Genomic DNA, 68,307 nt, shown 5'->3' on the forward strand with positions numbered 1-68,307 from the left:
TAGAAGAAGCTACGTGGGAACGCGAACATGCATTGAAGAAGGGGTTTCCTCATCTGTTTAGGAACCAGCCGAATCTTGAGGACGAGATTCATTTTAAGTGGTGTAGGTTTGTAACATCCCTAAAATTCATTAATCAAATGTACTCACTAATATATATACATATATATGTATACATACATATATATATATATATACATATATATATATACATATATATACATATATATATACATATATATATATATATATCTTTTGAGCTCAACTCCTTAATCATCTAATCTCCATCTTGTACCTAGTATCCATCTAAATATTATCTTCCTTTCAAGCCATCGGTGCAGCCTAATCCTCTTCCTCCTAATCTCTCTTGCTCTCTCTTCTTCCTATCTTTTCCCACGATCAGACCTCAAGCAAGCTACACTTGAGAGCAAGCAAGTCAAGCAGCAGCACGCACTCCAGTCTCCAGTTAATCAATTTTCTTTCCTAATCTCTTGCTCTCCCTCTAGCCTGTGCACTCTCCCACACACGCAGCACACAAGCAAGCCAAGTACTAGAACTAGCAAGCTAAACTCCACACACGCACTAACCCTTCCTAGCAGCCTGACCTTGCTCCAGCGGGAGCTGCGGCGTCCACGCCCAGTGCAGCCCGTCAAGCTAGGGGCCCCTTGCCGTGCCTCTTTCACGTGCAGTACGCGCAGCTCCCTGTGCGCCCACGCGCTCCACGCACCCGGGATGCTCGCCGCGCCGCTCGGCCCCTGCCCGACCCGTCCCGGCACGGGGAGATAGGGTTAGCTGTGGGCCCCACACATAAAAAGGTGTGGGCCCCACACGAAAAGTGATGACTTATAAGTTTTAAGTTGGGGTGGAGCTGCTTATTGCTTATAAGTTGGGATAACTTATAAGTTAGAAATATTTGGCAAAATAAGTCAATTTTTATACTTTTTTATTTATAAGTAGGTGACTTATTTGAAACCAAACATCACCTTATAATTTTTTTTCCGTGCGGGGCTCGTACCTTTTAAGTCACTTAACAATCCAATACCCCTGATTTATAAATAGGTGACTTATTTAGAACAAACAGGACCTAAAATGGGGGCGTAGGCTGAAGAGTACAATTTGGTCCTGGGAATCGGACCTGGGCCGCATTTGTTTTTTTTTTGGCCGACGTCCCTGTAGCGTACCGAGCAAAAACGTTGGGCCCGGGATCTCCGATCTCGTTCCCGATTTACCGCCTCTCCCATATTCCTTTCGGCTTTCCCCGCCGGCCGCCGGCCGCGAGCCGCAGCCGAGCACCACCCGCCACCGCAGCCTCCCGCGAGCCACAAGCTCCACCCGCCACGGTCTTCTCGAAGGAGAGGCCTTCTTCGACCAGGTAAGTTTCAATCCAATGTCATCCCAATCCTGCACAGATCCATGTTCGATCCATTCGATTTCCCTCATCCCAATCCTACACGAATCCGTGTTCGGTCCGTGTATACCTCTAAATCCGGACCCCCATGGAATCGGTTTTGTTGACACTAATTTGCGCCAACACACTCGAAAACGCTAGAACGCGCAGCAAGATCGTCAAAACGATCAGCACCAGCAGCCTCCCTGCGCCGACCGGTTAGACCGGTATAGCGGACTGGTCAGACCGATACTCCAGGAAGACGGCGAAGACCTAGAACCAAGAGCTCGGGAGGGACCCCGTCGGAGCTAATGGAGCTAGGGTTGCTCTGAGGTCGGCAGGCCACTCAGAACGCCATCGAACGCCGTGGAGACGAGTGAAGAACAGCAGATGGGGTTGGAAAAGTTAGGGTTTGGAGGTAAAAAGTAAAGGATAAATGTGTGAATCGATTGGGATTAACCTCAATCGGCCTTAGCCTTTATATTTATAGGCCGGGGAAGACGTAACCCTTCACGAGTAGGATTATATGAGGACTATTTACAAAAACCCTAATTCTACTCGGACTGTACAGACCGGTCGACCTCAGCAGGTGCCTAATTTGGCTGTCAACCTATGCCCCCCTGCTTTTTGGTGAGTTTCACAAGCCAAAAAGCAAGAACTATCTTGGTGTACATGTTTTACACAGAGCATACAACTCTAAAAATAAAACTAAGGGCGATATCCAATACCGGCCGTCTTCGTCTTCACGCACTTTGCCAAACGCTAGGATAGAATTTCTTCAAGTATCTCCCATTGATAGGCCTGGGTAGACGTTCACCTTGCACCGTCTCCACCATATACGAATTTCCGGAGATAACTTTGATAATCTTGTATGGACCCTCCTAACTTGGCGACCATTTGCCAAACTTGTTGCTTTTCATTCCAAGAGGCAAAATTGTCTTCCAAACCAGATCCCCAACCTGAAAAGATCTAAGTTTTACCTTTTTGTTGTAAGCTCTGGCCACCCGAAGCTTGTCTTTCTCAATCTCCTTCAAAGCCTTCAAACGCTTGCCGGTCACCTCATCAATATTATCCATCATCAAATCATGGTAATCAACAGCTGAGAGGTCATTTTGCTTTGCCAACCTATACGCGTCCAGATTTACCTCAACGGGTAAAACGACCTCTTGACCATACACAACCTCAAAAGGAGTAACCTTAGTAGAACCATATCTAGATATACGATGAACCTACAACGCTTCGGATAACACTTCATGCCACCTCTTAGGATTTTCTTCTATCTTCTTCTTGATAAGTTTGATCAAAATCTTATTACTAGACTCGGCCTGCCCATTGGCCTGAGCATAGTATGGAGATGAGTTGAGCAACTTAATCTTATAAGATTCGGCAAAGGCACGCACCTCTTTTGATATAAATGAAGGACCTTGATCCGTTGTCAAAGTTTGTGGAATGTCGAATCTATGAATAATATTCTCAGCAATAAACTCAATTACCTCCCTTTCTGTCATATTCTTCAAAGGAACTGCTTCGGTCCACTTAGTAAAATAATCTGTAGCAACTAATACGAAGCGATGCCCCTTTGAAGTTGAAGGATTAATTTGTCCAATAAAATCCAACCCCCAACCTCGGAACGGCCATGGTTTAATAATAGGATGCATCAACGCAGCAGGTACCATTGTAAATCACCAAATCGCTGACATTCTTCACACCCTTTATAGTATCTAAAACAATCGGACAGCATGGTGGGCCAATAGAAACCAGCTCTTCTGAGTAACCACTTCATCTTGAGAGCCGATTGATGAGTACCACAAATACCTTCATGAACCTCACCTATAGCAACTCGAGACTGATCCGAGTCTAAACATTTGAGAAGTAAATCTTCGGCAGTTCGACGATAAAGCTCATCGTCAATTAAAATATACTTGAAAGCCAAACGCCGAATATTTCTCTCCGCACCATGGCCAGGATCTCTCAAATATGACATAAGAGGGACCCTCCAATCCTGGGCTTCGGCCGAGATAATCGAATCATCTTTTTTGGCCGAACCAAAGCCATCAGCAGCATCACCGGTCAGACCGGTCTCTGGACCGGTTAAACCGGTCTGGGCGGTCAGACCGGTCTCGCTGACCGGTCGGACCGGTGTGTCCAGAACCAGAAACTCGGCTTTCGTTTGCATCGGCTTGCGAATGTTGAAATATTTTCCATAACATCATAGCCAGATGTTTGCTGAGCCAGAGTATTTGCCTTTCCATTCTCTTCCCTCGGTATACGTTTAATAATAAATTCATCGAAGGAGGAAAAAATATCGAGGCATTTATCAAGATATGCATTTAGAGAACCATTATAGCACTGGCATACCTTGGATACTTGCTGCACCACTAGAAGAGAATTTCCAAAGGCTTCAACATGTTTCACACCCATGGATTGCAAGAATTCCAAGCCAAATAGAAGCGCTTCATACTCAACTTGGTTATTTGTGCATTCTTCTTCCAATCGGTTTGAAAATTCAAAAACAGCACCATTCGGAGAAATAAGAACAGCACCAATCCCTTGACCATCATCACAAACCGATCCATCAAAGTACAACTTCCATGGTGTGCAAGTAATATAGCCGATTTGTCTCCGCATCAATAAGTCGTCGGCTTATATAAATGATGACATACTCCTTGTCTTCGGTTCTCGAGTCAAAACAGTCCCAATGACATTATCTTCAACAGCCACATAAAGCCTGAAAGGAACCCCTCTCCTAGACGCCTTGAGCACAGGTGTTGAAGACAAATAAATCTTGATCTTTTCAAAAGTCTCTTGCTGTTCTGCCCCCCAAGTAAATTCGGTTTCATTCTTTAACCGAAGAATAGAAGTAAGAGCATCAATATGCCTTATTACAAATAGTTTGCCAATTTTCTAACTCGAATTGAAAAACTTCTAATTCGGCTTTTATCCGCTGATGTTGCAATTTTCAACCATCTCAAGACCTTAAATACTTGATCAAAGTCTTGAGAGCCCCTTGCAAACTGATCTGTTGCATAGAAACTTCATGAGGTAAATTATCATTTGCCAATATTTTGCCCCCTGAGCACTTAAATGTCGTCAAGCTCCATATTGCTGCTCTTTTGGTGTAGCCTCATGATCCACTAGCTCCTCATTGTCTTGTACCGAGAATGCTAGCGGTGTTTCTCCATCGCAAGGAACCGAAACGGGCACTGCCAATTCGGCTTTCTGTTCTGCTGAAACCTCAACCGGTCTGACCGGTTGCTCTGGGCGGTCAGACCGGTCGCTTGTACCGGTCAGAACGGTCGCTTGTGCTCCCAAGGTGCTTTATTATCATCACCACTAAATTTCACAAAATCAGGAACACACCAACCAGCAGGAAAAGAAACTAAATCAAATTCAGAAGGATATGACTTTTGGTATAATGTAGAATTAACTATATCCACACCGAATTTAGTTTTCATCGCACTAGCCAGATCCTCTTTTAACCTAGCGGGATCGGCTTTGCATCTACCACTCGTGGATGCTTGTGCTACAGAAGTAAGACGATGTTCTATAGGATTATCTTGTACCATCGTCTGAACCGAACTTATCGGTGCATGCCCCGCAGAATTTTCATGTACATTAACAAAAATCGGTTCATGTGGAGAACCAGATTCTTGTGAAGGAGAAGGCTGCACACAATTTGTCATCTCATTGGTTCGGCTATGGATTGCCGAGAAAAGAGTAGACGTGTTCGGTGTAGATGTTACTGAGCTGACCACCATCGCACCGGTCTGACCGGTCTGTTGGACCGGTCTGACCGGTCCAGCCGCATTCGGCTGTACCAGCTGCAATGGTGATGTTTGCCCTGCAAAATAGTTCGTCGGCATGCCATATAGTGGTTCTTGAACATATCCTGGCGTAGCCGATGAATTAACAGTTTGGAAAGCACAATTATCATCTACGGATTTCCCTTTTTTCATGATATCTATTTGATCTTTTAAATCATTCATGGGCTTATATATATCAGCAATTTTCTTATCCATAATAGATGATAATTGGCTAAACAAGTCGGAAGATGAAGTGTTTACATTGCTTATTACCTCGACTTGCTTATTCTTGAGCGTGAAGGAGGGCACCACGAAGTCTTGAACCCTCGTGACCTGTCCTTACTGATTTTTCTTGAATCCCTTCAAGAATTGCGCTTTGAAGTGCTCCCTGACCACCAAGTACTCTTGGCGCTCCTCCTCGCTGAGTTCCTCGATAGATGTGGAGATGTTGCCTTCGTCGAGGTCGGTGATGACGCCCATCTTCTTTGAGAATTAGATTAGATCGGTTTAAAAACCAGATTAATCTGTCCCCAGCGGAGTCGCCAAAAAGTGTGTTGACACTAATTTGCGCCAACACACTCGAAAACGCTAGAACGCACAGCAAGATCGTCAAAACGATCAGCACCAGCAGCCTCCCTGCGCCGACCGGTTAGACCGGTATAGCGGACCGGTCAGACCGATACTCCAGGAAGACGACGAAGACCTAGAACCAAGAGCTCAGGAGGGACCCCGTCGGAGCTAATGGAGCTAGGGTTGCTCTGAGGTCGGCAGGCCACTCAGAACGCCATCGAACGCCGTGGAGACGAGCGAAGAACAGCAGATGGGGTTGGAAAAGTTAGAGTTTGGAGATAAAAAATAAATGATAAATGTGTGAATCGATTAGGATTAACCTCAATCGGCCTTAACCTTTATATTTATAGGCCGGGGAAGACGTACCCCTTCACAAGTAGAATTACATGAGGACTCTTTACAAAAACCCTAATTCTACTCGGACTGTACAGACCCGACCGGTCGACCTCAGCAGGTGCCAAATTTGGCTGTCAACAGGTTCTTACCCTCCTATATATGTTAGGTCAAATCGTTCCCCAAAGCCTACCGCTGAAGAAGTCAATCGAGCAAACATGAATCCCTTGCTGCGTTCCGCTGTCCGCCGTGTGCTGCGGCCGGCTGCTCGGCGTGCTTGTGAAGCTCAGAGACGATGCAGCGAGAGGGAGAGAGCCATCGCGGAGGTTAAGCGGATGACACGGGACCACCTGCGTGCGCGGGACTCTGCGGCAGCAAAGTACAGTCATTTGCCGATGTACAACGGCGTCATGTGTGGTGTTCTAATCGCTACAGTCATCCATTTGTTCAAGCCGCGAGAAAAGAGTTCCCAGGAGATATGGCTGGAGAACAATGCTAAGTCCAGAGAAGGATCTGGAGCAAATTAACATGGCAATGGCTGGTGTCGTCTTCAGAGTACTCAGCTGCTACTTGGTAGAGATGAAGCCGCTTCGCCAGTGGACAGGATTGATGAGTTCCCACAACCTCTCACTTGTATGACATCTGAGAATCGAGAAAAGATACATATTTTTCTTTGAACACCTACATCCCAAACGTAAGTATTGCTCTGTATATATAGCATGTCCAACACGAAAATTAGGGATAATACTCACTACCATGAATACTGGTGTGACACCACAATTAGCTGTTGCAAATTCACCTTACTGGCAATTTATCAAACACCTAAAAGACATGCACGACTCAGGATCATCTAGATAATTGACTTTGCAAATAGCCATCAGATTTGCATACAGAACTCGCATTCATAATGGAAAAAGAAGGAAAAACACAAGATATCAAACAAATCATGCAAGTGCCTGTGTATATATGTAAAAAGATAGATAGAGAGCAGAATGCATTATATATATAATCATGAATTGAAAAAAAGGAAGAACAGAATGAATCATAAAAATCAAAGCTCTATGTTGCCACCACATATGCAATCAAGTGTTTTACTCCCATAGACGTAGCTCCAGAAAAACACAGCAGTTGAATATATACGCACTTAGTTTCCAAGGCCAAAACATCTCACCATCAGTCCAGATAAACATATAATTAGTATAAATCAAACATCCTTTTCTTTTTGCCAATGGAAAATAATTTCTATGCTCAAAACACTGCAGCCACCACCAGGAGAACTGCACAAATGGATGCAGGAGCCTGAAAAAAAAAAGATTTACACATCATGTCCAATGAGTTTCAATCCACACATGGCTTGGTTTAAAGTGACATGACGAACAAATACTTGGTTCAGTACAACAAATCAACTGGATCAACATGTATGGAAGCTGAACATCATGGCCTGGATTGACATGTAAGGACCAGCTGGATTATTCACACCCTCAATTGGATTGACCAGAAAATTGAACCCTAAACACTATTTCAGTGGACTGATTGGGCATGAATTTTTTTAATCCATGGATCAGCCAGAACTCACCATCAATTGGATCGGCCATGGATTAAATGGATGGGCAAGGAACTCCGTGGATTGAATCGGCTAGTAAATAGCATCGGCCAGCATCACCTAGAATCTTCATCCATGGGTTGGAGCATAGCACCTGGAACAGAGTTAACCAGCACCAGCGCCAGCGCTAGCAGAGGACCAAGCAGAGAAGGGGGTTTAAGCAGAAGCGAGTACCTGCTCGATGTGACCTTCGGGGGGAGAAGTCATCGGGGCATGGAACGATGATGGCCGTGGGCGGAGATAGCACCGAGTGGCGGCCCTTCGTATCGGCGCGTATGGGGGGACGTATCGCCATATCCCGTATCAGATACGGGTACGGCCGTACGGGTGCCTTCCCGGCGTTTCGGCCCTCTCCACCTGATGCGCCTGATCCGTGTTCGGAACTCCGAGTATAACTCCAAATTCGGAGCCCCCACGGAATCGGAATTGAAGGCGGTTCTCCTATATATGCTAGGTGAAATCGTTCCGCAAAGCCAATCCCTGGAGATCGAATCCAATCGAGCAAACATGAATCCCTCGCTGCGCTCCGCCGTCCGCCGCGTGCTGCGGCCGGCCGCTCGCCGTGCTTGCGAAGCCCAGCGACGACGACGCGGCAGCGAGAGGGAGAGAGGCCTCGACGAGGTGAGGCGGATGACACGCGACCACCTGCGTGCGCGGGACGCCGCGGCGGCGGCGAAGGACAATTTGGCGGCGTTCAGCGGCATCATGTGTGGCGTCCTGATCGCTGCAGCCATCCAAGTGTTGAAGCCGCGAGAAAAGAGTTCCCTGGAGATTTCGATGGAGATCAATGCTAAGTCCAGAGAAGGATCTGGAGCAGATTGACATGGCAGTTGCTGGTGCATGCATGCATCGTCTTCATGTTTTGTGTCCAGATTGTCTAGTGTCTTTGTGTCCAGATTGTACTGCTATTCTTATTGAGTTCTTGTTTTGTCATTATTAGAGGTACTGTAAACGTAACCTATATATTTTTTCTTGTTTGTACTAACTTGTTATTATTAAATAAGAAACAAAAAATATGAGTCCGGTGTCACATTTCAGTTGACATATATAACGGCATGAACAGTAACTGAGACACGTTTTTTCATGGCACGTACAGCTCTACTCTATGTCCAACAAGCACATAATAAGAAAATAAGAAAACAGAAAATGCAGCTCAAGGAATTAGCTAGCTGCTAGGATCTGCAAAATCAGGTGATCATGCGGACTGTCTTCCCGATCCGTTGCAATTAATTAATCTACAAGTACCCGATCATGCATGCCAATGCCATCCCCACGGCCGCACCAATCCACCAACGACTCGTCGCCTGCGCCACATGGCCGTGCGACGACGGCGCCGGCGCTTCAGCAGCGTCCGGAGCCTCGCCGGCGTCGCCTTCCGAGGCCGGTAGCGCCGCCGGCGCGGAGCTCGGCGCGATCGACATCTGCCTCATCCTCGCCATGGGCGGCGTCGGCGGGCGCGGCCTGGTGACGACGCCCGGCGGCACGACGAAGTTGCTGATCTGGAGCACCGACAGGTTGTAGGGCCTGGCGGTCACGGCCCTCTTGAGCGTGGCGCTCACCAGCGCGCCCGGCGCGGCCGAGATGAAGATGGCGCCGCCGCGGGGCGCCGCGGTGACGTTGAGGAACCCCGTGCGGTTCCGCGCGGTGCCCGTGGTCTGGAACAGCGTGGTGACGACCACGGCGGGCTGGCCCCGCTGGGGCAGCGCCGCCAGCTTCGCCGCGTCGATGTAGTCGAGCACGACGTGGACGGACATGAGCTCAGAGAGCGACGCGCGCGCCATCCGGTTACTGCGGCGGAGGAGCCAGTCCACGGCGGAGTTGTCCGGGACGAGGACGGTGACGGAGTTGCGGCTGTTGATCTCGCGCGCGACGCGGGTCTTGGAGAGGAGCAGGTTGAAGAGCTTGAACGCGGGGTACCGGGCGAGGATCTCCGTGACGTTGAAGGCAGCGGCGGCGGCGGCGTCGCCGGCCGCCGGCAGGACGAGGAGGAGGAGCACGAGCAAGGGGAGGTTAGGAGCCATGCCCGCGTGCGCCGATGCACGAACACGCGCACACACTGGCAAGCACTGGTGGTAGCGCACGGCGTGCGTTGCATGCACGCTGGTATATATAGAGAGAGACGGGCAGGTTATGGGATCGACAGCGGGAGAGAAATTAGAGAACAGGAGGGGTTTAAGGTCTGGTCAGTTAGGGTGGAGACTGATGATCTCGCTCTGACAGTCTGACCAGTTCTTGAGGCTCTGGGCCTCTGGCATGGTGCATGCTCCCTGAAATACAGGGGGCAACTTTGATCATGTTAATGGTCAGGAACACTTGGAGAATTATAGGCCCTGTCTAGGAACCAGTAAGCCCCCAAAACAAATCTAGTGCTTTTTTTGTTGAAATCAAAATATTTTCTGAAAATTTCTAGAACAATCCTAACATATCGTTTGACGGTGATCAATCGGTGCGAGTACAAATGGAGGTCAACTGCCGGATTGCCTTCTATTTTGGGATAAGAATCTAAATGGGCCTACTCAGGCCAAGCGCCGATCCTGGCCCATTGGTTGGGCTGATATAAAACGCGCTGATACATTAGAGTTGAGGGGTAGAGTTTATCGGGAGAGTCAGAGTTGGGCTCGTGTTGACGTTCCAATCTAATTGGATGTACTTTTTTCTGTCTATGGTTTCCTAGGACTGTAGTCTTGTATTTTCTGCTATATCAATAAAAACTCACACTATCTTGTGTTCGTTCAAAAAAAAAATATTAGCAGCCTGAACTTTCCTGTTCTTTTCATTCATAGAAACGAAAGGAAAGAAAATGGTGACAGACAAGAAGCAAGGTCCAAGTCCCCAATCCTAATTCTACAACCAACCGCTCGTTTACGAGCTGACGGTCGATCAGACAGCGGGTCCTCCTTAATTGCCGTCCATCATTTCATTTCCTTTTTCTTTTCACGGAGCCATCTCGGCTGTGGGCCCACTTCGAAATGGAGCACCCTTTTGCCTCGTGGGCTCCTCCTCCCACTCTCTTTCTCTCTTGTCGGCCCCCACGCTCCTGGATGCCCAGAGCCCAGCGCCCCATCGCGGCCGGCGAGCGGCGGCTCCTTGCTCCATGCGAGGCTAGAGGGTGGCGGTGAGAGAGGCATGCGACGCCGCGGCGGAAGCAGGATCGAGCCGCAGGCCCGCAGCACGATTGGTCAGCGTCCTGGGTCGCAGCACACGACGAGCGGAGCTGCTCGCACGGGAACTCGCGGTGGGCGCGGCGAGGGGCGGCGTGCCGAGCATCCCGTGCAGGAAGCACGCGGTGCGGCGGCGGGCATCGCGAGCGGGGCAGAGCAATCGGGTCCGCGCGAGGCGCCGCCAGATCGAAGCACGAATTCTTCTTTTTCCCCTTCTTCTCTGATGCTTTTTCTACAACTTTTGTTCTCGAATTTTCTCCCTCCAAAGTTTTTTAAAATTTTTGTTTTCCATAATTTTGTTCATAATCTTTTTCTTTCTAAAATATTATTTGTCTCAGTATAAGTTTACTAGATATTTTTTCGCAACTATTTTTTTGTTCTGTTTCCTCTCATTTGTTTTTTCTCTCTTAAAAATTTCTTCTTCAAAAAATTTTCTATAAGTTCCGCAGAAATTTTTTATGTTGTTTTTTCGATGTCAATAACTTTTAAATATTTTCAAGAATTTTAAAAAACTACCCGCAAAAAAAAGAATTTTAAAAAACTTTTTACGATGTCAGGTTTTATTCATATACATTTTTTATTTAGCGAAGCAGGAATCTAATTTTTTTTTGTATATGTATTAATTTTTTTCTTACAAATGTTTTCTGTTTACTATTTTCCTTTTTTACAGACATATTTTGAAACTTACTTTTATTTTTACTACCCCACCCAAATTTAAAACCCATTGGCGGAGGGCCAGGGGAAGCGTGGAGCGCGGGCTGCTGGTGTGGATTGATGAAATTTTATATTTGCGCTCGCACGTTTTGGTATTGACAGTTTCCGAAAAGAGAAAGATCACAACTCGTAAATCCCGTAAACAAAAAAAATATCATATCAAATATTTGAACACATGTATAGAGTACTAAATGAAGTCTATTTACAAAAATTTTTATATAGATGGACTGTAAATCGCGAGATGAATCCAATGAGTCTACTTAATCCATATTTTGCAACAGCAATGCTACAGTAACTATCCACTAATTATGGATTAATTAACATCATTAGATTCGTCTCGCGATTTACAACACATCTGTGCAAAAAAAATTATAAATAGACTTTATTTAATACTTCAAATTAGTAATATTCCATCGAAAAAAATTGTGTTCCATCTAAACACACACTAAGCGGTGTAAAATTTCCAGAAAAAGAAAAGTAGGTGTTGTCGGAGATCGACGGCCAGCTTCGCTGTGTACGGGCGACCGTAAACTAGAAACTCCCGTCGAAGTCCTATGAGGCTATGACATGATCACAAACCAGACATCCACGATTCAGCTCACCTCACCGTCCGGTCGCCCATTGTTTCGGCGTAGTACGTACAGTAACTTAAAGTGTATTTCCTAAAACGTCAGATCAGATCATCCATGGACAGGACGTATCTCCCGTGGAATCCAGCGACGGCAATGCATGGCCGTGAACCCGTATCCACATGCCCCGACGACGCCACAACGGCCACACGATACTTATATATATCTGTAACTTTAACCAACCAAGAATCTTCTTCCAATCCAACGAAAAAAAACGACGACATGATCACAAACGCACCAGGTCACCAGACCCCAGCCACCACCTCTGGGCGCCATGCTCTTCCAAGCCCAAGCAAGGCGGCCGACATGGATGGCATGGCGAGTCCCTGCGCGTCGGCCTGCAAGGGGTCCGGTTCGATCCCTTTCTGGACTCGCTCCGCCCCTTAAATCAGGTAACGGATCAAAGCAGATCGCCCCTGAATAAAAGAGGTGCAATTGAGTCCGTGAGCCATTGACCCTGGGGTGACCCGAACCGCCTCTGCTATTCTCATCGATATGTCCCATCACCTAGCCAATACACAGCTGCCTACCGTCGCCGAGGCAACAGCTAGCCATGACGAGTGGTGCACTTGTGCAGGTGGGTCGCCCCCCGGCTACCCGCGGATTTGACGGGGCAGCTATACCTAAGGGGCGGTTCGACCCTGAACCTCCTTGGACACGGAGGAGCGGATGATTCATGTTCAGGGCGCTCCGAGCCGCACCGTTTGCAGGCTGACCTGCGCGACATGTCCTTAAAACCCCCGCACGTGTCCGCCTCTCCGTCGGAAGGAGACGTACTGCAGCTCAGCTCGCACATGCTATCCATTGATCTGTCCCTCGCCGCACGCCGCCGTCGCCGGCCGAGTCCAGAACGTCACGTCGCGGCGATGATGGAATTGGAACGTGCACACATGAGAGGATTGATAGATAGGTAGCGTTGTCTGGCAATAGCCTACCCTCCGTTTTAAGTTATAGATTGTTTGAATTTTTTTATTTTAAATTTGACTATTCGTCTTATTCAAAAATTTATGTAAAATATCATTTTTTTTGTTGTGAGTTACTTTTTATCAATACAAGATCTTAAAAAATGACTTAAATTTGACAATATTTACACAAATTTTTTGAATGAGATGAGCGGTCAAATTTAAGGTCAAAAAAGTCAAATGAGCTCCAATTTAAACTGAGTAGTATATAGCAAGTTATATGCATTTCCTCAGGATAGGAAGGCGGATAATGTAGTTTATGCGAGGAGATTACGAGAGGGAGAGGGAACCCTGCGCTAACGATGCGGTTAGGCGTGGCAGGTTGTGATCCACGGGTTAATTCAACTCTCGTCAGCAACTGAACGTACTAATTGCGCATGCGCGTCAGAAAGGGTCAAGGGTATGGTTCTGCTGCTGCTGCTGCTTGAGTGGCAGCATCTAGCTCTCGTTGGTGTCTAAGCACGTAGGCATGGGTAGCTGCTACTGCTGAACGGACATGTATGTGTCCCAGGAGATCACCGTAGAGTATAGCTAGCGAAGTCATTTGTGCGTGAGCATGGTTACGTGCGGATCGGATCAGCTACGACCTTTCCTGCATCACATGCATAATGCTCCAGATATGAATGAATGATCAAACAAGGATTTTTTTTATAAGGACTAAGATCAACAGGGTTGATGAGACACTGTCTCCTTTTCTGTCAGTAGGCAATAAATAGAGCCTCGCTCCTCGCAACAGAAAAAAGGGAAGAAAGAGAGATCTGATGAGCCACTTCTGGCTTAGAGGGAAACATGTAGAAATACTCTTCGGCTGTGTTTAGATTCGTAAAATGATGGTAAAAAGAATCACATCGGACATTGTAGCACACTGTAGTACGTTTGTGATAATTGTTGTCCTATCATGATCTAACTAGGCTCAAAAGATTCGTCTCGTCGTGTACATCAAAACTATACAATTAGTTTTTTTTATTTACCTATATTTAATGCTCCATGTATAAGACAAAAGATTTGACGTGATAGGTGAATAGTGAAATTTGGATTGAGAAATTTTGGAACTAAACACACAGCCTTCATATTGCCGTCACTACTTGAATATTCCTCTGTCGACTGTCGTGTATGCCTGCTGATAGTTTCAAGATCTCTCTCTCTCTCGTGTCTTGTGTGCCAGAATTTAGGATGTGTAGTGTGTGTGCATGGATCACGAAACATGTGTGCCATGCACGCGTGTTCCCTGCCGCCCTGTCTTGTTCCCCGTCCTCTCCACCGTCGAGGTCGCTACAGGCCACACGCCTCCACAGTCCACACCCAGCTGGGGCTTCGACTCGTCGGTCGATCGATCCACGGCCAAGAACAATACATACCTTGAATTTTGAGCATGAAAGAAATAACTGAGTAATTACTAATTAACATGAATTATTCCTAGGGATCATATTTTTCCCAAGAAAAAGGGGCACTTAGTGATTGATGTGCACCCGCGCCTAGTGACAGATGACAAATCGTAGTGCCTCCTATGTTTGATCTTGATAAATGCCTTTTCTTTGTATTTTAATCAATCTGTGCTGATTTAATTTATTGTATTAGGACATGAGGACATGAGCCATCCTTTTTCCCCTCCCCTGTTTTAAGCTTTATTTTATTTAAAAAGAAAGAAGTGAGTCGTTTCAATAATATAGAGAAGAAAATGCAAGCACCAAAACAAAAAAAAAGGCGTTGACACACGAAACACCACCGAGATAGCTGAAAGAAAAACCGCGGACATGTTTACAGGTTTTCCTCTCCTACCAACGGTAACAGCTGGTCCTAGCTAGCCACCAAATGTTGTCTAGCTGAAGTTCATCGCTTGCCAACTTAAACAAACCAAAACAAGGTCCGAGTTGTGTGCTCATGGAAATTTAATTTTTAATTTCAGATTTTATCCATTCATGGACTCTAGGCATTCGTCTCTTAGTCATAACAATCCTTCTCTTCACAAAGGAGACTTCAACTCCAACATTGCCACCGGGACAAATCTCAATTGGACTCTGGTTCATAGGAAATGGTTTCTCTACACTGATCACTACACTGATCACTGATGGAAGTATTGGGTCAATCTCAACGGAAATGTCATGAGCATTAAATATTATGTCACATCACCAAATTTGCTAACACGGCAAAGTCAGAGGAGGGGGAGTTTCATAGAATGAGAGAGAAGTGTCATCACTATCACTATGACACTCCTCCGGCACTACTTACCAAGTTTCCGGTCTTGGACTCTTGGTAACTGTGTGATGATACTCTCCACTAACACTGGACTAAGAAGAAGCAATCTCTGAGATCTTTTTTGGCGGGGTCGACGGGACAGGCGTGAGGGGTTACCCAAAACTAGGAGACGGTAGAATCAACAATTATCTAAGAATCATACATACCATTGAAAGATAGACTGATGAGGACATCAACACCAACAATACATCCATACCACCACCTACGCCTGCAGCGGCGACGTCCCCACACTAGGTCCTACTACTCGCACTCGTGCCTGTCAACTCAATCATCAAGTAAGTTCATTCTTAAGCTCTTGCCCATTATATTTAGACAATGGAAATATGCTCGCTCTTATTGTGCTTAGGAATGATGGAGAGGATAAGAAGGGGAAGGGATTTGCGTGGGCTGGATACGGACAGCAGGATGGCACCAACTTGTGACAACAGTCAAGACTTCATTCAGAAGAAAATCCGGAACAACCGAGAGTATACCCAGAGTATTCGGGCTGAGGATCGGATGTCCGAATCTTGGTCCAGAGTCTACGGACGTATACCCAAAGTATCCGGGTTAACGATCGGACGTCCGAACATTTGTCTGGAGTCTCCGGACATATATCTGGAGTATTCGGATTTTTCAGTCTACAGTGCTGCGCCATCCTATTTTGGCCCAATGGGCCGTGTATCCAATTGAGTCCAGTTTGGATGCGTCCTAGGGTTGGAGGGGCTCCTGTGATCGCCCTCCCAAGTACTAATACTCCCTCAGCCGCCACAAACAGATTGAGTTTTGTTTTTAGTAAGATCACCACTTCTGTGGAGCGTGCGTGCTGATCCAGCCGCCTGTCTCCTTGTAATCGAAACTCCAACTCCGTTGAATCAGATTTGGTTTTTCTTTTTCCATCACTCCATTTCAGCTTCCAGTTTGCTTGTTCTCGATTTCTTGTAGAACGGGTTGCCCTTGTGGCTGGGCATCGCGCACCACAAGTCCACGGCGACCATTGGAGGAGGTGCATAGGTTGCTAAGGCGCGGCATCCTTGAATTGCTGATGCAGGGCTGTGAACGTCTACTCCATTTTCCAAATTGATTTATCCAGTTCATCCTCACCGAAAGATCGGGAAATCCCTTCTCATCATAGACAATACTTTCAAATAGATCCACATTTCATGATCGGAAGACAACTGAAGCTTCAATAACGGCACAAATGGGACAATTGAGTTTGAATCGGATGCCAAATCAAATGCAAAAAATTTACCATGAAGCACTCGGTTGTTCATTAGTTTTTTCAGAAACAAAAATGAAGCCAATAGCATGATAGACCGCTTCAAACTTTGCATTAGTGCACCATTAAGAGAAGTAGACAAAGTCCCACCAAGGAATAGCTAGGTTCGATATTTTCAAAAACAATTAATTGCAAAACTCAGTGCATTGAAAAGCACTAGGCCCCATCACCATCCCCCCTGGTACTATAGAGTAGGGTGTCTATCTAGCCCACGTAATTAACACACTGATTAGAATCAAAATTTCAAAATACTAGGAAAACAAACAAACGCCACCAATTGCATGGTTCAGTTTTCACTGTAGTAATTGTTCGAAAAAAAAGTTTTCATTGTACAGAGATGCTGATGTTATTGTTACTTCATCATTTCTCTAGACCAGAAGAACCTTCTCAGCAAAGAAATACTAGTACCAGTTCACTAGCTCGCGGTAAATCTTTTTTCACACAAGCAGCCGTAAATAAATCTTGTTGTCACAAGTGAAAGCAATACCGCAGGGTGTGTTGAGATAGTAGTCCTAGCAGCGGAGGGTTTAGCTAGCGCAGCGGGCAAACAAAAAGGCAGCTAGCTAGGGGGCTGCATGCCGGGGAACAGCGGCCTCATTTCGGTCAAGGAGACCGCCCATACGACCCCATGGGACGCCTCCACGTTGTCGCCCATTACTACTCACACCTCTCCCCTTCTTTGGATTCTCAAAACGAGGCCGCCCTTAAACTATTCGCCCTTTGCTCTTATCCCTAAATCACTCCCTTTAATTACTCCAACTCTTCTTGGCCCTTGCGCTCTCTCTCTCTCTCTCTCTCTCTGAGTTTCTTGGCCGTATTCCAACCTCAATCTTCGTTCTCAAATGCAATGAGCAGTGTATTTTAAAGAGGACAGCTGAGACTACAGTGCTACAGCTACTAGTGTTTGTGTGTGTGTGTGTGTGGAGAACATTCAACTTCTCTATATATACTACCACACATAGTATTCTCTCATTCTTCTCCTAAGCACACGCAGCACAGGTCTACATCAGCAGCTGCAGCTTACATTCCCTTGCACCTTCTATCTATCATAGGCTCCTCATTCGCTGGTCAAGGTCGCAGATCATCGGCCTCCATGGACATGGACATGAGCTCAGCTTATCCCCATCACTGGCTCTCCTTCTCCCTCTCCAACAACTACCACCATGGCCTCCTTGAGGCCTTCTCCAGCTCGTCCTCCGCGCCTCCGCTTGGTAAGATCGATCACTACTACCATGGCCTCCTCCTGGATTCGAATGCCTTTCGTGCATCTAGTACAAAGGAGCTAGCTCGGCATGCATGAAGAGAGTGCACTAGCTACTGGTTCTTCTATTTGTCACCAACTATAATAGGCGGCTCACCGATTTAATTTTTTGTCCCCATGATTGTGTAGGAGAAGAGGGCGTGGTGGAGGAGTCGCCGAAGATGGAGGACTTCCTCGGCGGCGTCGGCGGCGCGGGTGCCCCGCCGGCGACCGCCGCAGAGGACCAGCAGCTCGTCTGCGGCGAGCTGGGTAGCATCGCCGCCGGGTTCATGCGCCAGTACGACCCGGCTCCCGGGGCGGAGAACCCCGCCGGCGCGGTCACCGTGGCGATGTCGACGGACGCGGCGGAGTCCGATCAGGCCAGGCGGCCCGTCGAGACGTTCGGGCAGCGCACGTCGATCTACCGCGGCGTCACCAGGTACACACGTCCACACGCATGCACCAGCACCACCGCACCGTGTTCTTCTTCGATCAGCCCAAGCTTGATATAAACATGTGTACCTAGTTCAAGTAGGAGCGTTCTTTATTATGAGTGAGTCACTTTTACTTGACAAGTTGACATCATTCATGGCGATGGGATGAAGACTATTTACTAGTATTGCAACTAGCGCAATACATTTTGTTCAAGTTCTTGTTAATTTCTTTTTTTAAAAACACTCTTGATACTTTTCATGTTGTTGGAATTAAGTTGTCCTTAATTTCATGTTATTTGGGTTCAAGTTTGTGTTTTTTTTGCTATCTTGGGGAATGCCTCAGGCATAGGTGGACAGGGAGATACGAGGCGCACCTGTGGGACAACAGCTGCCGCCGGGAAGGCCAAAGCCGCAAAGGCCGCCAAGGTATATGCATGCATGTTTCAGATTCGTCACTTGTCCAAGAAACCTGCAGAAGCAAATTTTATATGTGCATACTCGGGCCATTAACATTATTTCCCCTTTCTTGCAACTTTTTCTCTTGGTGGTGCATGCATTGGTGCTACTTCATCAGTCTACTTAGGTGTGTCAACTGCTACACCAAGTTTTCAGATTCACTTTCATTTGAATCAATGCTAAATTGAAAAGGCCTTCTTCTTGAAACTAACTGAAATGAAATGGGGAAAAAATGTAGGAGGTTATGATAAGGAGGAGAAGGCGGCGAGAGCTTACGACCTCGCCGCGCTCAAGTACTGGGGTCCGACGACAACGACGAACTTCCCGGTAAGAGCTCAACTAGTCTACTTAGACAGCATCACATTGCTACTCCAAAAGCATGCATGGTAGTGCATACTACTGCACATCTGCTGAAGATTGTTGACGAGGCGTGTGCACAAGCACTTACCTGATAACCTGAACAATATCCACGGTAGGTGTCCAACTACGAGAAGGAGCTGGAGGAGATGAAGTCGATGACGCGGCAGGAGTTCATCGCGTCGCTCCGCAGGTGAACAGCGTTCCCCAAGTCACCCACATGCTCGGCACAGGGCTCGCCGACGCGTCCTTCTCCACGTACACACACCTCTCGCCGTGCACGCGTTCATGCACGCACATGTTGACCTGACCTGTCCTCTTTGTGCTCCTACCCTTTTGTCAGGAAGAGCAGCGGCTTCTCGCGAGGTGCCTCCATCTACAGAGGAGTCACAAGGTCAGTAGAATCTCTCATGATTCATGCCAACGACTAGTGAGCAAATGCAGAAAGAGTCTGAACATAATTTGCAGTTTGAACAACGGATCAGTAGCAGCAAATGGAGCGGCATTTCGGTCAAATCTTTGTAACAGTGGGATTGTTTATGTCTGACAGGCATCATCAGCACGGGCGGTGGCAGGCGAGGATAGGCAGGGTGGCCGGAAACAAGGACCTGTACTTGGGCACTTTCAGTAAGTGTTCTTGACTGAACTGACCACACTGACTTCATTTTAAAGTCCTTATGCACCCACTACACCACTGCACATGAGCTATTGTTTTTATTTGCTTTGACACTTAGTTAATTGTCTTAGTTGATCCATGCATGAGAACAAAAGCCACTATGATGGCTGCGAAAACATGGTCCATTCTAACTGGTTCTACACGACAGGCACTCAGGAGGAGGCAGCGGAGGCGTACGACATTGCGGCGATCAAGTTCCGCGGGCTCAACGCCGTGACCAACTTCGACATGAGCCGCTACGACGTCGAGAGCATCCTCAACAGCGACCTGCCAGTCGGCGGCGGGGCGGCTGGCCGCGCCTCCAAGTTCCCGTTGGACTCGCTGCCACCAGCGAGCGCCGCTGCAATGATCACCGGGGCTGCGGCGGCGCAGGCCATGCCGCCGTCCGAGAAGGACTACTGGTCCCTGCTCGCCCTGCACTACCAGCAGCAGCAGCAGCAGCAGCAGTTTCCGGCTTCCGCGTACGAGGCCTACGGCTCCGGCGGCGTGAACGTGGACTTCACCATGGGCACGAGCAGCGGCAGCGACACCAGCAGCGGCGTCATGTGGGGTGCCACCGCCGGTGCAATGGGGCAGCAGGATAGCAGCAGCAACAGGCAGGGCAGCAGCGGCTACGCCAGCAACATTCCTTATGCTGCAGCAGCTATGGTGTCTGGATCAGCTGGCTATGAGGGCTCCACCGGCAACAATGGCACCTGGGTTACGAGCAACACCAGCACGGCTCCCCAGTACTACAACTATCTGTTCGGGATGGAGTAGGTGAACTGACAAAGCTAAGCTATAGCTGAAATCAGGTGGTAGGCCTAGGAAGCTAGGACTGACATGGAACTGATCACAATTTTGGCTGCTACGACGGTGTGCCCATCTATGGATGCAATGCATCCTTCTGCTATTCATGATGTTTCCTGACATAGTACTGTAGCAGAGAACTCATGTACCATCAGAATTTCTAAATTCTAATTCAAGCTCTCGTTTTTAGTTACTTGGTCACCCACAGTATGTCATTTCAGAAACAACATACTATGGCAGTCTCCAAGATTATTTAGAATTGGTCAGGTGAAAAGTACAGCAAAGATGCTAGGAGATAAACTGATGAACATACTGGGAGATGATGAACGTGAGCATTGGAACTGAAACATTGCAGTTCCCGTGGTGTGTACCTGCATAGAGCAAAGAGGGGATTAATAAGAAAAATTGCCACAGAGTAATGATGAGAAATTATTTCCCAACACGGCAGTAGCAATGATCTGGGTTGTATAAAAAACAGCTATTTATGATCAATGATATCGGTTGTTTAAAAAACAGCTATGATCGCCTAGAGTGCACTGCATAATTGAAATCAAGCAAAAAGAAACTGCCAAATAATCAGGATAACTATCTTGGAGTATCATGGGCATCTGGTCTTATCAAGGCAACATGATAACGATCATCGCAGTGTCGACGGACATGCCTCAAACTTATCCAGTAGTTCAGATATATAAGATGCAAAGGTGGCAAATTTCACATGCATGCTATAATTTATTCACAGCAACTAGTTGCAGCAGCTAATGCCATGGTCCATTGCATTACAATGCAAGTTGCAGCACAAATAGTCTAGATATATAAGTACGGCAATTATTGTTATAGTAGCAAATAGCAATCCAACACTGCAGTAAAACTTTCAGAATTCATTGAAAAAAAAGAGTAAAGGAGCCACGCCCTGCTACAAGAGATGACATGCGCAAAAGTAGCACATAACGTATAGTTAGTGACAGTCGGTAAAATACCGCAGTTTGTAACTAACGATTAACAGACCAACTCTACAAGACAGTAGACCACAACCTTGAAAGTTCCATGTAAAAAGAAGTGGCACCAGATTTCACGTGTGCTATTCCTTTGACAAAAAAAAATGCAAAAAGCACAGCAACAGCAGATCGAAGTTGCAGGAGATTAAGGCTGTTCATATCACCTCCGCTGTAAAAAAAAAGGAAGTATTACAGCAATCAGAACATGGAGAATAAAGTGACGAGCTCCACATGGGATCAAGGACAAGCACGCCACAACTTAAGCCGCCAACTCTAGCTAGTCTTCAAGATTCTTACTGGGTTTGCACACATTTGTAGACTATCTAGTCCGTGAGGGCCCTAAAACTACTACTTAATTCGCTCCTTTCGATAAGCTTGCTGGAAGGTCTGTTGCATTCATGAAGACCCAACACAGGTTTTAGATTACCCTCTCTGTCCCTCTGTGTAAGCAGTTGACCAGTCAAAAAATGAGGCATGCTGTGAGTATCAAACTACATGCATGTACGAACAGTTACGTTGGTCCTTGTTTCACCTTTGCCCCAGTGGACCAAACATCTTGCTCACAACTATCAATGAACTGGAAACCACGCTAGCTGCTTCACGCATGGCTGCATTTTTTTTCCCTTTTTGCGCTTGTCCCCTCTCACTCTCACAAATCCTAGCATGTCTCTCTTAGTTTACTAGACACAGCAGCTCTTTCAATGGAAATGTACATAGAGACAGCAGGACAAATCATTGACCAGCTAGAGAGCATGCTTCAAACAGTTGGTTCATCAGAGGTAAAGTAGAGCTGAAGAAAAGGGAATTTAGTAGCAATTTCTTGGCGAGTGTACAAGTGAACAGGATTATACTAGTAATCATCCACCACCCATAACAGTGTGCGCTACAACTTGCAGTAGCGGTGCACAGAATTATTTACAGGGTGGCGTAAATCCAAAGGGCTAAGCATAGTTTCTAACAACCACACATAGGCACCCGTTACAAGGAGCCTTGGGAATTATATCAATGGCAACATGATATACTAGTATGGACCATGGTGTTTTAGGATAGTTGTTTAAAAGCATCTTGGAACGGTTATTTGATTCAATTGATTGCTTGTGTTTGTCAATACTGTGACTGTGAGTCCTAAACTCCTAATTAGCCACCAGCAGTTCACTAATGTTTTTTTATTCCATAGAGCATATAAAACAATGGAACACATTAAATTCGATGCTTTAATTTACATGCTACTCAACTTCATAACAGCCTTTTCTACAACAAAAATATGGAAACCAGACCATGCATTGTATATATAAAAGCTAAGTTTGACCAGATGGTAACAAAAGACAAAAATTAGGGCTATTGGCGAAATATTGTCTTTTTCGACATAACAGATTCACACCCTGAAGATTCTGTAATGAGGCAAAAGCTTCCTGTGTTCCACACTCCATAAATTAAGGCAGATGATCCCTTTTAGTTAAGAGAAAGAAAGATGATTGCTAAAGTGGCCATTGGTCAAATACAGCACTGTAAAAGGTGTTTCCTTTGGTAGTATGCGGGGAGCCCTTTCCCTCGGTTTTATAAAGAGTTGTTTGGTTGCCCCTTTTTGGCATGTTTCACATTTGAAAGTTATGTCGGGGCAGCATTTCATTTGAGTTGCTGTCTAGCCTGCAGGTTGTACCTGAAGGAACACATGTGCACTGAAACTATAGGAGTTTGAAAAACTTGGATGATCGAATATGCACTGAAAAACTTGCCCCAGTCTTAGTTGTGACATTATTTTTCATCTAATAGCTCCATTGGTGTTCTGTATTTGACATGAGGAAAACAATGCAGGTGTCAGGTGTGGATGATCGAAGCCTATTGATTTGTTTGGCAGACTGCGTATAAGAGACCAAGCACAATTAATCTGGGAAGCAAAAACACTCTAAACTTCTCAGTCAGTGTGCACAATAGAGAATCCAAAAAAGAAGCACCTCCAAAACATCTGACGACAACTCAAAATGAAATGCATTGTTAGTACGATGGTGCTACCTTACCATGCTGGGACCACAACGAAGTGGGCAAAAGATACACATTCCTTGGTCATGGTCCGTCGCGTGCCTGGTGAAGACAAATATCATATTTGATTAAACAGCTAATAAACTATAACGTTGGATTCGCTAGAAGAATCTCAGACAAGCAGTAACGATTCTTTATTTGGTATATATTAGCCGGGCAGCAGGCATGCCCTACACATTTTTGGAATAGAAAAAAAAATGGCCACTGTGCAGCCCAGATCAGTAAACCAGTTACCAGACAGAACAAAATTAAGTTATGGCGAAGCCAAAAGCATATAAGAAAATGAATAGCAGATAATTTTGTGTCAATTTGCTGTGTGAAAAATTGCTGTGCCAAAAGCATATAAGAAAATGAATAGCAGAAAGTGAAGACGAGTCGTTTCTGCATTCGTCTTGCCTTTTCCTTGCAATTCATTTCTCTCTCTTTTTCCTTTTTTGTAATAAAGACCTTCTAATCATCTTCACTTCGGCAGCAATTTCGACTCCCCCTTACCTGCTCCGCTTGGCCGTTGGACGACCATGTGCTCGCACGGCCGCACGCAGCCGCGTCCACGCCGGCAGCCGGCGCCATCGCGCGCCGCTACGCTTGGGCGCCCGGCGCCGTCTCCGACCCCCATGCTTCGCTTCGCGTCGCGGCGACGGCGACGGCGACGGCGACGGCGACGGCGCGGCGCCCTCTCCGCCTCCACGGATCGGTCCATCGCGGTTGCTGCGGCCGGTGGGCTTGATTCCTTGATGGGCCGATGCTAGATGGGCTGAAGTGAAGCAGCCAGGCTGGCCCCCACAAGGCAATGACAATGACGGTTTCCTCTAAAAAAAAAAGGCAATGACGGTTCATCTTCTTCGGCAGGGCAGGTGTAGAAAGACTATACATTTTCCGGAAGATTTTTTCTTCCCCACCTTTCAGTATTTGAGATTCGTGTAAATCATCTCGTCCATTAAATCTCCTCAATCCTAATCTTTTCTTCCTTTTTCTCATTCCTCACCCATGCGCCGCCGCCGCCCTTAGCTTGCAATCCACCTGCTACGCCACCGCCCAACACGCCGGAGCTGCTGCCTGCTGCGCGTGTTTGCTGCCTGTTGCTCCTGCGCTGCAGCTGCCGCCGCCGCCGCTGGGGCCTGCCGCCGCTGTTGCCTGCTGCTGCGCGCGCTGCTGCTGCTGCGCTGCGGCCACCGCGTTGCCTGCTGCACGCCGGCACCGCGCACGCCGCCGACGGAGAAGAAATGCCAAACTCGCCGGAGGAAAAACCTTGTTCAACATTTTAACTTTACTATTTTAAATATTTTATGTTTTCAATTTCAACATTTTGTTTTTACAGTTTCAACATTTTGAAAATCAAATGTTGAACATATTTAATAAAATATTGAGCCAATTCAATTAAAATGTTAAACATATTTGTAATATATAATTAGATCAAAGTGGACTTTAAAAATAAATGTCTTATCTATCTGAATAGGCGGGCGGTCGGCAGCCATGTCGGCCGCCGGCGATTCTCTGCGTCCGAATAAGGTATGGCAAGCAGGGACATCCCGGAGAAATTAGGGGCCCATCCATTCCGATTTGTTATGCGCTTGACAGCCACAAGTTACAGCATGTCATCCACACACAAGAAAAAAAAGTTACAGCATGTCATCCGCTACAAAAAGTTAAAAAAGTTACAGCATGTCAGGGAGTTGCAACGCTGATGATTCAGAAGGGGACAAAAAAGAAACTGAGAAAGATCACTCCAGCGGGTGCCCGCAATTTCGCAGCCTCATCCTCTGAAATACTGAATCTTAATCTGAATTTAGCAGTCAGCTTTCCTAAACAGGCTCGAGATTTGTAGGAATTCTTCCATTCTTCCACCACATCGTCTGCTGTTCGAAGCTTATGGTTTCACTCTGTGGTATTACATCAGAGGACAGATCCATTGGCTAGCTAGCCAAGTTGTGTGAAGCCGCCAATGCGAGTGGACTGGGCATGGTGTTAAACACGTTGTAAAAACGATATAGCAAAGTCAAATGTAGAAATATTTTAGCTTTCCTTATATAATTATAGTCAAATGTATATTGATCAACGAAAGAAGACACTAAATTTTCATTACAGGCTTACAGCCCTTCTTCTTGGCCTCTTTGCAGTATAGCAAAAATTGATCCGTGGTCATGTCCCCGGTCAGAAAACTGGTACCAGAAAAGGGCACTGCATCATCCAAGCTCCGACAACCCTTTTTGTGCAAGAAGTTTGTGGTCTTGACTCTTGAGTTGTCTGAGGACGAGACATTTGGGACACATCCGCCGTTGCCTCCAAGCAACTCTCTGTCATCGTACTTCCACGGTACTCATGTTAGGCCGTGTTTAGTTACTGCCGTGTAAACGCAAAAATTTTTTGCGACGGAATCTTACTAATTTAAAGTACTAAATAAAGTTTATTTACAAAAATTTTTGCACAGATGTGTTGTAAATCGCGAGACGAATCTAATGATGCTAATTAATCCATGATTAATCAATAATTAACGAATAGTTACTGTAGCATCACTGTTGTAAATTATGGATTAAGTGGCCTCATTAGATTCGCCTCGCGATTTACAGCCCATCTATAAAAAAAAATTGTAAATAGACTTCATTTAGTACTTCAAATTAACAAAATTTTTTTGCAAAATTTTATATTTTTGCGTTTACGGGTAGGCCTTAAGCAATCCCTTTCGAATTCCCTCTCCAATAAATATCTCCCAGCATGTTCCTGCTGCGACCTCACCGCACTCATCTTCTTGACTTGTCGTTCACTTCCAAGTCAGTGCAGAAGCTTTCTGTGCAACAGAGGGACAGAGAAACAGAGAAACAGAGAAACAGAGAGAGCAATGGGGAGCAGGCATCTGTGCTGCCTGTCGACCCTGCTCCAGCTTCTCCTCCTCCTGGGGCTCGCATCCGGACAGGTCCTGTTCCAGGTAACCAACGAATTCGAACATCCTGCTCTGAAGTCTGAAGAAATGATGCAGCTAGGTTCCCCGTCGATTTGCATGGTGTTGGTATCCTCTTCTCTGAAACAATCGTGCTGATGCAGGCGTTCAACTGGGAGTCGTGGAAGCAGAGCGGCGGGTGGTACAACCACCTGATGGGGAAGGTCGACGACATCGCCGCCGGCGGCGTCACGCACGTCTGGCTGCCGCCGCCGTCGCACTCCGTCTCCGGCCAAGGTCCGTGTGAACCTGTCTCACCTTTCCCAATTCTTGTCTGAACATCGAACGAAGCATCTTGAAAGCCGAGGTGGAGTGGACAGCACGCGAGCTAACCTGATTGGCGAAGTGTGCTCATTTAGCTTTTCGCTGGGGGCAATCGATCAGATCCTATAGCTAACTAATCAAAGAAATAAAAAGGAAACACAATTTTGGAAATATCATTATTCATTGCAGCACAATTTGTTGGCTGTTGTGGTACCCACTACCTAGTCTGGGTGTTGTTTATTTTTTTAATTAATATAATCGGTAGCTCTCGTGTCTGGTTCGTTTTAAAAAAAACAATTTCAAGAGTAAACTTGTTGCTAAACACTCATCAATGTTGATTTTTGTTGTTGGACACCACTCAATCTTGTATTAACCAATAGACACTCTTCATATTTGAATATTTGCTACAAGACACTCTATTCATCAAAATCATATTTTTCTAATTCAAAGAAGAGATAAAATAGCAGGATCAAAATGTTCATGCGGGCGGGCCGTGCCACCAAAAAAAATATAATTATAGATAGAGAAAAAAGATTATGTATACAATGAGTTGCAGTATAGATGAAAATTACACAACCATACAAATAATAAAATAAAATAATTATTATATTCTTTTATTATTTAAGAACATGTCCAGCACCATGGTCCCATAGGGGCATTTTGGTCTTGTTGTTTATTTTCTCTCCTTTTAAAAATTATTATTCTATTATATTGTTTGCATGGTTGTGTAATTTTCATCTATAGTGCATATATAATTTTTCTCTCTATCTATAAATATATTTTTTGGCAGCATGGCCCACTTGCATGGGCATTTTGATCCTGTTACTTATTTTATCTGTCCTTTGAATTAAAAATATTATTTTAATGAACATAGTGTCTTGTAGCAAATATGATTCTTATGGCGGTAAGGCGAGGTGTGGCGACTCACCACGGCCCAGCTGCTTAGGCGACGCCATGAGAACCATGGTAGCAAATATCCAAACTTGAAGGGTGTCTATTGACAAATACAAGATTGATTAGCGTCCAGCAGCAAAAATTAACATTAAAGAGTGTCCAGCAACAAATTTTTCGATTGTAGACTATTGTTTAATTGTCGGCACTGCTAGCGTCCGGTCGTCCGATTAGAATTTTTTTATCAGATGATTCGTCGCAATATTGATAAATAATAGTTGTAACATAAGTAACATCATGTTTCATGTAACATCCACTATGTAATATAAACAAATAATAATTGCAACATCGCCCTAGCGCAACTAGCGCAACAAAAGAATCTTACATGCATGGAGTACTAATTAAAATTTATTTGGAAAAACTTTTCACAGATGGGTGTAATCTTTCGCGACAAATCTAATGACGATAATTAATCCATAATTGGCTACAGTAATGCTACAGTACCAATCGCTAATCGTGCAATCAAAGGTCCTGTTAGATTCGTCTCACGAAGTAGTGCAGGAATTGCGGAGTTAATTTTGTAAATTACCTTTATTTAGTACATTTAATTATTGATTAAAATTTGTGTTACGTGTGCTAGACTCAAACCAAACAGAACAATTATTACTTAACTTTTGCAGCATTGGTCGGAGTGCCCGATTTTTTCTGCGCTTCGGACGCTCTAATCCTAGCATTACCAATTGTCGAAACTCTGACCATACACAGTGCAAAAAGAAAAGAAACAACTGTATAGTAAGGTAACGCATATCTATATACTACCTCCGTTCCAAATTATAAGACGTCCCAAAAATTTTGGAGAATCAAAGCAATCTCAAATTTGACCAAGATTATAAAGAGAAATATAAAGATTTATGATATCAAATTGATGTACTATAAAAATATAACTAATAAAAAATTTAAAGGTACTTAGTTTATATAATAAATATCATTATTTTATTATATAAATTTGGTCAAACATTAAAATTTTTGACTCTTCAAGTTTGTTGGAATATCTTATAATTTGGAACAGAGGATTGGAATATCTTATAATTTGGAACAGAAGAAGAGTAAGGTTTCCACCCAAATTTTCAGTTTGGTACGTTGGTTTGGTCCCTGTGTTATTGACAGGTGGGCCTTAGTCCATCTCGTATGCAAGTCGGACCAACCCTCTCCATCCACGACTCGATCACGTAGATTCCTATAAATTAAACACACGAGTATCAATACGTATCCAATACTTATACCAATTTTGTTCGTAGCAACGCACATGCATAATTGCCTAGTATATGTATAATGTGAACATGGATATACCACGAATATACCGGTGCACTGCAGGTTACATGCCCGGTCGTTTATACGATCTGGACGCGTCCAAGTACGGGACGGCGGCGGAGCTCAGGTCCCTGATCGCCGCGTTCCACGGCAAGGGCGTCCAGGCGGTGGCGGACATCGTCATCAACCACCGGTGCGCCGACTACAAGGACTCCCGCGGCATCTACTGCATCTTCGAGGGCGGCACGCCCGACGGCCGCCTGGACTGGGGCCCCCACATGATCTGCCGCGACGACGCCCAGTACTCGGACGGCACGGGCAACCTCGACACCGGCGCCGGCTTTGCCGCGGCGCCGGACATCGACCACCTCAACATTCGCGTCCGGCGCGAGCTCACCGAGTGGCTGCTCTGGCTCAAGTCGGACCTCGGCTTCGACGCCTGGCGCCTCGACTTCGCCAGGGGGTACTCCGCCGCGGTCGCCGCAGCGTACATCAACGGCACGGCGCCGAGCCTCGCCGTCGCCGAGATATGGGGCGACATGGCGTACGGCCGGGACGGCAGGCCGGAGTATGACCAGGACGCGCACCGGCAGGCGCTGGTGGACTGGGTGGACGCGGTGGGCGGGGCGGCGTCGGCGGCGGCGGTGTTCGACTTCACCACCAAGGGGATCCTGAACGCCGCCGTGGAGGGCGAGCTGTGGCGGCTCATCGACCCGCGGGGGAAGGCGCCGGGCGTGATCGGGTGGTGGCCGGCCAAGGCCGTCACTTTCGTCGACAACCACGACACCGGCTCGACGCAGGCCATGTGGCCGTTCCCCGCCGACAAGGTCATGCAAGGCTACGCCTACATACTCACGCACCCAGGCAACCCGTGCATTGTGAGTAGAGAGCCGACCGGCGTGGCCACTGACATGATCTCCCTCAATTCTACTTGCTGCATTGGACATTGACATGGTCTCTGAATTCAGGCAACCTCAGGGTTGCCGTAGATTTCCTCACATGGTCTCTGAATCTCTGATGCTAAATGCTTCTGCAGTTCTACGACCATTTCTTCGACTGGGGGTTCAAGGACGAGATCGCGGCGCTGGTGGCGGTGCGGAAGCGCAACGGCATCACGCCGGCGAGTGAGCTGACGATCCTCGAGTACGACGGCGATGCCTACTTGGCGGAGATCGACGGCAAGGTGATCGTGAAGATCGGTTCCAGGTACGATGTCAGCGCGCTCATCCCCGCGGGGTACCAGGTCGTTGCCGACGGCAACGACTACGCCGTCTGGGAGAAAGGCGCCGGCGAACAAGTGTCTCAAGCCTAATCTCAATGGGATTGCAATTGTAATACGATTTCTATGTGTTCTCTGCTCCATGCAGATACGAGTACACACGGGTTTGTGCTAGCCATTTCTGGTTGTTCTCGTGTTTTATGTAAATTACAACCACTTGTGCTTGGGGTTTCTTGTGTGAGTGCATGACACTCCACGTTGTAAAATATTCTATCATCATCTTCTTAATATAAAGATTCGCAGCTCTCCTGCGTTCTCGAAAAAAAATTCTGTATGAGGCAGTTGAGCCATATGTAACGTTAGAGATGACTTCTCATCAATGATGATGCATACGAGGCTTGTGTGCATGGGTTGATGATGCATATGATTTAGACTTGCCACTTTTATAACTAGATGTGTAAATGATACACTAAGAGAGTACATAATTATTTTCTAAACCAAAATTCTTCTGAGAAGAAAAGAACTAAAATGAAAAAAAACTATAATTACTATTTAGACGTCGAAAACAAGGAAACATATCAGGTGCAAACTAACTTTTTCGAGCAAACCATGCAAACTTCAATCTGAACCACCGGATCAACTTCCATGCAGATACGAGTACACACGGGTTTCTGCTAGCCATTTCTGTATATATGAGGCAGTTGAGCCATATGTAACGTTAGAGATGACTTTTCATGATTGATGATGCATATGGGGCTTGTGTAAATGTTGATGCGTATGATTTAGACTTGCCACTTTTATAATAGATGTGTAAATGATACACTAAGATAGTAAGAGAGTACAGAATTATTTTCTAAACCAAAATTCTTCAGAGAATGTCGTGGTGCTGCAAACCACGGCCGGGTGGCGGAAGGCACCCGCCCTAGCCCAGAGGGTGTGTACTCAGGGGGTAGCTAGTCTTAGATCGATCTCACTCAAGAACACGAGGAACACAGCAGGATTTAGAGTGGTTCGGGCCGCCGGAGCGTAATACCCTACGTTCACTATGTGTTGTATTGCCTTCCCACGAGAGTGAGAAAGTGCGAGAGCTTGAGTCTGTCTTGATCTGTCTGGCGAGCGCCTCCCTTTTATATCTTAAGGGGGCGTGTACACAGCCGTTGGATCCCCGACAGGTGGGTCCAACGATGCAGTATAAACTATCGTACTGTTCATACATTATGGCGTCGCAGGCAAAGGAGATCTCTCTCTTGGATTCCCTTGCCTGCTCCCGGAGCCCTTCGTCCATCATGTCCTAGCGTCGTCTTGTCAGGTCGGGCCTGTCGTAGCTAGTGGCACCGCCCGTCACATTGCTTAAGCGGGTGGTGTAGCTTGCGGCGTAGGCGGCATGATGGAAAAGTGCCGTGCTGTCGTATCCATTTAATGCTGCAGGCGGGCTCTGCGCGGGTGCGGCACAGGCGGCTGCACTGTGCTTCTTGGTAATACGCGGTGCTCAGCGAGGCCTGACAAAGGCTGTCTCACGTACCGCGGCGACAGAGCACGCCTTGTCCACCACATTAAATGCGGTGGGTGGGCGAGTACCCCTGCGGAAGACTTGCGCACGATCCCGCGTCCTCGGGACACGTGGCGGTTCCGGACCCCTACATGGTGAGGGTAGTCCGGACGGGTGCAGGAGGTCCCGGACCCCTATGGGGGTCCGGGCCTCGGCGGTCAGCACGGAGCTTCCCTTCTTTAGGGATACGTGGCGTCTTCGGACCCTTCCCCAGGCGGGGAGCGGGTCCGGGGCCGTTGGCCTAGTGAGGGAAGAGCCTGACCTGTGGGGCCTGGCTACTCCGCCTTTCCCGCGCAGCTATGGACAACTACGCGGGTCCTGCCTTGCTGCAGTAAGAGTGGGTATCCCTGCTACAGGGTACCGACAGTGGCCCCCGGGCCCACCTTGGGGAAGGTACGAACCCACAGGTGGGGCCACTTCTGCGATTTGGCTCTGTATGGCTTGAAGCTCCTTTCTGCAGGGGTCTCGACCGGCTTTGACCACCCGTCGGGTTGGTTGCTGCCTCATCACGTCGCAACGGATTACTGACTATGGGCCCCATGATCAGTGGTTCACCTAGTCACACGCACGACGTTCGGCATTGTTGCGGCCGGAGTAAACGGATCATTTACCACCGGCGCAGCTCCCGAAAAGCTCGGCCACGCCTGCGATTAATGCGCGCACGTCAGCTCAGCTTCCGCCTTGCTTCACGCGTGCGGGCGACGGTTCGGATCCCGCCTTTTCGCACCCTCGTTGATTACCCGCCCTCCCTGACAGGTGGGCCTGGGCCCCCACGTCATGGACTGGGCGGCTAATATGACTGGGCATTCGGGTTACCCGAATTTTTCGGGTCGGGTAATTCGGGTAATACAAAATTCGGGTAATAGAAAATGCTACCCGATTTTAACCCGAGAAAATCACTACCCGACATTTCGGGTACCCGCAATTTCGGGTTCGGGTTCGGGTATACCCGATATCCCCGAGGTCCTCCGATCTGCAAGATGTCGGTGCTCCTCCTCCCCGATTCGATGCGCAGCAGCGGCGCGCCGGCCGCCGCGGTACTCAGGACCGGCAGGGACGAGAGAGAGAGAGAGAGCTGCGCCGGTGAGGGAGAAAGGGCGGCGTCCAGTGAGGGCGGCGACTTCGCCTCCGCACCTGGTGCCATCGCCTCCGCCCTGAAGCTCGCTCTCACGGCGTACTAGGGGCCGGCAGCGGCGGCGCTGCTTACTGCGGGCTTGGGAGGCAGCGGCGGCGCGGAGTGCGGGCCTGCAGTTGAGGTCTGGACGGCGGTGGCAGTCGCCGGTGGTGCGCGCCTACGTGGTGGCGCGGTGGCCGGTGGAAGGCTGGGGCCTGAGGCGGCGGCGCGCTGGGGTCTGGGGGCGGCGGGGCGCTGCGCTGGGGGGCGGGGTGGGTGCTGCGCTGCGTCTGGTCTGTGGGGCTGGGGGCTGGGCGCTAGGGTTAGGACCGGGGGCGGCGGCGCGGCGCTGGGGTCTGGGGCGCTGGGCGTCTGAGTGGGGGGCGTTGTGCCGTGCGGCCATGGTGCAGGGTAGTGGTTAAGGCCCAGGATGCTCTGTGGGCTGGGCTGCACCAATGAACAAACTTGGGCTGGATTGATTTTCGGGTTGTTCGGGTATTTCGGGTACCGTGGCCCAATACCCGAACTACCCGTATTAATTTCGGGTACCGTGGGTTGGAACCCGGATTAGGGTTCGGGTTTTTCGGGCTCGGGTTTTTCGGGTTCGGGCTCGGGTTTTTCGGGTTCGGTTTTCGGGTATCGGGTTTTGTGCCCAGCCATAGCGGCTAACTCCGGGTGCGGGCGTCGCTTGAGTTCCGGCGACGGTTCCGGGGCGCGCCGGTTGAGTCAGGCTTTATAACAGGGCATACCGCATTCCACGGTTGCTTTCCCGCATTCGTCTTCTTCCTCCAGCCTTTGCGCCCCTTTGCCTCCGAGCTTCCCTCGCCCTTCTCTCCCCCCTACACAGGCTCCTTCCTCACCCACCAAGAGATGGCATCCCTTGTTCATCCCCGTCGCTTTCAGACCGAGGGAGAGCTGAACACAGTGCGCCGCCTGCTTGGGTGGAGCGCTCAGGAGACCGGTTGGGGGGTGCGAGCAGGCTCGGTTCCCCTTGGCAACCTCCGCACCGGGGAGTTCGTGCTATTCACCTCGCACGTCTCCGCCGGTGTGGGACTGCCGATTTCTTCATTCTTGCTGCTGCTGCTGGAAGACTTCGGCTAGGGTTGGATATCAAGCCAGCTCGGCTCGTTATGGCTCGGCTCGTTATAGCTCGGCTCGTTAACATATTGGCTCGGCTCGGCTCGTTATACTAACGAGCCAGCAGGCTAGCTCGGCTCGGCTCGTTAGCGAGCTCGAGCTAGCTCGTTTGGCTCGCGAGCCAATGTAGAGAGACAATATGAACACACATCATCACAGAGTATGGCTCGTTTGGCTCGTTATAGCTCGTTTGGCTCGTTCCAATTCTTGCTTCTTATGCTGCTCTTCTTACCCATTTTCCAGCATTGTTCCAATTCTTGCTTCTTATACAACTATTCTAACTCATTTTTTATATAAGCAACCTCTTGTTCACACCTTGAGGAGTCATAAAGCTGACTAAAATAGAACTGAATATATATCATTTTGAACTTAGGGTCAAGGATTGTAGCAATAACCATGACATTGTTCTTCTCTTCCAAATATTTATCAAATTTGTTTAACATTGCAGCACTCATTTTCTTCAAATATGAGTCATTAGAATTTTTTGTCTTTAACAATGCACCCATTTAAATTTGCTGGCTTCATAATTAACTGGCTCGTTATGGCTCGCGAGCGGCTCGCGAGCCAGCTCGAGCTGGCTCGTTATAAAACGAGCTGGCTTGTTATAAAACGAGCTGGCTCATTATAAAACGAGTCGAGCTCGAGCTGAGCCATTAACGAGCGAGTCGAGCGAGCTAGCGAGTTACGAGTTTTTCGTCCAGCCCTAACTTCGGCCTCCAGCTTCAGCATCTGACGCCCTACTCCCTCCTCCTGGCGTCCATCTTTGTGCATCTTTGCGAGATGTTCGTGGGAGTGCGTCCCTGCGTCATCCTCTTCCGCTACTTCTTCATCCTGGTGAGGTCCGGAAGGAGCAGGGACGAAGTGGGAGGGTACTACTTCCAGATAAGGAGTGACCTGCCGACTCCTTACATTCCGGGCCTTGCTGGCGGAAGGTGGGAGGAGTGGCGCAGGGATTGGGTGATCGCCACCACCGAAGCCAACGAGCGCCTTGTCCTGCCAACCGCGGGGCCCGCCTCCGATAAAGCATCCTGGAGGGCCAAGCCATCGCTGCAGCCGGAGTTCGACTCCGTGCTGGATAAGATCAGGTCGCTGGCAGGGAGCGGCCTCACCTCATGGCACGTGCTCGGCGACTTCGTGAAGCGCCGGATCGCACCCCTAAAGCAGCGGCCGCGACCGGCGTGGAGCTTCACCGGCCTCAACGATTGCAGCAGGACCCACCGCGGGGAGGGAAGCGATCTGACCCAGGAGGCCTTGGAGGTCCTGGTGCGGAACGTGACGGGAGACACCTTCATCCCAGAGAACCTGATCCTCCCGCAGAGCATAGTCCCCCTCTGCGAGGACCCGGCGAGGGTGGCGGTGCTGGCCACCCTGCCAACCCTGGACGACGGGGGACTGGCCCCACGGCAGACCGGGGGTGACCCGAACCGTGGGCTCCGGATCCCTGGCACGTCCGGGGATCAGGCTACGCTGAGCGCTGCGGGGTCCGGCGCCACTACGAAGGGGGAACAGGCCGCGGCTAGCAGCGCGGCCGCGGCCGGCTCCAGCCGGGCTCAGAGCAGCTCCGGTGCGTCGTCGGGGGACGTAGGCCGGCGGAGGCTACTCCGGGGCGACGGGACCCTGGTCTCGGAGCCCGCCGCGAAGCGCCAGAGGTCTTCTGAGGGCGCAGGCTAGGGTAGCTCCCGGGCTGCCGGCCCCCCGGGTCCTCTGGCGCAACTGGACCACCACCATCGCCGCCGAGGAATTCATCCCGCCGGCAGCAAGAGCAGCAGCAGGAGGAGCAGCCGCAAGAGCAGCGGCAGGAGGCACGCGGACGGCAGCAGCAACAACAGGTGCGACCCCAGGTTGCGCCCATGCCGCAGCCGCAGGAACAGCAGCAACGGGTGCAGGCCCGGGTTGCGCCTGCATCGCAGCTGCAGGGGCAACAACAGCAACAGCAACAGCAGCGGCCGCAAGAGAAGAGGCCCGGGCTCCGGGGACGCTGGGTACCCGGTACTGCTGGGTTAGTGTCATCCTGCTCTCCTCCCTTGCGCCGGTGTTCTGTTTGTTCGTTTTTTTTGTTGTTGATGGCTTTTCTGCTTTGCTACCAGGGCTTCCCGCCCCAGCGGTTCTTCTACCACTGTTGGCACATCAGCAGGTGCCCGGGCGGCGGCGACCTCGGCATCGACAGCGACGGTGGCAGCAGGTGCGGGACCCTCAGGTACGGCGTCCTGCTGCTTACTCCGTGGCACATGACGCGATGCTGACTGTCATGCCATTTCCAGACTCCGCAGTGCTCAGTGCAGCAGTGGCGGCGGCGGTGGCGCCGGTGCTGGGTGCAGCCGCACCTGACACGGTGGTGGAGGTGCCAGTGCAGGGCGCAGCCGCTCCTGACGTATCGGTGGCGGGGGCACCCAATGCGGCCGCGTCCGCCACGGCGGCTGCGGGAGCACCGGAGTTAGGCTCGGCCGCGCCCGACTCGGCGGCAGCGGGGGCGCCGGAGCTGGGCCCGGCCGCTCCCGACTCGGCGGCAGCGGGGGCGCCGGAGCTGGGCCCGGCCGCTCCCGACTCGGCGGCAGCGGGGGCGCCGGAGCTGAGCCCGGCCGCGCCCGACTCGGCAGCAGCGGGGGCAACCGGAGCTGGGCCCGGCCGCGCCCGACTCGGCAGCAGCGGAGGCGCTGGGGACAAGTGCCGCAGCGGAAGCCCCTACCTCCAGCTCCGGTCCTGTTGCGGAGGAAGAGTTGGAGGTGGTCTTTGGCAGGCGGCACCTGCAGCTCCAATCCCCGGAGGAGGATGCGACTCCGCTTCCTCAAGTGCTGTTGCGAGTTCGGCGTTCGATCGAGGAGGCAACCTCCTCCGCCGAGGTGGCCTTCCGGCGGGAGTGGTCTGCGCTGGAGAGCGAGCGTCAGCGCCTCTCCGACTGACACACCCGCCTGGAGGCGCTCACGAAGGCTGAAGCCTCCCACGCCGCGGAAACTCGGTCAAAGCTCAAGGCGGACCAAGAGGCCTACCGAGTCAACCTTAAGAAGGTGTTTGACCGAGAGCTCGCAGTGTCAAACCGAGAGAAATCCTTGGCGCAGCGGGAGCAGGACTTCACCCTGGAGGTTGTTGGCTTCGCTGCTCAACGGTCCGACCTCGAGGCCCACCTCGCAGCCCAGCAGTCAGAGCTGGAGACTCGCAGCGAGGACCTCGAGGTCCGGAGGCAGGAGCTCGACGTCTTCTCTACGACTCTGCAGGGATGGCATGAACAACTGCAGGAAAGAGCCTGCCAGCTGACTGCCGACGAGGCGGATTTGGAGGAGGACCGGAAATCTCTCGCCAAGTGGGAGGCTCACGCCACCGGCATAGAGAAAGAGCTTGGGCGCCAGCGAGAGTCGCTCAAGAAGCGGAAGGTATATGCGGAGCAGAAGGAGGCCAAGCTGGAGGAGCGGTCCCGCGAACTCGAGGAGAGATCCCGCGAGCTCGAGGAGAGGTCCCGCGAGGTGGAGGTGGCCAAGGCGGCCTTGGACACCCGGGTGCAGGAGGCTGTCCGGGAGGCGGTCCGGAAGCATCAGGAAGACCAGCGCGTCGAGGCCCAGCAGATCGCTGACTGGGCAAGCGAAGCAAGCCTGGCGCTGGTGCCACTTGGTCTGAGCCCGATCCAGGTGGCGGTGCCGCCAGCTTCGGTAGCTGACGCCCTCCCGGTGCTGAGTTCTGCTTCGGATAGGCTCCAGCGCCTGGGGCCAGTCCTTGCTGGACAGCTTGAGTCCGAGGGCCGCGAGCTGATCCGGCTGGTGGCGGAGCACATCCTGACCTGCCTCCGGAGCCACGACCCGACCATCTCGCTGGCGCCCGTGATCGATGGCCCTGTAGCGGAGACGGAGGCCGCCGCTCGGGACAGCGTGCAGGAGGTCGTTGACTTCGTCGCCGCCTACTTCAAGCGAGAACCTGCAGACTCTTGAGCTGGGCATCGTATCTTTTTCCTTTTGCATTATGTAACAAACTTGTACTAGCTGAAATCTTTGAAGCAGAAAAAACTTCAACTTAGCTGTTTGTCAGTTGTTGATTTGCAATATGCAGCACCCCGGCGCCCTGGCCCTCTGGCAGACAGGTTCAGTTGCTTGGACCTGTCTGCCATCTGAGCCGTAGAAGATACTGTGGACCTCCTTGGCATAGGGCTGCATAGCCTGCAAGACGAGCAAGCGCCTTGTTCCCTGCGTAGGATACAGGAGTACAGATAGAAAAATCAAGTTCGCTTATATAGTAGTATCGATACTGCAACTTAGCTATTTGACGCATGCAGAATTCATCCACGATGTCTGGGACAAAGCGGATGCCCCGGGCCCCCTGGGAGAGAGACTCAGTCGCTATGAGTCTGTCTACCATCAAGATTGGCTCTTATCCTGCATGAAAGCTTTGAAGCAGATACTCGGACCCCCTGGTAGGTAGGCTCAATGGTTTGAGACTGTCTACCACTGGCCAGGTTTTAACCTGTGTACCACTTCAAAGTTATAGCTTAGTAGTAGACCCGCGGGGCTCATTCCTGACCAATCCCAGGCTGGTACCAGGTCCAGGACTCTAGATGCGCAGGCCCAGGTAGCTCTGTGCTTGTTACAGAGTGGGGGAGTGCATAGGCTTAGGGTCGGAACCAGGCTAAGGCGCTACGCAGGGCTCCGGACTACTCCAGGAAACAGCATGATCTTTCCGGACCTGGCTTCATCGTCCCAGACCCTTCGCAGCAGTGGGTGAGGTCACTTTGCTGTGCTCGATCCTTTGAGATATAGTGCTGGACACGCCGTGTTGGACTTAGGAAGCCAGCTCTTGAGCTGGGACGAGGTCCGGGCCCCCAATTACCCGGCTCTAGGTACTAGAGCACTCGTTACAGGGTGGTGGAGAGTGCAGGCTTTTGGGTACGGAACCAGCTAAGCGGCTACACTGGGCTCCGAACCACCCCAGGAAACAAGTACCCGCTCCCTAGAGTAGGTTCCTAGGGGTCCGGACCCCTCTCCAGCAGCAAGAGGGTCCGGACCTGTACGGTAGTCCAGCTGCTCAATGCAGATCTTAGTTGCAGCAACAAGGGCAGAGGTCCCGCGGGGGTTAGAAAAAAGCGAAAATTCCGAGAATCGAAATGCGTAATTTAACTTTGACACAAAGACAAAACTAGGAGAAAATCTTTCCTTTGCAATCTCGATGTACATGGCTTGCGCGATGGATGCCAGAGGCCAGGTTTATGAGGTCGGACCTCTACCGCTCTGAGCCGCGCGTCAGCCGCTAGTGCGATGGATGCCAGAGGTCGGGTTTACGAGGGTGGCCCTCCACCGCTCCGGCCGCACGCTAACTCTATCTTATTACAAAGGAAAAGTTATTTCCCTGCTCTGCCTAGGTGTAAAACTTACGCAGATGCTCTATGTTCCACGGGTTGGGCAGCGGCACTCCGTCTTCTGTGGCGAGGCTAACGCATCCGGGCCGGCATACCTCTGTAACCTTGAAAGGCCCCTCCCAGCTGGGGGAGAGTTTGTGGAGCCCCGCTCGGTTCAGGATCCGTCTGAGGACGAGGTCGCCAGCCCGGAGCTCCCTACTGTGCACGAACCGTTGATGATAGCGCCGGAGCGCCTGGTTGTAGCGTGCATTTCGGATTGCTGCTCGCCACCTTCGCTCGTCAACGAAGTCCACGTCGTCGCACCGCAGCTGCTCCTGCATGGATTCGTCAAAGGCCTGGACCCGTGGTGAGCCCAGGTGAATTTCTGGGGGAAGGCATGCTTCAGCCCCGTAGACCAGGAAGAACGGAGTCTCTCCGGTAGCTCGGCTGGGTGTGGTCCGGTTGCCCCATAGTACACACGGAAGCTCGTCAACCCATTTGGCATCATGCTTTTTCAAGCAGTTGTAGGTGCGGGTCTTGAGTCCCCTGAGGATCTCTGCATTCGCTTTCTCAACCTGTCCATTGCTGCGGGGATGTGCCACGGACGCAAAGTATAGCTGGATGCCGATGTCCTCACAGTACTCTTGGAAGAGTCTGCTTTTGAATTGGGTCCCGTTGTCCGCGATGATGCGGTTTGGGACGCCAAATCTGCACACAATGGACCTGAGGAATGCGACTGCTGATTTCTTAGTAATATTCACCACAGGAGTAACTTCCGGCCACTTGGTGAACTTGTCGATGGCGACATAGAGGAACCGGTATCCGCCGACAGCCCGGGGGAAAGGCCCCAGGATATCCACACCCCACACAGCGAATGACCATGAGGGTGGAATCATCTGCAGGGCTTGAGCTGGGGTGTGTATTTGCTTTGCATGGAACTGGCTTGCTTTGCAGGACCTTACCAGCTCAGCCGCATCCTGGAGTGCTGTTGGCCAGTAGAAGCCATGCCGAAAGGCCTTGCCAACAAGCGTGCGAGAGGAGGAATGACTTCCGCACTCGCCTCCATGGATCTCCGCGAGCAGTTCGCGGCCCTCTCCCTCGGAAATGCATCGCATGAGGATTCCGTTGGCGCCACGGCGGTAGAGATCCCCTTCTACCACCGCGTAGCGTTTAGCCAATCGGACTATGCGCTCAGCGGACACATCGTCATCAGGGAGGATGTTATCCTTCAGGTAGTCCCGGATCTCGGAGATCCATGCATCGGGAGCTCCCAAAGCAGGTGGGGGTGGCTCTGTGAGGACACCAGGTTCCTCAACAGAACACACAGCCCCGGTTGGGCACCATAGGTGGAATGCTGCCGGGACCGCTAGCTTCGAGGTGCCAGCTTGATCCCCCTCACCCAGATTGGGAGGCTGGGCGGTAGGTTTCAGCAGCCGTCTTTCAAAGACACCCTCAGGCACAGATGCCCAGGTAGATGCTCTCGCAGAGAGATCATCTGCTGCTGAGTTGTGCTCGCGGGGAACGTGTTGGAGTTCCAAGGCGTCGAAGTCCTTCTCGAGCTTCCTCACGTGTATGAGGTATGCCGCGAGCTGGGGATTGTTGCAGCTGCAATCCCCTCGGACCTGCTTGATGATTAGCTAGGAGTCCCCCTTCACCAGAAGCTGCCGGACCCCCAATGAGAGGGCTTGCGTCAGGCTGAAGATCAAAGCCTCGTATTCCGCCATGTTGTTAGTGGCCTTGAACTCAAGGTGCACCATGTACTTCAGCTGATCTCCGTTTGGGTCGATGAGGACCACACCAGCCCCGGCCCACTTCTCACGGGCGGACCCATCAAAGAAGAGTGTCCAGTGAGGCTCGGTAAAGACTGGTGTCCTGATTTCCGGCTCCGGGGGTCCAACATTTATGACCGGACCCCCAGGGTTGCTTGGGGAAGGAGTCCACTCCGCTATGAAATCAGCCAAGATCTGGCTCTTGACCGCATGGCGTGGCTGGAAATCCAGTTGGAACTCTACCAGCTCTGCTGCCCACTTGGCGATATTGCCTGTGGCGTTGGAGTTGTGTAGGATCGCTCTTAATGGGTAAGAGGTCACTACAACAACTCGGTGTGCTTGAAAGTAGTGGCGCAGTTTCCTGGACGCAATAAGTATTGCATAGATAAGCTTATGCGTCTCAAGATACCTGGCCTTTGCCTCGTGGAGGACTTCACTGACGTAGTAGACTGGCCTTTGGACGGTCCGGACCCTAGTTCCTGGGTCCGGCTCGCCCTTGTCCACCACATCTGTCCCTGGGGCCCCCAGTGGTTCTGGGTTCCCACTGGAATGAGGCTCCTCCGGACCTGCCTGTGCAGGATTCGGACCTTCAAGCTGGGGTGAGGCTGACGGGCCCCCGTGTCCGGGGTCCGGCTCACCATCCATGGCCAAGAGGACCTTGGTGCTCCCCTGGCAAGTTTGCTCCATCCTTTCGGCGACCAGCACCATGCTGACCGCCTCCGCAGATGCAGCAAGATACATAAACAACGGCTCACCGGGTTCTGGAGCCACCAATACTGGCAGCGAGGTGAGGTGCTGCTTCAGCTCCTGGAAGGCCTGTTCAGCCTCTTCGGTCCATGAAAATGGACCGGACCTCCTCAATAGCTTGAAGAATGGAAGGGCCCTCTCAGCCAGCCTCGATATGAAGCGGCTAAGAGCAGCGAGAGATCCAGTAAGCTTCTGGACGTCCTTGATGCGGCCAGGAGGCCTCATTGCTTCGATCGCCTTGATCTTGGCTGGGTTTGCCTCGATGCCTCGATGCGAGACCAGGAAACCCAGCAGCTTCCCTGCTGAGACGCCGAAGATGCACTTCTCTGGGTTCAGCTTCGTGCGCGTGGCGCGAAGACGGTCGAAGACGAGGGACAGGTCCTCCACTAGTGTTGACCCTACCTTAGTCTTGACCACAATGTCGTCGACATAAACCTCAACGATATCTCTAACTAGATTACAGAAGGTTTTGTTCATAGCTCGTACAAACGTGGGTAAGGCATTCCTTAGACCATACGGCATGACAATGTAGCAATAAAGCCCATCTACTGTTACAAAGGCAGTATACTTCCTATCCTCTCTAGACATCTGAATCTGGTGGAAACCAGAGTATGCATCTAGGAAAGACAAAAGATCACACCCGGAGGTGGAGTCCACGATCTGATCGATACGCGGAAGAGGATAGGGGTCTCTTGGACATGCCTTGTTGAGGCTGGTGTAGTCGATGCACATCCGGAGCTTCCCATTGGCCTTTGGGACGACGACCGGATTGGCCAACCACTCGGGATGATGGACCTCCTCGATGAAGCCGGCATGTAGGAGCTTGTGGACTTCCTCGCGGATGAAGTTCTGCCGCTCCACGGACTGCTTCCGAGGCTTCTGGCGCACTGGCGTGGCGTCGGGGTAGATCCTCAGATTGTGCTCGATCACTTCCCTGGGGATCCCGGGCATCTGTGACGGTTCCCAGGCGAACACGTCGACATTTGCCCGGAGGAAAGCGATGAGCGCGTCTTCCTATTTCTCCTCCAGGTTCCCCGCAATGCGGGTGGTCCTGGTGGAGTCTGCTCCAATCTGTACCGACTTCACGGGAACGTGGTCCGGATCAGATGGTTGGACCTTGGGAGCCTTTGCAGGCGCCCTGGGTTGCGAGGTGGACGGAACCTCCTCGGAGCGTGCAGCCTCTGCCGCCAGGGTATGCAGTTTCTCAACTGCAGCGACGGCAGCGGTGCGGTCGCCCTGCACGGTGAGGACTCCGGCAGGGGAAGGCATCTTCAAGACCAAATACCCATAGTGGGCAATGGCCATGAAGCGGTAGAGTGCCGGTCGGCCAATGATGGCGTTGAATGGGAGGTTCACCTCCGCAACATCGAACATGACGCTTTCTGTGCGGAAGTTCTACTCGGTCCCGAACGTGACCGGTAATGTGATGCTCCCCAGGGGGAACACCGGGTGTGGGCCCACTCCGGAGAATGGGCGAGAGGGAGTCAGCTTGGACTCTGGGATCTGCAGCTGCTTAAATGCTGCATAACTGATGACGTTGAGGCCAGCCCCACCGTCAATCAGCACGTGGTAGAGCCTCACGTTGGATATGACAGGAGCGGTGACTAAAGGTAGCACACCAGCTCCGGCCATATTCTCCGGGCAGTCGGATGGCCCGAAAGAGATGGTGGTGTTCATCCACCTCTGGTGCGGCGCCGCCCTCGGGACCCCCGGCTTCACCGAAAGGACCTCCCGGCGAAGGGTCTTCACGTCCCGCCGGGAGACAAGCTCCCAGCTCCCGCCATACATTACGTACAGCTTCTTGCGGCGGTCGCTGTTGTCGGAATCGGAGTCGTCGCCGTGATAGACGCCCTTCAGCTCTCGAGCGGGGGATTGGTACCCCAGCTCCTTCTCCCCGGCCGCGGCCCCACTGTCAGAGGCCTTCTCCTTGCCGGCCCGCTGGCGAGGAGGGGGTGAGCCATCCTTAGAGGACTGCTCACGCCGCCCACTGACCCGTTTCGCGAGCTTTTGGATCTCGCGGCAGTCGGCGGCGCTGTGGCGAGCGGTGGGATGCACTGGGCATGAACCTCCGTTTCCACCTTGCGGGCGAGGGCGTTTGCCGTGTGTATTCTGGCCCCCAGCCGCTGCAGCCGCAGCCGGCGCCGCTGCTGGCGCTGCTGCTGCAACGACTGGTCCGCCAGAATGCGGCTCCCCGCGACCCCGGTTCTTCTTCTTCTTGCCACCGCCCTGAGCGGTAGCACTGGAGCCACCAGCCTTGGTGTCTCCGTCTTGGGGGGCTGATTGCCATGCACGGCCCTCAGCGGCCCTGGCACACTTGTCTGCCAGGGAGAAAAGCGTAGTGACGCTTTCCACCTCGTGCGTCGCCAGCTTCTCGAGCATCTTCTCATCACGCACCCCCTGGCGGAAAACAGTAATAATAGATGCATCTGAGATACGAGGAATGGTACCCCGTACCTTGGTGAAGCGCGAGATGAAGGCCCGAAGCGTTTCCCCGGGTTTTTGCCTCACGGCGTGAAGGTGTGCCTCCACACCATGCTGCTGGTAGGCGCTGGCGAAGTTCGCTGTGAACCTCGCACAGAGCTCTTCCCAGGACTGGATTGTCCCAGGTGTGAGGTTCATGAGCCAGGTCCGGGCTGGCCCAGACAAGGCTACATGAAAGTAGCTTGCCATGACGGCGCCGTTGCCACCAGCCGCTGTGATGGCGGTAACGTACACCTGCAGGAATTCCGACGGGTTAGTAGTACCGTCGTACTTTTCCGGCAGGTGGGGGCGGAACTTGGGTGGCCACGCCACGGCGCGGAGGTGCTCCGCAAGCGCAGCACAGCCCACCCCGGCCACCGGTGCACCTGACTGAATCCGGGCGTTCACCGGAGGCCTGGGTGCCGCCGCGTCCAGATCGACATTGAGGTTGCGTCCCTCAATGTTGAGACGGCGCTCTCGCGCCCTCTCGACAGCGATGCGGGCATCCTCCCTCGCGCGCCGGCGGTTGAGCTCCGCCCGCAAGTCTTCTGTTCGTGCACCCCTCACGGTAGGGGAGCGCACAGATGCCGACGCACCGCCCTGACGCTGGTGGTAAGGTACCACCGCGTTGCCAGGCGGAGGTCGTTGCCCAGTCTTTGCAGAACTGGGGGAGGCCTGAGCCAGATGGAGGAGACGATCGACGTCGTCCCGCCACTGCCTCAGAGCGTCTGGCGAGGCTGCCTCAGCCGGGGGGTTGCGAAGCAACTCCCTAGCCGCTGCCAGCGCTCCGCCGCTCGCAGCCTGTGAGGGGGCCCTTGATGGGCGCCCTGACTCTTGCCGGCGGGCGGCGCGCGCCGCCGCCAACGGTGGCTGCTCCACAGGCACAGTTGCCCCTGGAGCAGGAACGCGAGAGGCATGTGGCGTGGAGGACGCCACCCCCTCCGTCATCTCCACGTCGTCCACGCGAACCATGGGGACGAAGAAGATGATGAAATGCGACCAGCTAGAGCCCCTACCTGGCGCGCCAAATGTCGTGGTGCTGCAAACCACGGCCGGGTGGCGGAAGGCACCCGCCCTAGCCCAGAGGGTGTGTACTCAGGGGGTAGCTAGTCTTAGATCGATCTCACTCAAGAACACGAGGAACACAGCAGGATTTAGAGTGGTTCGGGCCGCCGGAGCGTAATACCCTACGTCCACTATGTGTTGTATTGCCTTCCCACGAGAGTGAGAAAGTGCAAGAGCTTGAGTCTGTCTTGATCTGTCTGACGAGCGCCTCCCTTTTATATCTTAAGGGGGCGTGTACACAGCCGTTGGATCCCCGACAGGTGGGTCCAACGATGCAGTATAAACTATCGTACTGTTCATACATTATGGCAGTCGCAGGCAAATGAGATCTCTCTCTTGGATTCCCTTGCCTGCTCCCGGAGCCCTTCGTCCATCATGTCCTAGCGTCGTCTTGTCAGGTCGGGCCTGTCGTAGCTAGTGGCACCGCCCGTCACATTGCTTAAGCGGGTGGTGTAGCTTGCGGCGTAGGCGGCATGATGGAAAAGTGTCGTGCTGTCGTATCCATTTAATGCTGCAGGCGGGCTCTGCGCGGGTGCGGCACAGGCGGCTGCACTGTGCTTCTTGGTAATACGCGGTGCTCAGCGAGGCCTGACAAAGGCTGTCTCAACGTACCGCGGCGACAGAGCACGCCTTGTCCACCACATTAAATGCGGTGGGTGGGCGAGTCCCCCTGCGGAAGACTTGCGCACGATCCCGCGTCCTCGGGACACGTGGCGGTTTCGGACCCCTACATGGTGAGGGTAGTCCGGACGGGCGCAGGAGGTCCCGGACCCCTATGGGGGTCCGGGCCTCGGCGGTCAGCACGGAGCTTCCCTTCTTTAGGGATACGTGGCGTCTTCGGACCCTTCCCCAGGCGGGGAGCGGGTCCGGGGCCGTTGGCCTAGTGAGGGAAGAGCCTGACCTGTGGGGCCTGGCTACTCCGCCTTTCCCGCGCAGCTATGGACAACTACGCGGGTCCTGCCTTGCTGCAGTAAGAGTGGGTATCCCTGCTACAGGGTACCGACAGAGAAGAAAAGAACTAAAATGAAAATAAAACTATAATTACTGTTTAGACATCGAAAACTAGATAAGAAAACATTGAACATAGAGTCCTATGTATATCTAGTCCACATTTCAAACACTCTCAAGTCTCAACTCTTTTATGACTACAACTACTTAGGCCCTGTTTAGCTCCCAAAAAATTTTCTACAGTACCCGTCGCATCGAATTTTTGGACACATGCATGGAGCATTAAATGTAGTTGAAAAAATAAATAATTACACGGTCTAACTGATTAGCACGAGACGAATCTTTTAAGCCTAATTAGTTAATAATTGGACATTAATTGTCAAATAACAATGAAAGTGCTACAATGTCAAAATCCAAACATTTTCGCGAACTAAACAGGACCTTAGCACAAATTCATTCACACTTGGTAGCTTACAATTTACTAAAGTAACAACATTTCTAGGCCAAGTGGGCCGGCTGACGGGCTGAGTATGTAGCATATGGCCCTTGCCCTTGGTAATTTAAATTCTGATGGACAAGATTAAAGCTCTGTTTGTTTTCGCTTATAGCTTATAATCGAAACATGGCCGCGAGAAGCGAAGATTTTCTCGCTTCTCGTAGTTCAAATCGCTAAAATAGATTATCACAAAAGCGAAATTAAGCGAGACGTTTGATGAGATTATCGCTTATTTCCACCGATAAGCCGATTATAATCGGAAAGAAACAGTGCCTTAAATAGTGCATATAAATATGGCATACCTGCAATTTACACTGTGCACCTTTTGTTTGTTTTTTTTGTCCGCAGAACTTTGGGATGAAATGGGCAATTCGTGTTAGCTCACTGTCAACGAGGACGCCGGCCCACATATCCGCCCCACTGTCAGCTCCCCCACGAACACGAACGCGTCGAAGCAGGAAAAAAAACTCCCTCACGAAACAAGGTCCCTAACAACGTGGCCCGCGAGAGCAAGCCCGCGGGAGGGGGGGGGGGGGGGGGGCGCTCCAAATTTAGAGCGACATTTAAACCGCATGGGCCCACTAATCAACCACACCCACCGCCAAACGGGCGACCCCCCAATCTCGGGTGGCGCGGTTTAATTTTGGGTCCCCTTCCATTTCTTCGCTCCGCCTCGGCCCCTCCGGCCACCGCACGCGCGCGCGCCTCCTCCCCATGGAGTCGTCCGCCGCGGGGGGCCGCACCCCTCCCCGCCCGTCGGCGTCGTCGGCCGGGGCCTCGCCTCCGGCTCCGCCGCCGCCACCGCCGACGGGGTGGCTCGCGGGCCTCGTCTCCGGCGCCGGCCGGATCCTCGCCGCCGTGCTCGGGCCCGAGCCCTCCGCCTCCGCCTCCGTCTCCGGCTCCATATCCTCCGCCGGCGCGTCGGACGGGGGCTCGCCGTCGGCGTCGTGCTCGCCGGCCCCGTGCCGGCTTCCTGGCCCTCGCGGCGAGGGTCACAATGGCGGCACCGGTACGCCGCGGCTCCTCGCATTTATGCTTCTCACTTCGGAGGCTTAGCGCCTTTAAGGATCAGGGTGCCGCATTGCCGCCGTGTGTAAATGCTTGCGCAGCGCTGCCTTCATTTGATGCTGCGTATAGGGGGTACGACCGGCGGTTCGAGTGCCCCCCTTAATTTCTGTGAAATTCAGCCAATTTTGGCATTTGGGCTTTGGAATAGTGCTGTGGAAATAGTACATTCTACATTGCATGCTTGACGGTTTCATGCTTCTCATCTGCATCTGCATGGGAGACGATGGTTGTTTCTTTATTGCAGTTACTTAGGTCATACAGGCATGCAACTGACTGCAAATAGTCAATCCATGCTCATGAATACAAAAATGGTGTCGGATTGTGCGCATCACTACATTGGCACTAAGGCACTATTTGGGCGAAAATACTTATTAAGCCAGCTGCTTATCTACAGAATTTCTAGTACTAAGCATATGTTTGAAGTTTGAACTGCATTGGGATTTGGGAATGCACAAACAGAGACCTGCAATTGTTTGCCAGCAACTAGGTGGTCCTGGATGGTCATATGAGTATTCATAGTATGGGTCCAACATATCACCCTCCTTTAAGGATGTAATTCAAATTTTATATGTTTTACCTGAGTGGGATATAAGGTATGCATGAACTGAGACATAGGACGAGCAACCTTGAACTTTGAGATATTTCAATGATTTTTTTCCTCCCTTGGCAAGTGGCACATGAATCACGATGACCACTAACTCAGCAGTCAGCAATATGATTTACATGATGCGGCCGTATCATCAAGGCTAGCGAATGTGCCAACCAGACTAGAAACTGTTATTCAGGGCTTCGTTGAGCCTTGTAGTTTATTGGCAGTCTCAATCTTCCTCGTGGAAGTGGGTCATACCACCACTTCAGATCTAGCTTATCCTTAGAATTCCCTGAACTAAGAATATGTCTGAACTGCATGTGGAATGTGCAAATAGAGACCTGCAGTTGTTTGCTAACAACTAGGTGGTCCTGAATGATCATATGAGCATTCATAGTATGGATCCCACATATTGCACGGTGTGGACCATTGAAGCCTTGTGGGACCCCCACTTATGATGCAATTCAAAATTTTGAACTGAGAGGGAGATAAGACTTGCATGATTTAAGACATAGGACTAGCAGCTCTGAACTTGAGAGTGTTTCAATGATTTATCCCTTAATTAACAAGAGGCACATGAAGCGTTATGACCCCTCACTCAGTAATATGATTAACATGATGTGCGGCATCAGCTAGGGTAGCGAATGGGACAGCCTGACTGGAAACTGTTTTTCAGGGCTTGATTGAACTGTGTAGTTTATTGGCAGATCATTCTCATGGAGCTAGTGGGTCCTACCACCACTTTAGGCATCTTACATTGTTGCAACATACTGTCTGAGCTGCTATTCATTCTATGCCATGGTTGTTTCTTTCTAAGACAAACCATCTTGTTTCTGAACAACCCAAAAAGGAAAGATAACTTTAAATGTATTTTAGCTCGTGAACTTACCTCAAATCATTTGCGCAGGTTATTTTAAAGTACTTTTGTTCCTCTTATTCCCTATCTTTTGTAGTCATAGTTGATATCTTTCGGTATTTGTCATTTGCTCAGTTTTGACGAATGTATCTTTCTGACTTAAATTTCACTATAACCTGACTTGTAATGTCTTAGGTATCAAGTATTGTCAGTGTTCCTGTGCTTGTTTGTACATGTACTACTATTTATTCTTTTCTGTAAATAGAGTGTACATTTTTATTTATTGATTTGTCAATCAGTCCCACGAGCTGCTTTTTTTAACAGATAACGGTGATTCCTCACTCTTTCCTTTGAGAAATGGTCGGTTCAATCAGGTATTCCATGAAACATATTAGTTTGTAAACAAGTTCCTCTCACTGGGTTAGAAGACAGGAGTGAAGGGTTAGTTATCTGAGCACTTCACAGTTCCACACATTGAGTGATATATAACTGTTTGTGATTTTAGGGTGAAAACGAGACTGTTCAAAAAAACTATGGGTCCCTAGCAATTGTCTCTGAGATTGAGCCAAAGGATGCCATAATGCAATTGCTTATGCAGGAGACCTATTCAAGGTATCACATTGTATATTTTTTCTATTTACTTGATTACTTCTATTCTTCCCTTTTGATATTACTGTTTGGTTAATTGGTTTGCGTTTTGCTTTGTCATTTAGACAGTATTTTTTATTCACATATTTTGATATGACTTTCTATAAATATGTTTCATGCTCAAAACAAACAATTGGTTTGTATGCTTCTTTTTTGTATGCTAAGTTTCTAACTCTGCATGATTTATTATATGGTGACCATGAATTGTCTCCTACTGTGGTAAAGCAACCGAAGCTGTGAGTGGTGCTGTCCTATTCTATTAACATATTTTATATAATTCTGGACAGATTAATATTTGATAGTGGCAGTGGTTGAAAAACTATAAATGTTTTTTCGAGAATGTGAAAAACTATACATGATGTAACCAATAGGACTAACTTTCTGTTCTTTTATTTTTATATCAGGTCTGAGTGCAACAAGTTTATAAAGATAATTCAAGAACGGGTTTCGGACTCAGATTCTGGTGATATAGATGCTGGTGGGTTTGCTCTTACAAGTGTTCAAAGGATTGGCAGACAAGCAGTTGACGGGTATTCTTCATTTAGTCCAAATGATTTCTCACCCGCTACTTCAAGTCTTCAAATGCATCGCTGTGATAATAGTGCTGCTTTGGGCACAATTCCAAAATTAACTCATACCGACCAAAGCACTTTCATCCAGAATGCTAAGAACATACAACCTGTGAGTGCTTTTGCTTGTAAAAATTTTGTTTGTTTCAGTGTATACTAACTGAAGCCCATCTGACTTCATTGGCCCTTTTTTGTTCTGCTGTCAGCGTGCTAGTATGCCATTCTTCTGGCAAGAGTTTTTAGCTATAAATCATGACCCCATGCTACATTGCTGCTCAATACATACCACTGCAATATGTTTTGTTGATTAGTTCACACACTTAAAAAACCCCTGGAAGTAGTGAATCTCCAGGAACTTTTATCGTCAGTCTTGTCCAGTAAATGTGTTCTGATATTCTCCCTAAAGTAGCATAAAATGTTAGTTGACATTTTTTAGTTCAGTTACTGTACTCAAAATCAGTGACCATCAGTTAAGCTCACACTGACCAAGCTTATTATGGTTTTCTCCTTGTACCTGCAATATTAGCTTTCTTGTTTAACGTTTCTCTCCAACCTCAATACAATTGCTCGCTAGGATGTCCGGACTAAAGTAAAGTGTGTATTTTGGGTGAACACAACACACATAAATTGCTAATCGTATGGCCTCATTCCAGTCTAAAGCACCGATGTATTGCTGTTGTCTGTATGCCAAAATATTTGGTATTTTTATGCGTCCAACGCAGTTAGTCCGTTACTATATATATATATATATATATATATATATATATATATATATATATATATATTTGAAGCTGATTAAAGTGCATTTCTTTTCACTAAAAATGAATTTAGCTTGACAAGTATCTTTTGAATATTTCTGCCACAGAATTACTGATTCGTTTTGCTTATTTTAACTATTCAACTTTGGAATTACACAAATTTATTGATGCACTCTTAACTGCAGGTTCTCAAACGAAATTACTCTGTTAGAGAGGATGCTTATGGAGAGATTCGAAGAGTCAGGCCAAAGATCAGTGGAGATCCGTTGAACATTTCAAAATTCAAGCAAGTTGATATTATTCGAAATCATCCAGGTAAAGTTTAATTGTTTGAGATTATTTGAGAAGGGCCACTAAACCTCACAAAATCATCATTTTGCTTACATCTACAAGGCTACAACTTATACCTATTTTACTTATCAGCCGCGAATTCACATGAAGAGCTCACTGCCAGGGATCCAAATGCTTCTTCCAGAGATGAAAGGAAAATATTAACAGATGTTATGGGAGCCAATACTTTAACATACCCTAACATTATTTCAAAAGTTGAAAGTGCCGATGAAATATTAGATGTCCCCAATAAACCTTCAGCTGTAACTCCACAGCTATTTGATTCCAGCTTCATGCACGCTGGTAGGAACCAAAAAGATTTTGGTCCTACAACACTTAATCAGTGTTCTAGTGAGGTACTGATATCCCACTGTGCCTATGATGTGTTGGGTGCTTTTCTTTCGAATCAATTTAAAAAGGTGCTATTTGTTCTGAGTTCTGACATGAAGATGACTTTTATCATAGGATCTGAAAAAAGGCTTTCCTTTGAAGGTAGAGCCTTTGAATGTATTTATTTCTTTCGAGCAGCAGATGATGGACTTATCACACCAGAAGCAAGAACGTATGTCGTTACTATTGTATATGTTTCCTTGCTGGTCATATGACTTATGATATTGATGCCTCAATATCCTCTGAATTTATTGTAGTTATTATTTGCATTTTCTAAGCAGTTGCTGTCTGTGATGATTCTTGCTCTCTCTCAAAATTAATGTTGAAGGAGGATATTGAGGATGCATCCAGGTAGCATGTCATACCACCCCTTTGTATTATTCCATGCAAGAGTGCGACCAAGTTCCCACCATTTGCGGTGGCTGTGCTTTGCCATCAGAATTTGGAACGTTTGATTTGCACTAGATCAGTTTGAATTCAATTTAGGACCAAAATGATGACAGCTATTATTTGGTTGCTATATAGGTTAACGTTGTTACTTTAACCTCGTGCTTACAATTCAAGATCCAATATTTCTGGAGCACATGTGCTCTTTTACTTTGAGCTGTCATCACCTGACCAGTTGCACTACAAGTTCTAGCTAACGGTTGCAGGTGCAGCAAACATACTGTACCGTATTATGCTCAAGATTTTTGTTTTGTTTTGCTCTAGCTGTCAGGTTTGATGCTTTGCAAATATGCAAATATGCCAATAATGCAGTCTGCCATGTCTAATTCAGCCTGCCGATGGGCCTTCAACTACAAAATGGCTCCAAGAACCGCAGAAGAAGGCAATACAGCTCACAAAAGGCCACGCCAAGGTCACCTGCAAAGGGTCCACGTCGAAAGAATAACGACATCGTGGTCAAATCGGAGATGGACTTGCTTGAGCAAAGCAAGCTGGTACTGACGGAACAAGGACCGGAGTTGGGCGACGTCCCGGTGAAGAGGCCTGTTGGGCGGCCAAGGAAGGCGAGGTAACTTCTTTGTTTCTTTCTTTCTTTCCAGAACAAGGCGTGGTAATTTTTGATGTCCTTGGTTGTAATATTGGCCTACTTGTGTAAACTAGGGTTGGGCCTAGCACAGTTGATCCGACCACCCCTGCTTCGTAGGTTTGAGCTCTGTTTGGCTTGAATTTTGGGTGCCTCTCAGTTTCTTCTGACTTGTGTAAAGTGTGAACTATTTTAATGCCAATAGCTTATTGGACTTCTGGAGAGAACCTGGAAGTCAACAGTCTTTATGCTTTAATTTTTCAGAGAACATGTGTGTAGTGTGTACCGGTTAGCATTTTTTTATTATTGTGCACTTCAAGGGATAAGGGGAAAGGCAGGCCGTTTCAGTAAACAGCATATGCACTATTTTAATCAGCTCTATGTAATTACGTTTCCTCAAGACAAGCGCAGATAATCGAAGTTCTAGCCTGCCTTGTGTTACACAAGTTGAAGCACATCAATATTCAGGCACAAATCATGTGCCGTTTCATCGCGCAGTCGTAGCTTCAGCTTGCCTTGCTGCTGTGCTGCTTACCTGGAAAGATTACAGGTGGCAACACTGGTCAGAGTGCCAGACAACATGGTCAAGGCCCGGACACCCCGGGAATCGACGGCGGGTGGCCAGGAATCACCGGAAGGTTTCGCCAGATCAGATGTGCCGGCGGCGGACTTGCGCCACTCGATCAGGGATCGCTGCCGCTGAGCCGATCAGGCTCAGATCTCCGAACAGCGGGGCGGGCGCGGGACGCCGGCCTCCTCCTCCCGCCCAGCCACCTCCCGTCCACCCGCTGCCGCCACCGTATCCGTAAACCCCATCCCCTTGTCCCCCACGCTGCGCGCCGAGCTCCCCTGCCCTGCATGCTCCCACCCCGCGCCTCGCTCACGAGCTCGTAGCCCGTCGCCTCCCGCGCCGCCGCCGCCGATGGAGGCCACCGGCCGCGGGCTGTTCCCGAACAAGCCCACCCTCCCGGCGGGGCCCAGGAAGCGTGGCCCGCTGCTCCCGGCCGCGCCCCCGCCGCCGTCGCCCTCCTCGCTCCCGCTCGACTCGCTGCTGCTCCACCTCACCGCGGCGCCGGCCCCCTCGCCCGCGCCGCGGCGGCCGCACCCGACCCCGACCCCGGCGCACTCCTTCCTCTCCCCCGCCGCGCAGGCGCTCGTGCTCGCCATCTCCTCGCACCCGCTCCCCACGCTGCAGGGCTTCCTCGCCTCCCGCCGCGACGAGCTCCTCCGCGCCGACATCCCGTCCCTGCTCAAGGCGCTCGAGCTCTCGGGCCACTGGGAATGGGCGCTCGCGCTCCTCCGGTGGGCCGGCGCCGAGGGCGCCGCCGACGTGGCCGCGCTCGAGATGGTCGTCCGCGCGCTGGGCCGCGAGGGCCAGCACGACGCCGTCTGCGATCTGCTCGACGAAATGCCGCTCCCGCCGGGTTCCCGCCTCGACGTCCGCGCCTACACCACCGTGCTGCACGCGCTCTCCCGGGCGGGGCGGTACGAGCGCGCGCTCCAGCTCTTCGCCGAGCTGCGGCGCCAGGGGGTGGCGCCCACGCTCGTCACCTACAACGTCGTGCTCGACGTGTACGGACGGATGGGCCGCTCGTGGCCGCAGATCGTCGCGCTGCTGGAGGAGATGCGCTCCGCGGGGGCCGAACCCGACGACTTCACCGCAAGCACGGTGATCGCCGCGTGCTGCCGGGACGGCCTTGTGGACGAGGCTTTGACATTCTTCGAGGACCTCAAGGCCCGCGGTCACACCCCGTGCGTGGTCACGTACAATGCTTTGCTGCAGGTGTTTGGCAAGGCTGGAAACTACCCGGAGGCGCTGCGTGTGCTCAAGGATATGGAGCAGAACGGGTGTCAGCCGGATGCTGTGACGTACAATGAGCTCGCCGGGACATATGCCAGGGCTGGGTTCTACGAGGAGGCTGCCAAGTGCCTGGGTACAATGACCGGAAAGGGTTTGTTGCCAAACACATTCACATATAACACCGTGATGACAGCTTATGGGAATGTTGGGAAGGTGGATGAGGCGCTTGCTCTGTTCGACCGGATGAAGAAGAGCGGGTGTGTTCCGAATGTGAACACATACAACCTTATCCTCGGCATGCTTGGCAAGAAATCTATGTTCACCGTGATGCTAGAGATGCTTGACGAGATGTCAAGGAGCGGGTGCACACCGGATCGTGTCACATGGAACACAATGCTTGCAGTCTGTGGGAAGCGTGGCATGGAGGACTATGTTACCCGTGTTCTGGAGGGGATGAAGTCTTGTGGTGTTGAGCTGAGCCGAGACACCTACAACACGCTGATAGCTGCATATGGCCGGTGTGGCTCAAGGACCAACGCTTTCAAGATGTACAATGAAATGACCATTGCTGGCTTCGCCCCTTGCCTCACAACATATAATGCATTGCTGAATGTGCTGTCACGACAAGGTGATTGGTCCACCGCACAGTCAATTGTTAGCAAATTGAGGACCAAGGGATTCAAGCCAAATGAACAGTCTTATTCGCTGTTGCTCCAGTGTTATGCAAAGGGCGGTAACATTGCAGGGATTGATGCAATCGAAAAGGAAGTTTATGGAGGTACAGTTTTCCCAAGCTGGGTTATATTGAGGACCCTCGTGATTGCCAATTTCAAGTGCCGCCGACTGGAGGGAATTGAGAGGGCATTTCAAGAGGTAAAAGCCCGGGGTTACAAACCTGATCTCGTCATATTCAACTCCATGCTCTCAATGTATGCAAAGAACGGTATGTACAGCAAGGCCACCGAGATCTTTGATTCGATCAAGCAGAGTGGGTTGGACCCCGACCTCATCACTTACAACAGCTTGATGGACATGTACGCGAAGTGCAGTGAATCATGGGAGGCTGAGAAGATACTGAATCAGCTCAAGGGCTCTCAGGTGAAGCCCGACGTCGTGTCCTACAACACAGTCATAAACGGGTTCTGCAAGCAAGGGCTGATCAGGGAAGCTCAGAGGATCCTCTCCGAGATGATTGCTGACGGCATGGCCCCCTGCGTCGTCACCTACCACACGCTGGTCGGCGGATACGCCAGCCTGGAGATGTTCAGCGAGGCTAGAGAGATCATCAGCTACATGATTCAGCACAACCTGAAGCCCATGGAGCTGACCTACCGGAGAGTAGTCGACAGTTACTGCAAAGCGAAGCGGTACGAGGAGGCTCACGACTTCCTGTCCGAAGTTTCAGAGACTGACCCGAATTTTGACAAGAAAACGCTGTGCACGCTCGCAGACCGTATAGAGGATGCGCAGTTCGGAAGGTAGGCTACCTGTGCTGCGACTGCAGTTTGCGTATCCGTGCTCAAGTTTTGATAGTGAAGATTACTATTAATCCTGAAGAGCCCGCGTTCGTCAGAGACGGCGATAACACTGCACCTGCAAATGGTGCTGTATGATTTCATAATAGTCTCATTGTTGTACTGGTGTACAGTGTACCTGTAGCCACATTCTGCTGTAGTACATATACTTAGAGTACATGAACATGAAGCCTGAAGGGCACCTGATGTACAATTCAACCTTTTGTTCCCCCTCTGAATATAGATTACAAGATTGTTCTGATCTCAAGTGAGCAGCCTCATCAGTCTAGCAGCATCCTCATTCTCAGTGATATTCTCCATCCATTCCTACTCTTCGAACCAACCGAGCAGTAGAACGAACCTGTTAAATATCCCTACTATGTATGTTCCCCTTTTCATGATTGGAGCAGTGGAGCTGAAAAAATCTCGCCGTCCGGACGGGGCTCTCCGGAGCGCTGCGCCGAGTTGACGGTTCGTCAATGGCGATGGCCTTGTATCTTTTCAGGTGGCTCCTCGACCAGACGACCACATCCTTTTCGATGCCCTGCCACGTCAATGAGCATAGCGCTTGGGGTAGGCCGGCCCCCTGCGGTATTGCTTTTCAAGTGGAATGGGAAGCACGCTCGCCCAGGCCCAGCCCAACGAACCAGCCCGACAGCCGGGCAGGCAGTCGTGGCCCCGTGGGCAGGGACCGCGCGATAGCGATCCTCGGACGGGGAAGGGCCCGTCCCGGAACCCGTCCCGACGCGGCGGCGAAGCGAAGATCGTTTTCCATCCCGGCGCGTCGCGGCACGGCCCCCGCCCTAATGCCAGCCACGGCCGGCGTCGCGCGAGGCAGAGGCACCGGGGCTTTTCTCTTCCCAGATGCGCGACATCATCACTCGTCAATCCAGTTACAGTAGTTCGCAGCAAAAGCACCGTGCCGGTGATCACAACCATCCACCTGTCGAAAGAGCATCATCGTCGATCCAGAGTCAGAGAGGTGCAGATGTTAGTAGCCGCCATGGCGAGTTGGCGACCTACGGCGTAGGCCTAAAAAGAAAAGAAAGCAAAACGGCAAAGTGGCTCGAGGGCAGCGGTCGCACGTACTACCTCAGTTGGACGACGGTTCAGCGACGGCACCGTACGCGTACGTTCAGTTTGGTGATCGGTCTCTGTCAGTAGAGACCAAGACAGATGGTGACCGACGGTGGCGTTGGCGCACGTATTCTTCGGCTTGTCTTGTCTTGGCTCGACTCGACTTGTTTCGGTTTATTTTCTCTCACATAATACTATTCATTCTACCAGCTCTACACTATTTATGCGGTCAGCCGAACAGGCTCTAAATTGACACACACCCGCTACTGTGGGCACCCGTGCCAACTCCACGTCAGCTACAGCCGCCTACAGGTAGCACCAAAGGTTTCCTCTCCAACGGTTCCAAAAACCGAGATGATCCTGGTCCTGGGCTGTTGATATACCCCCGTGATCTCGTGGCCGTGCACGCCTGCAGCGCTCTCGAAGCTAGCGAACGGGGCCGCGCCGCCCGGTCGCCCAATCGCTGCCGGCGACGGCGACCGCCGCGGGAACAGGAACACGGCGAGTGGGCACGGGTAGCAGCCGGCAGGACAACGATAGGGGCACTGTAGCGTGAAAAGGCTGCGGCCTGCGGGGAAAGGGCCGTGACCTGGCAACCCCAAGGGTCCATCCAGCCGCGCACGCCCGCCGCAAGCCCGCGACGCGACGAGCGCCACCTCTCCCCTCTCCAGTCTCCAGCCTCCACTCGCTCGCGTCCGCCTCGCGAGCTCACTCGCTCGCTCTCGACCTCCCCCGCCCGGCCGCGGCGCCAAGGGATGGACGCGCTCCGCCTCCGGCCGTCCCTCCTCTCCGCGCGGCCCGGCGCCGCCCGCCCGCGAGGTGAGCTCATTCCTTCTTGCCCCCCCCCCCGGCCCCTCCGCGGGCGTGCACTGACGGAGGGGTTAAGTCGCCCACCCTCGTAGTAGCTACCTACGGAGCGCGGCAGCGATGCTTGTGAGGTTGGGCCTCGATTTGGTGAGCGGCTAATCGTTCGCTCTTCTCCAATTGAGAGACAAAAGGGGCTCTCGCTCCGTGATGTCGAGCCTGCAACCAGTGGCAAAGTGATGGAGTAGCAGTTGCTCTGTCGGGTATTAATGGCGAAGGGGGGGTTTCGGCCGTGATTAGGAAGGATACCGGTTTATTGGGTATCTCAGTGTATTAATGAGGGTTTAGTTGAGGGGAATCGAATCGGGCCTGATTCCTCCTGTGGCCCAGTTCAGGCTTTAAAGGGGAAATGGTCAAAGCCATGAGGGAATTTTCGGGTTGGGGTTGATTCTGACTTTTATTAGGATAAGTATGTGAAAGCGAAAGTCAAAGTAGCTAATCCCTTTCTGCTAATCGAAAGGAATTAAAACCTTGCTTATTTTGGGTGTCTGCTGTCCAGTTGATTCTGACATTTATCAGTATGTAATATGTGAAAGGAAAGGTCAACGTAGTTATGTCATGAAATCCCATCTTCTTAATTTACAGAAATTAAAACCTTGCTTACTTTGGTTAAATGAAGGGTATTGGTAAACTTAAGGGCATTTGTAAGATTCAAGGAGATGTTGAGACGTTACTTGTGATTGAGACGGACATGTCGATTGCTTTACGAAAGAGAGATTTTTTGAAGGCTTCCAGTTCCTGATGTAGAATTCCACCTTTCTGCTAAGATCTTTGTTGCCCATGTAGAATTCTAAATTTCTATTACCTTTTCTGAAACAATCACATGCTGTGGTGCCCCCCAACGACACTGACATATTTGCATATGTGTATATTATTGAAGTTTCTATTATACTTTGCATTTGGTAGATGATATGATACAATAGGGGAAGCACAATTTTCTTCTTTGACTGATCTCATACTCCAATGTAAACTGTAGTAGTAAAAGTCCATGGTTGTCAGACACATGCTTATGTTGAGCTTATTAGTCACGTACTGTTTCGTTCTTGGTGGGATTTTCCCATCTTACTTGTGCGCTTGACCTAGTATTGAAATATTTGACTTTCCAGATCATTTTCTACCACCATTTTGTTCGATCCAACGAAATGGTGAACCTCGAGTTTGTTTTTCCAACCAAAGGACCCATGGCCCTTCCTTGTATCACAGTCAGAAATTGTTCGATTGGAAATCCTCCTATTCTAGGATATCACGTCAGTCAACAAGTACTTCTATTAATGCTTCGGGCCAACCGCTGCAATCTGAACCTGAAGCACATGATTCGGCAAGCATCTGGAGGGCAATATCATCTTCATTAGATGCATTTTACAGATTTTCCCGGCCACATACTGTCATAGGAACAGTTAAGTCATGTTGCTGTTTTGACGCATTTAGATGAATCTCCAGTGTGCAACATCTTTTGATGAAGCAATTATTTTTTCTTTTCTTTTTCTCTTCATTGATCCATGATATTTTCTGGTTTAAGCAGGCATTAAGCATAGTCTCAGTTTCCCTTCTATCTGTCCAGAGCTTGTCTGATATATCTCCTTTGTTCTTCACTGGTTTGCTGGAGGTAGTAAAACTTTGAGCATTGCTCTCCTTGTACAAACAAAAAAAATGTATGGTTTCATTTTGCTGCATTTGTACTCTTATGTAGGCAGTGGTAGCAGCTCTTTTCATGAACATCTATATTGTTGGACTGAACCAGTTATTCGACATTGAGATAGACAAGGTATTTGGAATTTACTATAACCTTCATTATTTTTTTTTGAAAATTTATAACCTTAATTATAGTAAATGCCTTTTACTACCTTATTGACTGCTGAAAGTTTTCTTTTTACTATCTAGGTTAACAAGCCAACTCTTCCACTGGCGTCTGGGGAATATACCCCTGCAACTGGGGTTGCAATAGTATTGGTCTTTGCTGCTATGGTAACTATGCTCTTTCAGTATGGAAGAAATTGAAAATTCAGTCATGTTTTATTTTCACTTCCCTTTTGCAGGATAGATAGATCCTGAACCTGAAATGGCTAAAAGTGGTGTCTCAAACTAAGTGATATGCTCTTTGGGGTATTCCTGTTAAAGTTTTGAGTATTATTCTTTTAATTAGTGGTGCTCAGTCTCAGCTAGTGAGATTGAGCAAACTTCGATTTCTAGTGAATTATGAATATGTATTGTAAAACTGTAGTTCCAGGATCTCCATTTACTTTCCTTAAAACTATAAGATTTGATCATTTATGCCAATGTTTTTGTATATTTCTGCTAATATCGATCAGGACCTTTATTAAATAGTTATTATTCTGAATTTCATCAGTCCTAGTCTATCAGACTGACAGCATGTGCTATGTATATGCAGAGCTTTGGCCTTGGATGGGCTGTTGGATCACAACCTCTGTTTTGGGCTCTTTTCATAAGCTTCGTTCTTGGAACTGCATACTCAATCAATGTAAGAGCCCATGTCTCTGGGCCTGGGCCTGGTACTACCGTTTGGAATTTGACTAGGGCTTTTGGTATAAGTACTGATTCCTAGGCTCGTTAGGATTTGGTAATGTAGTTAGTGGTTCTCTTCTGCATTGCAAACGTTTTCATTATGTAATCTGCAACATAATTAGCAGGCCCTGACTTCTAAATAAGTCTAAAGGGGGGTTTTCTTTCAGTTACAGTGTTGGCTAACTCAGATGCAAACAGGCAAGTTTGCTAGTGCTCCAATAATAACAGAGTTAAATGGCTTGACTACAGGAGAAAAACAAGACACTCTGAGCTAACGCCTTCGTGTCTAGAGCAAACTCATTTTGCAATTATAGAACCACAAACTAATGAGATGCTTATACAATCATCTCGTTTTAATTTTCATATATCATGAAAGGTGATGCGAACTGAGTGGTGAAATTCCTCTGGAATTTGCTCAGAAGACTTAAATGGGCTTTACAAATTTAACTGATGAAGCAAGAGATGGATATACCTCAACTTTGATGGGCCAAAATGGACCATGGAGAGAAATTAAGGGTTGAAAATGGACCACAGACCAAATCTGAGGCAGCAATAGTCAATACTCAATAGCAATGGACCACAGACCATTCACTTCATAGAAAAGGTGGTAGCTTTAGAGAGATACTGAATTTTCCTAAATTTTATACTCTTTGGACATACATATTCAGGCCTTCAGGGAACAATCTTTCTTCATTAGTTGAACAATTGACATCTTTAAAAATGAGTGAACAGATGCTGTAACTTATCATGCATTTTCTGGTATTGCTAGTATTACTTAAAATAGCACCAAGTTTTGTGTGCAGCAGTTGTCACTACCTGAATAACCTAAAGAAACTGTGTTTATGTCTTTGTTCTTTACAGTTGCCATACTTAAGATGGAAGAGATCTGCTGTTGTTGCAGCACTCTGCATATTAGCAGTTCGCGCAGTGATTGTTCAGCTGGCCTTTTTTCTCCACATTCAGGCAAGCCTTCATGTGGCATCTTTTTTAATGCAAAGAAATGTGCATGGAAAACAAAAGCTTATGCATTCTCATGTGAAGTTTCTCTGGAATTCAAATGGTTTGTGGTGTCTTCATTTTCCTAACAGTCTGTCCATGCAAATCTACCAGACCTTTGTTTTCAGAAGACCAGCAGCTTTTACGAGGCCATTGATGTTTGCAACTGGATTTATGATGTTCTTCTCAGTTGTAATAGCACTTTTCAAGGTAATAGCGAATTGTATGGAATGCAACTCCTTAGAAAAGTATCTAGCAGAAGTTTTTGTCTGCAGTTTGATCTACTCTGAATCTTGATCACATTCCGTGGCATGTCTTAATATATTCATCTGGTAAGAAATGCTCGTACTATTGCGCTGAATGAAATTTGCCATTTCTTGTAGGATATACCTGATATCGAAGGGGACCGCATATTTGGGATTCGATCATTCAGTGTTCGTTTGGGCCAAAAGAAGGTTAGTAAAAGAAATAGCCAAGAAGGTTGCTCCTGGAGTGGAGATGCTGATATGAACTTTGAAACAGGTCTTCTGGATCTGTGTTGGCCTGCTTGAGATGGCCTACAGCATTGCAATACTGATGGGAGCAACTTCTACCTCTCTGTGGAGCAAAACCGCAACAGTATGTGCCACTGCTTTCTCCTACTGTTCAGCACTCGGTGACGAGATTTATGATTGTCTAATAATTAATTGGTCTGAGCTTCTTCTGCGCGAGCAAGACGGCAAAGCGCCTGCCTTTTCTGCACGATTCCTACATGATATTACATCAGCTTCGCCCGTATTTTTTTTTCAAAATCATATACTAGCCTTTTCTAACCCATGAAAATCTTAATATCTAATGCCAAGCAATTGGAGGTTGTTCTAGCTCGTTACGAATGCTTCTTGTCTGGCTGGTCACAAAACCTGCATGAATTTTCTTGCAGATTGCCGGGCATTCCATCCTCGCGGCGATCCTATGGAGCCGCGCGCGGTCGGTCGACCAGACGAGCAAGGCCGCGATAACATCCTTCTACATGTTCATCTGGAAGGTAAACCCCATCCTCTCTGAAACTCGAAACGCCCCGCGGTCTGTACTGGCCGGCCTAATCGCCTCCGGATCCGGTCCCCCTCCTTGGATCCTGGAGGCCGGCCGGTAGCCGCGTGGGATCAGTTACTGACCATTTACTCACCCCCACGTGGCCCCGCAGCTGTTCTACGCGGAGTACCTGCTCATCCCCCTGGTGCGGTGACGCCCGGCGACGGCGACGGCGGCGGCGGGGCAACAACTCCTCGGGAGGACTTTGAAGTGCCGGAGTAAACGCCCGTTTGAAACCGGACGCCACATGCGCGCGCACGAGGGGGAGAGGGGAGAGGAGGAACCGAGGAAGGTGGACCCATTGGCATTTGGCAGGCTACGGCCGGCGCCCAATAAAACGGAATAAAATTCCCGTCCCCCGCCTGTGTACCGCACGCTGGCTTGATGATATCCGATGTGCCCGTCCGGGCTGACCTGACCTGACGATGCGATGTCAGAGGGGGAGGTCGGCAGGTCGCACAACCTCCAACCCCCAACGTACCCCAAGTAACTACTCCAACCAGGTGAGCTGTGGCCCGTGGTAGGCGTCGTGGTATGCTCGCAACCAGCAGTAACGAGCGGAGCTCGGTGGCGTGGTACTGCGTCGTCCCCGTCTGCGCCTTGACCTGTGCAGCAGGCAGCAGCGGGCGGTAGCATGAACGGACGGACGGTCCAAGGACTGTATGTACGGCGCGTCACGGCCTGGCTGCCGGGGCCCGTGCTCTTCTGTCCGAGAAAGATCGCCTGTCAGGGAGCCGGATCGCCTTGCTCTCGCTGCGGCGAGATGCGCAGTGCAGCAAATTTGTGCCGGCCCGCACTCCGCAGCCGCAGCAGCAGCGCCCAGTGCCCCGCGCAGCGCCTGCCCCGCGATACGTGGGCTGCCTTGAATTCTACTGCCCCCGCGTCGCACCGTGCAGCAGCATTGGAGCATCTGGCTTGATGCGTGCGGAGGGATGCAACTAGGTATTCATTGGTGTTTTTGAGTTTCTCATATTAGTTCATTTTTTAAAATTAATTACGCAGCAGCTTACTTTAGTTCATTTGATAAGTTATTTTAGTTCATTTTATCAAATTTTGAGTCGACCCAATGACCCAAAAAAATATGGGACTTGCATCCCTATGCGTGCCTGCTGCGGCGGCAATCGCACGAGGGAAGATGCGTGCTGCCAGCGCAGCGGCGTCTCCGCACCTGGTGGAGGGAGACAGACGCCCGCCGTGGTGGTCCGGCCCGGCCCTATTCACGGCGGCGGCCTCGGGATACCATCAAGCCGGTGCCGTCGGGGCTCGATCCTGCGGCAGGCCGCAGGTCAGGTCCCCCGGTGGATCGCGCGCGCCCCGACGTCGATGCGCTGCGCCCCCCAGCGACCGCGAGTGTGCTGCGCGGCTCGCGTCACCCCCAGCCCAGACGGTTGGTTGGTTCGGCTGGCCGTCGGTCGGGCGGGCGGGCCCGTCTGCTCCACTGCTCCTCCCTGGTTGCAGCCCTGCCCTGCCGGGCGCGCCCGCGCCTCCTGCTGCTGCTGCGAGGCCTGCCAGTGCCAGGTCGCCAGCGGGAGCAGAGGGCCGCACCGGCACCGCTCACCGGCTCGGGATCGGCGCGCACGGGTTCCCAGGGCCATTACTCGCGCCTGCGGCGTGCAGCGCGCTCGCCTCCGCTTCGTACGTGCCGCTCTGGTGGCGCCGCGCAGCCCGGGATCGGGTGGCAGAATTCGCCCGGTGGAAATGGAATGAACCGGGGGGAATGTAGCGCCGTCCGGACGATCAGACGAGAACGTGTGCGTGTCGCATGGCATCGCATGTTTTTCTTTTCTTCTTCTTTTTTGGGTGTTGACGTTGAGCGAGTGAATCATCATCGTACGGATCTCGGCGTGGACGTGTTGATTTCCAACTCTTACGCCTGAAATTGTGCTATGCGTTGCCGGTGTTTGAAAATTGAAATTCGGCAACTCCCTTGCTCCTTGTCGGCAGCAGCGTGCACACGCGCACACGCGGCATAGCTTCTCCAATTATCGTACGGCGCCCTTGCAGGAGGTCCTATATTATATAACTTCTGGAGATGTACAAGCTATGCATATATAAAGCCCATTAGGCTCAAATTAACTTTAACATTTTGAAAAAATACTTTAACATTTGAAAATAGTAGATTCAACATTTTTTACAGACTATTTCAACATCTCAAAAAATAGATTCAACAAATTAAAATCTAGATCAACATTTTTTTTCAATCCATCTTCTTCTCCTGCGCCGGCGCGGAGCAGGGGCGGCGGCGCACGGCGCAGCAGCCGTGGCGCGTGCAGGAGCATGCAGCGTAGCAGCATGCAGCGGCTCAGCAGCAGCAGCAGCCGCGCAGCAGGTGCAGTGGGCGGCGGCGCATGGGAGGAAGGAGTAAGGAGGAGGAAGAAGATTAGGGCTGAGTAGATTTAACGGACCAGATGATTTGCACGAATGTCAAACACTGGAAGGTGAAGAAGAAAAAATCTTCTGGAAGATATATAGGATTTCCCGCCCTTGCATATGCCAATCCTAGCCAAAGAAAAAAAAGGAAACTGCAAATGCAAGCCGGGCCACCGCGCAAGTGCGGATCCGTCCGGCCCGGTTGACATTTGCGTGATCGGGCGCAGTACCACGGCCCGGCTGGGGAGGGTGACGTCGGCCCCCATCAATCCCTCGGTACTACCCCTGCCAGCCAGATTTCTTATAGAGCGCGCGCGCCGCAAGCGATTGCAGCGAACGACAGCCACGTGTTTCTACTGCTTAGAGATGGAGACGGTGGCTGGCTTCCCAGTTTCTACCGTTTCGAATTCCACCATCATTTTCGAAAATTCTAGACCCGTTTTGTTTTATTCCCCTTCCTTTAGCCTTGAGGTGCAAGCGAAGGGGATCCAATCACCGGATTTAAGGGACACAAGGCGGCGAATCGCCGGAGACCCACGTTGATCTCGACGTCGCACGCCGTGCTTGCCGTGCGATTCATCCGCGCTGAGACGAAGTATGCATGAGAAGTAAGCGGAAGCTGCACCAAGCTCGCCACGCCTCCGTTTCGCCTGCTGCGTGGGGCAGTACACCGGAGACGAGGAGGCAGCCGCGCCGAGCTCCGTCGCACTTCGGTCCCTTGCATCGCACTTTCAAATTTTTCATATACATGATCTGAAAGTTCTCAGTAGTTGTGCTCAAAGTTTTCAAGTAGTCAGTTTCGAGTTTTAGAATGAAACTTTATAAGTTTGGACATGTGATGTTTATTTGCTCCATAGTTTTTTTTTCACAAATATGAATATGTATTATGTTTTCAAATATGTGCATTCGAAGCTAGGTGTTCTATAAAAGTTTTCCATATAAGAGTCAAAAGCTTTCAAGATTCTACTATCAAGCACCATTTGTAGAGCTTTAAAAGTCAAACGTAAATTTTTGCAGCGTGGAGTGCATATATTACAATCTGGCAGTACATAGTTACATATATTCATAGTGCAAAGTTTGGAGTTACAAAGTTTTTTAATCCAGAAGTACAATGTTTTGAAATGTGTAAGCAATAATCCCCTTAATATAAAATGTAAAAATTAGAATAAATGGTTTATATGTAAGAGTACAATGTTTGAATTGTGCTAGTACAAAGGTCCAATATGCATAGAGTTTGGTGATTAGACGGTCGTGAATGTAGAAAGTTGTCAATGTAATTCTATTTTTTGTTATTTTTTCAAGGTTGTGGATGCATAAAGTTTTTTTGGTGTATAAGTTTTTAAGAATTTTGTATTGGTTGTGCAATATTCCCTTCATATCATTTGGAACCTAGAGGTGGACAAACTTTACAAGAAAATATTGGACATATGAGAACAAAGTATTGGACATGTGACTATAAACTTCTAGATCTAAGAGTAAGAATTTCTAAACATGGTGGTACAAAGTTTGTGTCGGGCTAAAATTCTTTACTTTATATCCACAGTTTGAATGCTAGACCAAAATTCTATATTTATAATTTGTAAGTTTGCAACATTCCAGTACAAAGGTTTTGATTTGCAATACAAGAGTTAAGATATAGAAAATATTCTATATATAGGTCAAAAATTTTTATATATAAGATTTAAAAGTTTATAATAGGCTAGTACAAAGTTTCCAACTTCAGAATGCAAAGTTTTTAACTAAAAAGTTCATGATTTTGAAGCACAAAGTTCTGTATTTAGGAGTAAATTTTTTGATGATGTGATAACACAAAGTTTATGAATACTATTTGTTTTTGAAGGAACTACCTTGCTGTGCCTAGCACTCTCCACTAGAAAAAAAATTAATGATTTTAAGTTCTGGTATTTTCGCAATTTTGCCAAGACATTTGCATAGTAGTTTTTTTACTAAACCATGGTGAATTCATTTTTGTCATATTTGTGACCATGATGTGTCCACATTAATAAGAAGCTTACTAAACTCCTATTTTGCACAGGTCAGGCCAAGGTTCATTGATAGCTCTGACACAAGACTTTGGACCACAACACTTCATAGGCTATAAGGTGAGATCAAGGCAGCAGATGAGATCAAGGCAGATTGATTGTTGTGAAAACAATTCTGTACATATGTGTTTTAAAATACAATGGTATGAAGTCCTCAAATTTAGATGCTAATTTTATTGTAATTACAAAGTTTTAGAGTTCGGAGTACAAAATTAGTAATGTTATATTTCTACAGTTCATATGTTCTAATGTTGAAGGCTGTAACTTTTTTTTCAGATAAGGTTTTAGAACAGAGAGATACAAAGTTTATGATAGGCTAGGATAAAGTTCCCAATATGGGAATGCAAAGTTTTTTGAATTATGAGTATTATATGTAAAAGCACAAAAATGTTTTATCACAAAGTTCCAGATTTTTTGAAGAGTAAAGTTGTTTTCACGAGAGTACAAACTTTTATAACATGCTAGTAGAAAGTTTTCTATTTTGGGCTGCAAAGTTCAGAGTTTATTTTACTAAATTTTATTTGAAAATTCCAAAGTTATTGAACTTAGTATTAATTTTTATTTCAGTAGAAAGTTTTTATGTAAAAAGTTCTATATCTATTTGTAAATAGTTTCAAATATCCATGTATAAAGTTTTGTATCTAGTAGCATAGATTTTTAAATTTAATTGTAGAAAGTTATGAAATTTTGTGTACCCAGTTTTGGATTTACAAAGTTGTGGATTACAGTGTAGAAAGTTTGAAAAGATATTAGTAGAAAGTTTGAAAATATATTTATGGTTAAAAAAGATAATGATATTGGATGAACAACATGGACGTGCTCAGTTTTTTTTATTCTATGCTCTAGAACGATAGCCAATCTATTTTTAATTCATCCTCCTGTATTGTGACACAGAAGAATTATTCCACATATTCTTTTTTTATTAACTCTTA

General features: G+C 49.5%; 7 protein-coding genes and 1 long non-coding RNA gene across 12 annotated transcripts; 6 read left to right on the forward strand and 2 right to left on the reverse strand.

The window, feature by feature from the left end:
* The first annotated feature begins 1,148 nt into the window (after positions 1-1,148).
* LOC120704932 lies at positions 1,149-6,768 on the forward strand. The gene is made up of 2 exons (XR_005687738.1): positions 1,149-1,369; positions 6,260-6,768. It is a non-coding gene; the product is annotated as an uncharacterized LOC120704932 (long non-coding RNA).
* A 2,160-nt stretch (positions 6,769-8,928) lies between these two features.
* Positions 8,929-9,714, reverse strand: LOC120704933 (fasciclin-like arabinogalactan protein 3). The gene has a single exon (XM_039989466.1). It carries the CDS (start codon positions 9,712-9,714, stop codon positions 8,929-8,931), a length of 786 nt encoding a protein of 261 aa, XP_039845400.1.
* A 7,236-nt stretch (positions 9,715-16,950) lies between these two features.
* Positions 16,951-24,438, reverse strand: LOC120704935. 4 transcript variants are annotated; one of them, XR_005687740.1, is made up of 6 exons: positions 24,153-24,426; positions 23,639-23,702; positions 20,939-20,996; positions 19,252-19,536; positions 18,722-19,014; positions 16,951-18,435 (listed from the first exon to the last, which is right to left on the reverse strand). XR_005687740.1 is itself a non-coding variant. In XM_039989469.1 (6 exons), the coding sequence occupies exons 1-5, from the start codon at positions 24,358-24,360 to the stop codon at positions 19,489-19,491; spliced, it is 510 nt and encodes a 169-aa protein (XP_039845403.1). In that variant the 5' UTR covers positions 24,361-24,438; the 3' UTR covers positions 16,951-18,435; positions 18,722-19,488. The 4 variants fall into 4 exon arrangements, 1 of the variants encoding a protein (XP_039845403.1); XR_005687741.1 differs by having other exon boundaries at positions 18,722-18,816; positions 24,153-24,420; XM_039989469.1 differs by adding an exon at positions 21,658-21,789 and having other exon boundaries at positions 18,722-19,536; positions 24,153-24,438.
* LOC120704934 (AP2-like ethylene-responsive transcription factor AIL5) lies at positions 17,667-20,818 on the forward strand. Its single transcript, XM_039989467.1, has 9 exons — positions 17,667-17,884; positions 18,064-18,352; positions 18,691-18,773; positions 18,922-18,930; positions 19,042-19,130; positions 19,280-19,353; positions 19,504-19,554; positions 19,711-19,787; positions 19,985-20,818. Exons 1-9 carry the CDS (start codon positions 17,767-17,769, stop codon positions 20,593-20,595), a joined length of 1,401 nt encoding a protein of 466 aa, XP_039845401.1. The 5' UTR covers positions 17,667-17,766; the 3' UTR covers positions 20,596-20,818.
* Positions 24,439-26,385: 1,947 nt separating the features above from the next.
* On the forward strand, positions 26,386-30,607 carry LOC120704936 (alpha-amylase type A isozyme-like). Of its 2 annotated transcripts, XM_039989471.1 has the most exons (5): positions 26,386-26,583; positions 26,700-26,832; positions 29,125-29,939; positions 30,098-30,267; positions 30,429-30,592. In XM_039989471.1, the coding sequence occupies exons 1-5, from the start codon at positions 26,497-26,499 to the stop codon at positions 30,484-30,486; spliced, it is 1,263 nt and encodes a 420-aa protein (XP_039845405.1). In that variant the 5' UTR covers positions 26,386-26,496; the 3' UTR covers positions 30,487-30,592. The 2 variants fall into 2 exon arrangements, with proteins under 2 accessions (XP_039845405.1, XP_039845404.1); XM_039989470.1 differs by having other exon boundaries at positions 30,098-30,607.
* Positions 30,608-47,557: 16,950 nt separating this feature from the next.
* LOC120704938 lies at positions 47,558-53,469 on the forward strand. The gene is made up of 10 exons (XM_039989473.1): positions 47,558-47,888; positions 49,717-49,766; positions 49,898-50,004; positions 50,445-50,721; positions 51,553-51,682; positions 51,791-52,053; positions 52,163-52,259; positions 52,369-52,438; positions 52,866-53,102; positions 53,195-53,469. Exons 1-10 carry the CDS (start codon positions 47,594-47,596, stop codon positions 53,235-53,237), a joined length of 1,569 nt encoding a protein of 522 aa, XP_039845407.1. The 5' UTR covers positions 47,558-47,593; the 3' UTR covers positions 53,238-53,469.
* Positions 53,470-53,718: 249 nt separating this feature from the next.
* LOC120704937 (pentatricopeptide repeat-containing protein 10, chloroplastic-like) lies at positions 53,719-56,700 on the forward strand. Its single transcript, XM_039989472.1, has one exon. It carries the CDS (start codon positions 54,040-54,042, stop codon positions 56,398-56,400), a length of 2,361 nt encoding a protein of 786 aa, XP_039845406.1. The 5' UTR covers positions 53,719-54,039; the 3' UTR covers positions 56,401-56,700.
* A 1,060-nt stretch (positions 56,701-57,760) lies between these two features.
* LOC120704939 (probable homogentisate phytyltransferase 1, chloroplastic) lies at positions 57,761-63,381 on the forward strand. The gene is made up of 12 exons (XM_039989474.1): positions 57,761-58,328; positions 59,480-59,769; positions 59,896-59,979; positions 60,064-60,138; positions 60,255-60,338; positions 60,763-60,852; positions 61,758-61,859; positions 62,007-62,102; positions 62,276-62,347; positions 62,415-62,510; positions 62,812-62,916; positions 63,076-63,381. Exons 1-12 carry the CDS (start codon positions 58,265-58,267, stop codon positions 63,115-63,117), a joined length of 1,200 nt encoding a protein of 399 aa, XP_039845408.1. The 5' UTR covers positions 57,761-58,264; the 3' UTR covers positions 63,118-63,381.
* Positions 63,382-68,307: the final 4,926 nt, after the last annotated feature.

Source organism: Panicum virgatum, chromosome 4K (assembly GCF_016808335.1).
Source record: "Panicum virgatum strain AP13 chromosome 4K, P.virgatum_v5, whole genome shotgun sequence".
Lineage (NCBI taxonomy): Eukaryota > Viridiplantae > Streptophyta > Magnoliopsida > Poales > Poaceae > Panicum > Panicum virgatum.

What these genes read in the sequence shown, in the direction of transcription:
- LOC120704933 (XM_039989466.1), bottom strand. Translation starts at nt 9,714, where the DNA reads ATGGCTCCTAACCTCCCCTTGCTCGTGCTCCTCCTCCTCGTCCTGCCG.
- LOC120704934 (XM_039989467.1), top strand. Translation starts at nt 17,767, where the DNA reads ATGGACATGGACATGAGCTCAGCTTATCCCCATCACTGGCTCTCCTTC. An exon ending in GTCCTCCGCGCCTCCGCTTG is followed by an intron (nt 17,885 to 18,063) that starts GTAAGATCGATC and finishes ATGATTGTGTAG; the next exon opens with GAGAAGAGGGCGTGGTGGAG. An exon ending in CCTGTACTTGGGCACTTTCA is followed by an intron (nt 19,788 to 19,984) that starts GTAAGTGTTCTT and finishes TCTACACGACAG; the next exon opens with GCACTCAGGAGGAGGCAGCG.
- LOC120704935 (XM_039989469.1), bottom strand. Translation starts at nt 24,360, where the DNA reads ATGGACCGATCCGTGGAGGCGGAGAGGGCGCCGCGCCGTCGCCGTCGC. An exon ending in TTTTACATGGAACTTTCAAG is followed by an intron (nt 20,997 to 21,657) that starts GTTGTGGTCTAC and finishes TGCTCTATGCAG; the next exon opens with GTACACACCACGGGAACTGC. An exon ending in CTCACGTTCATCATCTCCCA is followed by an intron (nt 19,537 to 20,938) that starts GTATGTTCATCA and finishes ACTCCTCTGTAG; the next exon opens with ATGGAGGCACCTCGCGAGAA.
- LOC120704936 (XM_039989470.1), top strand. Translation starts at nt 26,497, where the DNA reads ATGGGGAGCAGGCATCTGTGCTGCCTGTCGACCCTGCTCCAGCTTCTC. An exon ending in CCGGACAGGTCCTGTTCCAG is followed by an intron (nt 26,584 to 26,699) that starts GTAACCAACGAA and finishes GTGCTGATGCAG; the next exon opens with GCGTTCAACTGGGAGTCGTG. An exon ending in GCACTCCGTCTCCGGCCAAG is followed by an intron (nt 26,833 to 29,124) that starts GTCCGTGTGAAC and finishes GGTGCACTGCAG; the next exon opens with GTTACATGCCCGGTCGTTTA.
- LOC120704938 (XM_039989473.1), top strand. Translation starts at nt 47,594, where the DNA reads ATGGAGTCGTCCGCCGCGGGGGGCCGCACCCCTCCCCGCCCGTCGGCG. An exon ending in GAAATGGTCGGTTCAATCAG is followed by an intron (nt 49,767 to 49,897) that starts GTATTCCATGAA and finishes TTGTGATTTTAG; the next exon opens with GGTGAAAACGAGACTGTTCA. An exon ending in ATCACACCAGAAGCAAGAAC is followed by an intron (nt 52,260 to 52,368) that starts GTATGTCGTTAC and finishes TTTTCTAAGCAG; the next exon opens with TTGCTGTCTGTGATGATTCT.
- LOC120704937 (XM_039989472.1), top strand. Translation starts at nt 54,040, where the DNA reads ATGGAGGCCACCGGCCGCGGGCTGTTCCCGAACAAGCCCACCCTCCCG.
- LOC120704939 (XM_039989474.1), top strand. Translation starts at nt 58,265, where the DNA reads ATGGACGCGCTCCGCCTCCGGCCGTCCCTCCTCTCCGCGCGGCCCGGC. An exon ending in GAACTGCATACTCAATCAAT is followed by an intron (nt 60,853 to 61,757) that starts GTAAGAGCCCAT and finishes TGTTCTTTACAG; the next exon opens with TTGCCATACTTAAGATGGAA. An exon ending in TTGTAATAGCACTTTTCAAG is followed by an intron (nt 62,103 to 62,275) that starts GTAATAGCGAAT and finishes CATTTCTTGTAG; the next exon opens with GATATACCTGATATCGAAGG.